The following is a 72,089-nucleotide window of genomic DNA, read 5'->3' as shown; positions in this document are numbered from 1 at the left end:
AAATTCTAGGGACAATTAGGAGGCCTGCGTCTTGTGACCGTAGCGTACGTGTAGGTATGTACGGCAGGACCAAATCAGAGAGATAGATAGGAGCAAGCCCATGTAATGCTTTGTAGGTTAGCAGTAAAACCTTGAAATCAGCCCTTGCTTTGACAGGAAGCCAGTGTAGAGAGGCTAGCACTGGAGTAATATGATCAAATTTTTTGGTTCTAGTCAGGATTCTAGCAGCCGTATTTAGCACTAACTGAAGTTTATTTAGTGCTTTATCCGGGTAGCCGGAAAGTAGAGCATTGCAGTAGTCTAACCTGGAAGTGACAAAAGCATGGATAAATTTTTCTGCATCATTTTTGGACAGAAAGTTCCTGATTTTTGCAATGTTACGTAGATGGAAAAAAGCTGTCCTTGAAATGGTCTTGATATGTTCTTCAAAAGAGAGATCAGGGTCCAGAGTAACGCCGAGGTCCTTCACAGTTTTATTTGAGACGACTGTACAACCATTAAGATTAATTGTCAGATTCAACAGAAGATCTCTTTGTTTCGTGGGACCTAGAACAAGCATCTCTGTTTTGTCCGAGTTTAAAAGTAGAAAGTTTGCAGCCATCCACTTCCTTATGTCTGAAACACATTCTTCTAGCAAGGGCATTTTTTTTGTAGCAGACTGCTACTAACTAGCCAGATGGAGCTCAACAGTGAAGCAGACTGCTAGCTAACTAGCCAGATGGAGATCAACAGTGAAGCAGACTGCTACTAACTAGCCAGATGGAGCTCAACAGCAGACTGCTAACTAACTAGTCAGATGGAGCTCAACAGTGAAGCAGACTGCTAACTAACTAGTCAGATGGAGCTCAACAGTGAAGCAGACTGCTACTAACTAGCCAGATGGAGCTCAACAGTGAAGCAGACTGCTAACTAACTAGCCAGATGGAGCTCAACAGTGAAGCAGACTGCTAACTAACTAGCCAGATGGAGCTCAACAGTGAAGCAGACTGCTAGCTAACTAGCCATATGGAGATCAACAGTGAAGCAGACTGCTAACTAACTAGCCAGATGGAGCTCAACAGTGAAGCAGACTGCTAACTAACTAGTCAGATGGAGTTCAACAGTGAAGCAGACTGCTAACTAACTAGCCAGATGGAGCTCAACAGTGAAGCAGACTGCTAACTAACTAGTCAGATGGAGCTCAACAGTGAAGCAGACTGCTAACTAACTAGTCAGATGGAGTTCAACAGCAGACTGCTACTAACTATCCAGATGGAGTTCAACAGTGAAGCAGACTGCTAACTAACTAGTCAGATGGAGTTCAACAGTGAAGCAGACTGCTAACTAACTAGCCAGATGGAGCTCAACAGTGAAGCAGACTGCTAACTAACTAGCCAGATGGAGCTCAACAGTGAAGCAGACTGCTAACTAACTAGTCAGATGGAGCTCAACAGTGAAGCAGACTGCTACTAACTAGTCAGATGGAGCTCAACAGTGAAGCAGACTGCTACTAACTAGTCAGATGGAGCTCAACAGTGAAGCAGACTGCTAACTAACTAGTCAGATGGAGCTCAACAGTGAAGCAGACTGCTAACTAGCCAGATGGAGCTCAACAGTGAAGCAGACTGCTAACTAACTAGCCAGATGGAGCTCAACAGTGAAGCAGACTGCTAACTAACTAGTCAGATGGAGTTCAACAGCAGACTGCTACTAACTATCCAGATGGAGTTCAACAGTGAAGCAGACTGCTAACTAACTAGTCAGATGGAGTTCAACAGTGAAGCAGACTGCTAACTAACTAGCCAGATGGAGCTCAACAGTGAAGCAGACTGCTAACTAACTAGCCAGATGGAGCTCAACAGTGAAGCAGACTGCTAACTAACTATTCAGATGGAGCTCAACAGTGAAGCAGACTGCTACTAACTAGTCAGATGGAGCTCAACAGTGAAGCAGACTGCTACTAACTAGTCAGATGGAGCTCAACAGTGAAGCAGACTGCTAACTAACTAGTCAGATGGAGCTCAACAGTGAAGCAGACTGCTAACTAGCCAGATGGAGCTCAACAGTGAAGCAGACTGCTAACTAACTAGCCAGATGGAGCTCAACAGTGAAGCAGACTGCTAACTAACTAGCCAGATGGAGCTCAACAGTGAAGCAGACTGCTAACTAACTAGTCAGATGGAGCTCAACAGTGAAGCAGACTGCTAACTAACTAGTCAGATGGAGCTCAACAGTGAAGCAGACTGCTAACTAACTAGTCAGATGGAGCTCAACAGTGAAGCAGACTGCTAACTCACTAGTCAGATGGAGCTCAACAGTGAAGCAGACTGCTAACTAACTAGTCAGATGGAGCTCAACAGTGAAGCAGACTGCTAGCTAACTAGCCAGATGGAGATCAACAGTGAAGCAGACTGCTACTAACTAGCCAGATGGAGCTCAACAGCAGACTGCTAACTAACTAGTCAGATGGAGCTCAACAGTGAAGCAGACTGCTAACTAACTAGTCAGATGGAGCTCAACAGTGGAGCAGACTGCTACTAACTAGCCAGATGGAGCTCAACAGTGAAACAGACTGCTAACTAACTAGCCAGATGGAGCTCAACAGTGAAGCAGACTGCTAACTAACTAGCCAGATGGAGCTCAACAGTGAAGCAGACTGCTAGCTAACTAGCCAGATGGAGATCAACAGTGAAGCAGACTGCTAACTAACTAGCCAGATGGAGCTCAACAGTGAAGCAGACTGCTAACTAACTAGTCAGATGGAGCTCAACAGTGAAGCAGACTGCTACTAACTAGTCAGATGGAGCTCAACAGTGAAGCAGACTGCTAACTAACTAGTCAGATGGAGCTCAACAGTGAAGCAGACTGCTAACTAGCCAGATGGAGCTCAACAGTGAAGCAGACTGCTAACTAACTAGCCAGATGGAGCTCAACAGTGAAGCAGACTGCTAACTAACTAGTCAGATGGAGTTCAACAGCAGACTGCTACTAACTATCCAGATGGAGTTCAACAGTGAAGCAGACTGCTAACTAACTAGTCAGATGGAGTTCAACAGTGAAGCAGACTGCTAACTAACTAGCCAGATGGAGCTCAACAGTGAAGCAGACTGCTAACTAACTAGCCAGATGGAGCTCAACAGTGAAGCAGACTGCTAACTAACTATTCAGATGGAGCTCAACAGTGAAGCAGACTGCTACTAACTAGTCAGATGGAGCTCAACAGTGAAGCAGACTGCTACTAACTAGTCAGATGGAGCTCAACAGTGAAGCAGACTGCTAACTAACTAGTCAGATGGAGCTCAACAGTGAAGCAGACTGCTAACTAGCCAGATGGAGCTCAACAGTGAAGCAGACTGCTAACTAACTAGCCAGATGGAGCTCAACAGTGAAGCAGACTGCTAACTAACTAGCCAGATGGAGCTCAACAGTGAAGCAGACTGCTAACTAACTAGTCAGATGGAGCTCAACAGTGAAGCAGACTGCTAACTAACTAGTCAGATGGAGCTCAACAGTGAAGCAGACTGCTAACTAACTAGTCAGATGGAGCTCAACAGTGAAGCAGACTGCTAACTCACTAGTCAGATGGAGCTCAACAGTGAAGCAGACTGCTAACTAACTAGTCAGATGGAGCTCAACAGTGAAGCAGACTGCTAGCTAACTAGCCAGATGGAGATCAACAGTGAAGCAGACTGCTACTAACTAGCCAGATGGAGCTCAACAGCAGACTGCTAACTAACTAGTCAGATGGAGCTCAACAGTGAAGCAGACTGCTAACTAACTAGTCAGATGGAGCTCAACAGTGGAGCAGACTGCTACTAACTAGCCAGATGGAGCTCAACAGTGAAACAGACTGCTAACTAACTAGCCAGATGGAGCTCAACAGTGAAGCAGACTGCTAACTAACTAGCCAGATGGAGCTCAACAGTGAAGCAGACTGCTAGCTAACTAGCCAGATGGAGATCAACAGTGAAGCAGACTGCTAACTAACTAGCCAGATGGAGCTCAACAGTGAAGCAGACTGCTAACTAACTAGTCAGATGGAGCTCAACAGTGAAGCAGACTGCTAACTAACTAGCCAGATGGAGCTCAACAGTGAAGCAGACTGCTAACTAACTAGCCAGATGGAGCTCAACAGTGAAGCAGACTGCTAACTAACTAGCCAGATGGAGCTCAACAGTGAAGCAGACTGCTAACTAACTAGCCAGATGGAGCTCAACAGCAGACTGCTAACTAACTAGTCAGATGGAGCTCAACAGTGAAGCAGACTGCTAACTAACTAGCCAGATGGAGCTCAACAGTGAAGCAGACTGCTAACTAACTAGTCAGATGGAGCTCAACAGTGAAGCAGACTGCTACTAACTAGTCAGATGGAGCTCAACAGTGAAGCAGACTGCTAACTAACTAGTCAGATGGAGCTCAACAGTGAAGCAGACTGCTACTAACTAGTCAGATGGAGTTCAACAGCAGACTGCTACTAACTAGCCAGATGGAGCTCAACAGTGAAGCAGACTGCTAACTAACTAGCCAGATGGAGCTCAACAGTGAAGCAGACTGCTAACTAACTAGTCAGATGGAGTTCAACAGTGAAGCAGACTGCTAACTAACTAGCCAGATGGAGCTCAACAGCAGACTGCTAACTAACTAGTCAGATGGAGTTCAACAGTGAAGCAGACTGCTAACTAACTAGCCAGATGGAGCTCAACAGTGAAGCAGACTGCTAACTAACTAGTCAGATGGAGTTCAACAGTGAAGCAGACTGCTAACTAACTAGTCAGATGGAGCTCAACAGTGAAGCAGACTGCTAACTAACTAGCCAGATGGAGCTCAACAGTGAAGCAGACTGCTAACTAACTAGCCAGATGGAGCTCAACAGTGAAGCAGACTGCTAACTAACTAGTCAGATGGAGCTCAACAGTGAAGCAGACTGCTAACTAACTAGTCAGATGGAGCTCAACAGTGAAGCAGACTGCTACTAACTAGTCAGATGGAGCTCAACAGTGAAGCAGACTGCTAACTAACTAGTCAGATGGAGCTCAACAGTGAAGCAGACTGCTACTAACTAGTCAGATGGAGTTCAACAGCAGACTGCTACTAACTAGCCAGATGGAGCTCAACAGTGAAGCAGACTGCTAACTAACTAGCCAGATGGAGCTCAACAGTGAAGCAGACTGCTAACTAACTAGTCAGATGGAGTTCAACAGTGAAGCAGACTGCTAACTAACTAGCCAGATGGAGCTCAACAGCAGACTGCTAACTAACTAGTCAGATGGAGCTCAACAGTGAAGCAGACTGCTAAACTAACTAGCCAGATGGAGCTCAACAGTGAAGCAGACTGCTAACTAACCAGTCAGATGGAGTTCAACAGTGAAGCAGACTGCTAACTAACTAGTCAGATGGAGCTCAACAGTGAAGCAGACTGCTACTAACTAGTCAGATGGAGCTCAACAGTGAAGCAGACTGCTAACTAACCAGTCAGATGGAGTTCAACAGTGAAGCAGACTGCTAACTAACTAGTCAGATGGAGCTCAACAGTGAAGCAGACTGCTAACTAACTAGTCAGATGGAGCTCAACAGTGAAGCAGACTGCTAAACTAACTAGCCAGATGGAGCTCAACAGTGAAGCAGACTGCTAACTAACTAGTCAGATGGAGCTCAACAGTGAAGCAGACTGCTAACTAACTAGCCAGATGGAGCTCAACAGTGAAGCAAACTGCTAACTAACTAGTCAGATGGAGTTCAACAGTGAAGCAGACTGCTAAACTAACTAGCCAGATGGAGCTCAACAGTGAAGCAGACTGCTAACTAACTAGTCAGATGGAGCTCAACAGTGAAGCAGACTGCTAACTAACTAGCCAGATGTCTTCGTCAGTACTTACACATGTTTATGTTCCTGTGTCTCTGTCCCAGCAGAAGGTGATGGACGTGCGGGAGCGTCTGATTGGTCAACAGAGGGACACCCAGTCCTCCCTGGAGCGTCTCAAGGCTCTGATTCGTCTGATCCAAAGAGACCAGATGATCCAGGTTACCATGACAGCCACCGCCACCACCACCGGAGTGTCCCTGCTCTCCCTGCCCTGGATCAAACCCTCCGGCGCCGCCACACACACAGTGCCCCCTGCTGGACCGTCTGTGCTACTGCAGCAGAAGACTCTGGTCATGCCACAGTCTCAGACACAGAGCCAGGCTCAGGGCAATGTCTGAGCTCTAGTAGTACCACCCCAGCCCACCAGGGGGCCACAGTTCACAGTCCAAGGCTGGCCCACAAATGGCACTCTATTCCCTATATAGTGTAGAACTTTTAGTAAACGGACCCATAGGAGAAGTTTCAAAGACATGTCCATTTGACATCAGAGCCCTGGTCTGAAGTAGTACACTATATAGGGAATAGGGCTCTGGTCTAAAGTAGTGTACTATATAGGGAATAGGGCTCTGGTCTAAAGTAGTACACTATATAGGGAATAGGGCTCTGGTCTAAAGTAGTGCACTATATAGGGAATAGGGCTCTGGTCTAAAGTAGTGCACTATATAGGGAATGGGGCTCTGTCTAAAGTAGTGCACTATATAGGGAATAGGGCTTTGGTCTAAAGTAGTGCACTATATAGGGAATAGGGCTCTGGTCTAAAGTAGTGCACTATATAGGGAATAGGGTTCTGGTCTAAAGTAGTGTACTATATAGGGAATAGGGCCCTGGTCTAAAGTAGTGTACTATATAGGGTATAGGGCTCTGGTCTAAAGTAGTGCACTATATAGGGAATAGGGCTCTGGTCTAAAGTAGTGCACTATATAGGGAATAGGGCTCTGGACTAAAGTAGTGCACTATATAGGGAATAGGCCTCTGGTCTAAAGTAGTGCACTATATAGGGAATAGGGCTCTGGTCTAAAGTAGTGCACTATATAGGGGGGAATAGGGCTCTGGTCTAAAGTAGTGTACTATATAGGGAATAGGGCTCTGGTCTAAAGTAGTGCACTATATAGGGAATAGGGCTCTGGTCTAAAGTAGTGCACTATATAGGGAATAGGGTGCCATTTGGGACTCAGGCGAAGTATCCATGCCACGTGGCCACCTGTCACAGAGACATTGAAGACAGCGGGGGTTTCTTTAAGAAGAAGAAGAGGTCAGAGACTCCATTGAAACCATTGAATATTAGTGAACCGTACGGTTGAAGAGCTGCAGGGGGATGAACGAGAAACACACAAAAAAAACACATCTTCCTTTTCACTACATTTCATGATGAGTATTTTTTAAACCCAACACCTACAGTGCTTACGAGATTTATTTTATTTATAGTTTATTTTTCTTTTGTAATTATTCATGTTTCTTGGCCTTAATGTATTTACTCGGACCGTAAAGAAGCTAGATCACAGTGCTGCAAATTAAATAGGTATTTTCTGTGTGGCCCGAAAAATATTTTAGATTTTTTTTTGTTATTTTATAAACTGGTATAATATTTGTTCTGCATATATAGAGAGAGAGAGAGAGAGAGACAACACTAGAGTAGTTAGTTACAAATGAACAATGGAAGGATATGAAGAACAAAAAGACTGTACTGCTATAAATCAGAGTAGGTCTCTGTGTATAACATTTTGCCATAGTTATCAGGTGGGAAAAGGCCCAGGGAGAGAAGTTTTCATTGTGTATGTACGGAAAAAAACAAACATACAAGCCTTCAAAAACAAAAAAACAAGAGAATCACTTTTTTTTCTCTCAGTATTAGTATAGTTTAAAGAGGGAAAAAAAAGTATTTATAGACGACTACAGAATTTAGTCTTTCTAGAGGAGAGTTGAGTATTTTTCATGCTGTTGATGACTTAGTTTGAGTATTGAGGAATATTAATGGAAGGGATCTATCGTTGTATATAGGTTGTATAATTATCCCAGGTCCTTCTCCATGTTCCTGTCACCGGATTCACAACAACAACAACAACAACTCAGAAGCGGCCATTTTGAACCATCCTGTAGTTGTGTGATCCAACCCCATTTTAATCCCTTTCTTTTCACCACTATAGAAAATATGCCAAAAAAAACATTACATTTAGTACTGGGAAATCCTGTGTACGTATCAAATATGTCTGGCATGCTTTTTTATCCCTGCCTGGTTTTGTATATTTAAAAAAATATATTTTCTGGTTTTCACACTATTAGTTTTTTTTTTAAACTCTAGATGATGTTCGTTATGATGACTTGACGTTTGAAGAGCCTGCTGATTTCAACTGTTTCTATTGTTCTGTTTCTAGTCTGTTAGATAGGTACAAATGAACTGTTTTCTAGTCTGCTGGAAGGTACAAAATGAACACTGCCTCGAGAACAACTAGATCCAACCAGGGTTTCCTTATTCTATAGTTTAATAAACGATCAAACACCAGTGAATGGGGGGGAAGAGGACTGTCATATCACTCTGCAACAGTTCAGTGTTGATCTCTAGTTAGACTTCATCACAGGGGGGATGGGGAAGAGGACTGTCATATCACTCTGCAACAGTTCAGTGTTGATCTCTAGTTAGACTTCATCACAGGGGGGGGGGAAGAGGACTGTCATATCACTCTGCAACAGTTAAGTGTTGATCTCTAGTTAGACTTCATCACAGGGGGATGGGGAAGAGGACTGTCATATCACTCTGCAACAGTTCAGTGTTGATCTCTAGTTAGACTTCATCACAGGGGGGATGGGGAAGAGGACTGTCATATCACTCTGCAACAGTTCAGTGTTGATCTCTAGTTAGACTTCATCACAGGGGGGATGGGGAAGAGGACTGTCATATCACTCTGCAACAGTTCAGTGTTGATCTCGTTAGACTTCCTGCTGTCACGGGGGGGATGGGGAAGAGGACTGTCATATCACTCTGCAACAGTTCAGTGTTGATCTCGTTAGACTTCCTGCTGTCACGGGGGGGATGGGGAAGAGGACTGTCATATCACTCTGCAACAGTTCAGTGTTGATCTCGTTAGACTTCATCACAGGGGGGATGGGGAAGAGGACTGTCATATCACTCTGCAACAGTTCAGTGTTGATCTCGTTAGACTTCCTGCTGTCACGGGGGGGATGGGGAAGAGGACTGTCATATCACTCTGCAACAGTTCAGTGTTGATCTCGTTAGACTTCCTGCTGTCACGGGGGGGATGGGGAAGAGGACTGTCATATCACTCTGCAACAGTTCAGTGTTGATCTCGTTAGACTTCATCACAGGGGGGATGGGGAAGAGGACTGTCATATCACTCTGCAACAGTTCAGTGTTGATCTCGTTAGACTTCCTGCTGTCACGGGGGGGATGGGGAAGAGGACTGTCATATCACTCTGCAACAGTTCAGTGTTGATCTCTAGTTAGACTTCATCACAGGGGGGATGGGGAAGAGGACTGTCATATCACTCTGCAACAGTTCAGTGTTGATCTCGTTAGACTTCCTGCTGTCACGGGGGGGATGGGGAAGAGGACTGTCATATCACTCTGCAACAGTTCAGTGTTGATCTCGTTAGACTTCATCACAGGGGGGGGGGGGGGGGGGGGGGGGGGGGGGGGGGGGTCCTAAAGGTGTAAAGGTGTTCCTGATGATCAAATCAATGCTGTGTTGTGGGATCCCTCTATTCTAAAATGACACACTGAGGAAAAAAAAACTAACAATGGGAATGGAGAGAAAATATATCGCTCTAAAGAGAGGACGACATATTATAATCTGTATTTGTGTTTGAACCAAACGGATCAAATGAGAAGGAAGATGCAATAATTAGAAGAGACCACCAATACATATCGAATAAAATACTTGTTTTCTACACAGAGCCTGACCGGAATCTATGATGTAGTGTAGCACACTTTGGGCAGGAGTTGTTGACAGCGCTAGGACTATAGAGAGGACTGATCCAACTGTCATCCATACCAAGCCTCAAAACACACTGAGGACATCCATACCAAGCCTCAAAACACACTGAGGACATCCATACCAAGCCTCAAAACACACTGAGGACATCCATATCAAGTTTGCCTTTCACAACCAAGATCTTTAAAAGGTGCAACTGAAACCCGAGCAGTAGTTTGTATGGGCTGTCTGTCTATCTACTGATCCATCCATCTACTGATCTGTCTGTCTGTCTACTGATATCTGTCTGTCTGTCTGTCTACTGATCTATCTATCTATCTACTGATCCGTCCGTCCGTCCATCCATCTACTGATCTGTCTGTCTGTCTGTCTGTCTGTCTGCCTGTCTCTTTCTTTCTAATAGGGCTTTACCATTCCTTGGTCTTGTCCAACATTCAATACATATCATGAGTTCTGCCTCTCCCAACATGGAATATCACGACAGACCGTGACAGAGACGAGCATCTGCACAGCATACGGTCTAACCACTCTGATGGGAATCAAATCCCCAAGAGAGGGGGCTGAAAGACTGGTGCCATATCAAGTTGCATCAAGGTAGAAGTTCAAACCCCACAGATCTAGGATCAGGCTCAACCTAACTTTAACATTAGGAGAATACAGAATACATAAGATAACATGACTCCAGATCAGAGGTTTTTAGTGAAGCAGCTTCTACCACCTCCACGGTGTGCCCTTCATCCATTATCCCCAGCCAGAGGTATCCCAGACTACATCACCCAGAATCCTCCGGGAGAAACTGTGCAGTGTTTAAATACAAATCTATTTTAATACACTCAGACACAACCTTTGAACAAATGATAAAAACATCTTTTTTTATATTATTTTATATTCTTTTATCAACGATGAACAAAACAAAATAAGAAAATAAACATTGGGACTGTTTTTTTTATATATTGTTTGCCAATTATGCATAGTAATGAGCTTGCAATGTTCAATGTGTTGTTTTGCCACGAGGTGGACGGAGAGGGTAAAAACAGGAGAGATGACTACACTCTTTTTTTTTGTTTACATGGAAATGTCGTTTGGCTGTTAATAAAGTAGTAATTTTTTTTCTCCCATTGGCATTGATGACAAGGGGGCTGTTCAGTGGAGAGCGTGTACAGGGAAGCGTTTGTCTATTGCCAATGTAGTTGTATCTTGACGGTGATTTAAAGTTGATTGATGGACATTGGTAAATGGTTAAAGAGTAGTCTCACTTTTTTTTTCTACCAAGTTCTTATGATAAAATGGAATCATTAAATAAATAAAATTCAAGAACAAAACACTGGGTGGAAACGTGATCCTTTGTGTGTGTGTGTGTGTGTGTGTGTGTGTGTGTGTGTGTGTGTGTGTGTGTGTGTGTGTGTGTGTGTGTGTGTGTGTGTGTGTGTGTGTGTGTGTGTGTGTGTGTGTGTGTGTGATGGGAAAACACTGGTAGCAGAAGTGTAAATTATGATTCGGTGTGTGTGTATATTTATATTATATTTATATTTATATTATATTTATATTATATTTATATTTATATTTATATTATATTTATATTTTATGTATATTTATATTTATAGTTATATTATATTTATATTTATATTATATTTATATTTATATTTTATGTATATTTATATTATATTTATATTTTATGTATATTTATATTTATAGTTATATTATATTTATATTTTATGTATATTTATATTTATATTTTATGTATATTTATATTTATATTTATATTATATTATATTTATATTTTATGTATATTTATATTTATATTTTATGTATATTTATATTTATATTTTATGTATATTTATATTTATATTTATATTATATTTATATTATATTTATATTTTATGTATATTTATATTTATATTTTATGTATATTTATATTATATTTATATTTTATGTATATTTATATTTATAGTTATATTATATTTATATTTTATGTATATTTATATTTATATTTTATGTATATTTATATTTATATTTTATGTATATTTATATTTATATTTATATTATATTTATATTATATTTATATTTTATGTATATTTATATTTATATTTTATGTATATTTATATTATATTTATATTTTATGTATATTTATATTTATAGTTATATTATATTTATATTTTATGTATATTTATATTTATATTTTATGTATATTTATATTTATATTTATATTATATTATATTTATATTTTATGTATATTTATATTTATATTTTATGTATATTTATATTTATATTTTATGTATATTTATATTTATATTTATATTATATTTATATTATATTATATTACATTTATACATATTATATTTATATTTATATTTATATTATATGTATATTTATATTTATATTTTATGTATATTTATATTTATATTTATATTATATTTATATTATATTTATATTTTATGTATATTTATATTTATATTTATATTATATTATATTACATTTATACATATTATATTTATATTTATATTTATATTATATGTATATTTATATTTATATTTTATGTATATTTATATTTATATTTTATGTATATTTATATTTATATTTTATGTATATTTATATTTATATTTATATTATATTATATTTATATTTTATGTATATTTATATTTATATTTTATGTATATTTATATTTATATTTTATGTATATTTATATTTATATTTATATTATATTTATATTATATTATATTACATTTATACATATTATATTTATATTTATATTTATATTATATGTATATTTATATTTATATTTTATGTATATTTATATTTATATTTATATTATATTTATATTATATTTATATTTTATGTATATTTATATTTATATTTATATTATATTATATTACATTTATACATATTATATTTATATTTATATTTATAATATATGTATATTTATATTTATATTTTATGTATATTTATATTTATATTTTATGTATATTTATATTTATATTTATATTATATTTATATTATATTTATATTTTATGTATATTTATATTTATATTTTATGTATATTTATATTATATTTATATTTTATGTATATTTATATTTATAGTTATATTATATTTATATTTTATGTATATTTATATTTATATTTTATGTATATTTATATTTATATTTATATTATATTATATTTATATTTTATGTATATTTATATTTATATTTTATGTATATTTATATTTATATTTTATGTATATTTATATTTATATTTATATTATATTTATATTATATTATATTACATTTATACATATTATATTTATATTTATATTTATATTATATGTATATTTATATTTATATTTTATGTATATTTATATTTATATTTATATTATATTTATATTATATTTATATTTTATGTATATTTATATTTATATTTATATTATATTATATTACATTTATACATATTATATTTATATTTATATTTATATTATATGTATATTTATATTTATATTTTATGTATATTTATATTTATATTTATATTATATTATATTTATATTATATTTATATTTTATGTATATTTATATTTTATTTATATTTATATTATATTTATATTTATATTATATTTATATTTTATGTATATTTATATTTATATTTTATGTATATTTATATTTATATTATATTATATTAATATTATATTTATATTTAATGTATATTTATATTTTATGTATATTTATATTTATATTTTATGTATATTTATATTTATATTATATTTATATTATATTTATATTTTATGTATATTTATATTTATATTATATTTATATTATATTTATATGATATTTATATTTTATGTATATTTATATTTATATTTATATTATATTTATATTATATTTATATTTTATGTATATTTATATTTATATTTATATTATATTATATTTATGTTATATTTATATTATATTATATTTTTATGTATATTATATTTATATTTATATTTATATTATATTTATATTTATATTTTATGTATATTTATATTATAGTATATTTATATTATATTTATATTTATATTTATATGATATTTATATTTATATTATATTTATATTTTATGTATATTTATATTTTATGTATATTTATGTTTATATTATATTTATATTATATTTATATTTATATTATATTTATATTTATAGTTATATTATATTTATATTTTATGTATATTTATATTTATATTTTATGTATATTTATATTTATATTATATTTATATTATATTTATATTTTATGTATATTTATATTTATATTATATTTATATTATATTTATATTATATTTATATTTTATGTATATTTATATTTATATTTATATTATATTATATTTATGTTATATTTATATTATATTATATTTTTATGTATATTATATTTATATTTATATTTATATTATATTTATATTTATATTTTATGTATATTTATATTATAGTATATTTATATTATATTTATATTTATATTTATATTTATATTTATATTATATTTATATTATATTTATATTATATTTATATTTATATTATATTTATATTTATATTATATTTATATTATATTATATTTATGTTATATTTATATTATATTATATTTTTATGTATATTATATTTATATTTATATTTATATTTTATGTATATTTATATTATATTATATTTATATTTATATTATATTATATTTATATTATATTTATATTTATAGTTATATTATATTTATATTTTATGTATATTTACATTTTATGTATATTTATATTTATATTTATATTATATTATATTTATATTATATTTATATTTTATGTATATTTATATTTATATTATATTATATTTATGTTATATTTATATTATATTATATTTTTATGTATATTATATTATATTTATATTATATTTATATTTTATGTATATTTAAATTGATATTATATTATATTTATGTTATATTTATATTATATTATATTTATATTATATTATATTTATATTATATTATATTTATATTATATTATATTTATGTTATATTTATATTATATTATATTTATATTATATTATATTTTTATGTATATTATATTATATTTATATTATATTTTTATGTATATTATATTATATTTATATTATATTTATATTATATTCTATTTATATTATATTTATATTTATATTATATTTATATTTTATGTATATTATATTATATTTATATTATATTTATATTATATTCTATTTATATTATATTTATATTTATATTATATTTATATTTTATGTATATTTAAATTTATATTATATTATATTTATGTTATATTTATATTATATTATATTTATATTATATTATATTTTTATGTATATTATATTATATTTATATTATATTTATATTATATTATATTTATATTATATTTATATTTATATTATATTTATATTTTATGTATATTATATTATATTTATATTATATTTATATTATATTCTATTTATATTATATTTATATTTATATTATATTTATATTTTATGTATATTTAAATGTATATTATATTATATTTATGTTATATTTATATTATATTATATTTATATTATATTATATTTTTATGTATATTATATTATATTTATATTATATTTTTATGTATATTATATTATATTATATTTATGTTATATTTATATTATATTATATTTATATTATATTTTTATGTATATTATATTATATTATATTATATTTATATTTATATTTATATTATATTATATTATATTAATATTTTATGTATATTTATATTTATATTATATTATATTATATTTATATTATATTATATTTTTATGTATATTATATTATATTTATATTATATTATATTTATATTATATTATATTTTATGTATATTTATATTTATATTATATTATATTTTTATGTATATTATATTATATTATATTTATGTTATATTTATATTATATTATATTATATTAATATTTTATGTATATTTATATTTATATTATATTATATTATATTTATATTATATTATATTATATTTATGTTATATTTATATTATATGTATATTATATTATATTATATTAATATTTTATGTATATTTATATTTATATTATATTATATTATATTTATGTTATATTATATTATATTTATGTTATATTTATATTATATTATATTTATATTATATTATATTTATATTATATGTATATTATATTATATTATATTTTATTAATATTTTATGTATATTTATATTTATATGATATTATATTATATTATATTATATTTATGTTATATTTATATTATATTATATTTATATTATATTATATTTATATTATATTATATTATATTATATTTATATTATATTATATTTATATTATATTATATTTATGTTATATTTATATTATATTATATTTATATTATATTATATTTATATTATATTTATATTATATTATATTATATTATATTATATTATATTATATTATATTTTATGTATATTTATATTTATATTATATTTATATTATATTATATTTATATTATATTATATTTATATTATATTATATTATATTATATTATATTATATTATATTATATTTTATGTATATTTATATTTATATTTATATTATATTATATTTATATTATATTTATATTATATTTATATTATATTTATATTATATTTATATTATATTATATTTATATTATATTTATATTATATTATATTTATATTATATTATATTATATTATATTATATTATATTATATTATATTTTATGTATATTTATATTTATATTTATATTATATTATATTTATATTATATTTATATTATATTATATTTATATTTTATGTATATTTATATTTATATTTTATGTATATTATATTATATTTATATTATATTTATATTATATTCTATTTATATTATATTTATATTTATATTATATTTATATTTTATGTATATTTAAATTTATATTATATTATATTTATGTTATATTTATATTATATTATATTTATATTATATTATATTTTTATGTATATTATATTATATTTATATTATATTGATATTATATTTATATTATATTATATTTATATTATATTTATATTTATATTATATTTATATTTTATGTATATTATATTATATTTATATTATATTTATATTATATTCTATTTATATTATATTTATATTTATATTATATTTATATTTTATGTATATTTAAATGTATATTATATTATATTTATGTTATATTTATATTATATTATATTTATATTATATTATATTTTTATGTATATTATATTATATTTATATTATATTTTTATGTATATTATATTATATTATATTTATGTTATATTTATATTATATTATATTTATATTATATTTTTATGTATATTATATTATATTATATTTATATTTATATTTATATTATATTATATTAATATTTTGTATATTTATATTTATATTATATTATATTATATTTATATTATATTATATTTTTATGTATATTATATTATATTTATATTATATTATATTATATTTATATTATATTATATTTTTATGTATATTATATTATATTTATATTTATATTATATTTATATTATATGATATTTTATGTATATTTATATTTATATTATATTATATTTTTATGTATATTATATTATATTATATTTATGTTATATTTATATTATATTATATTATATTAATATTTTATGTATATTTATATTTATATTATATTATATTATATTTATATTATATTATATTATATTTATGTTATATTTATATTATATGTATATTATATTATATTATATTAATATTTTATGTATATTTATATTTATATTATATTATATTATATTTATGTTATATTATATTATATTTATGTTATATTTATATTATATTATATTTATATTATATTATATTTATATTATATGTATATTATATTATATTATATTTTATTAATATTTTATGTATATTTATATTTATATTATATTATATTATATTATATTATATTTATGTTATATTTATATTATATTATATTTATATTATATTATATTTATATTATATTATATTATATTATATTTATATTATATTATATTTATATTATATTATATTTATGTTATATTTATATTATATTATATTTATATTATATTATATTTATATTATATTATATTTATATTATATTATATTATATTATATTATATTATATTTTATGTATATTTATATTTATATTATATTTATATTATATTATATTTATATTATATTATATTTATATTATATTATATTATATTATATTATATTATATTTTATGTATATTTATATTTATATTTATATTATATTTATATTATATTATATTTATATTATATTATATTATATTATATTATATTATATTATATTTTATGTATATTTATATTTATATTTATATTTATATTATATTTATATTATATTATATTTATATTTTATGTATATTTATATTTATATTATATTTATATTATATTATATTTATATTTTATGTATATTTATATTATATTATATTTATATTTTATGTATATTTATATTTATATTATATTTATATTATATTATATTTATATTTTATGTATATTTATATTTATATTATATTATATTTATGTTATATTTATATTATATTATATTTTTATGTATATTATATTATATTTATATTTTATGTATATTTATATTTATATTATATTTATATTATATTATATTTATATCTATATTATATTTATATTATATTATATTTATATTTTATGTATATTTATATTTATATTATATTATATTTATATTATATTATATTTATATTTTATGTATATTTATATTTATATTATATTTATATTATATTATATTTATATTATATTATATTTATATTTTATGTATATTTATATTTATATTATATTATATTTATATTATATTATATTTATATTTTATGTATATTTATATTTATATTATATTATATTTATATTTTATGTATATTTATATTATATTATATTTATATTTTATGTATATTTATATTATATTTTATGTATATTTATATTTATATTATATTATATTTATATTTTATGTATATTTATATTTATATTATATTATATTTATGTTATATTTATATTATATTATATTTTTATGTATATTATATTATATTTATATTTTATGTATATTTATATTTATATTATATTTATATTATATTATATTTATATTTATATTATATTTATATTATATTATATTTATATTTATATTTGATGTATATTTATATTTATATTATATTTATATTATATTATATTTATATTTATATTATATTTATATTATATTATATTTATGTTATATTTATATTATATTATATTTTTATGTATATTATATTATATTTATATTTTATTTATATTTATATTATATTTAATTCAAATGTTTACAAATACGCAGACCTACTTATGTTAAATACTTTTAACAAAGAATTAACTAAGCTTTATCCTACAGTAAACTCTATGACACATGGAGACCTACAGTAGACCCTAGGACACATGGACACATGGAGATCTACAGTAGACCCTAGGACACATGGAGACATGGAGACCTACAGTAGACCCTAGGACACATGGAGACATGGAGACCTACAGTAGACCCTAGGACACATGGAGACCTACAGTAGACCCTAGGACACATGGACACATGGAGATCTACAGTAGACCCTAGGACACATGGACACATGGAGATCTACAGTAGACCCTAGGACACATGGACACATGGAGATCTACAGTAGACCCTAGGACACATGGAGACCTACAGTAGACCCTAGGACACAGGAACATTTGGAGATCTACAGTAGACCCTAGGACACATGGAGACCTACAGTAGACCCTAGGACACATTTAGACCAACAGTAGACTCTATGACACATGGAGACCTACAGTAGACCCTAGGACACATGGACACATGGAGATCTACAGTAGACCCTAGGACACATGGACACATGGAGATCTACAGTAGACCCTAGGACACATGGAGACCTACAGTAGACCCTAGGACACATGGACACATGGAGATCTACAGTAGACCCTAGGACACATGGAGACCTACAGTAGACCCTAGGACACATGGACACATGGAGATCTACAGTAGACCCTAGGACACATGGAGACCTACAGTAGACCCTAGGACACATGGAGACCTACAGTAGTTGAGCATGAACTAGTGTATCCAAACACAACCGTGTCATTGTGCAGGGGAGATTTATTGCCTTACCTCCCTAATCTTACCTCATTTGCACACACTGTATATAGAGACTTTCTCTATTGTGTTATTGACTCTATGTTTTGTTTATTCCATGTGTAACTCTGTGTTGTTGTTTTGTGTCGAACTGCTTTGCTTTATCTTGGCCAGGTGGCAGTTGTAAATGAGAACTTGTTCTCAACTGGCCTAGCTGGTGAAATAAAGGTGAGAAGAAAAAAAAAATGAAGATAAACGTTACGTTGCTATGGCAACACCACGAAGGATGTTATTTTGAAGGTGACAAACTGTTTTATTACTCCATTAGAGGACCAGAGGTGGTTTGTTTTGCCTCATAGTTTCCGCTCTTGGTACCAGCACGTGTTTTCAATAAGTAGTAATAAGACAATGGCATATCAAGAAGCTGATTACTGATCATTACACAGGTGCACCTTGTGCTGGGGACATAAACAGCCCTCGGTGGGGTTATGGTATGGGCAGGTATGAGCTACGGACAACAAACACAATTGCATTTTATTGATGGTAATTTGAATGCACAGAGATCCTGAGGCCCATTGTTGTGTCATTCATCCTCCATCACCTCATGTTTCAGCATGATAATGCACGGCCCCAAGTCGCAAGGATCTGTACACAATTCCTAGAAGCTGAAAATGTCCCAGTTCTTCCATGGCCTGCATCCTCACCAGACATGTCACCCCAATGAGCATGTTTGGGATGCTCTGGATCTACGTGTACGACAGCGTGTTCCTGTTTCCGCCAAATATCTAGCAACTTCGCACAGCCAATGAGAGGAGTGGGGACAACATTCCACAGGCCACAATCAACAGCCTGATCAACTCTATGCGAAGGAGATGTGTCACGCTGCATGAGGCAAATGGCGGTCACACCAGATACTGACCGGTTTTCTGATCCAAGCCCCTTCTTTTAAGTTATCTGTGACCAACATATATCAAACATAAAATGCAACAATTAACGATTTTACTGAGTTACAGTTCATATGAAGGAAATCAGTCCATTGAAATAAATTGATTAGGTCTTAATCTGTCGATTTCACATGACTGGGCAGGGGCACAAGCCATGGGTGGGCCTCGGGGGGGGCGGGGGGGGGGGCAAAGGACCACCCACTTGGCAGCCATGGCCACCCACTGAAGAGCCCAGCCAATCAGAATGAGTTTTCCCCCCCACAAACATTACAGACAGAAATAATCAGTTTCATCAGCTGTCCGGTGGCTCATTAATTGCATTGTTGTTTCAAAATAATTCATCTTAAAAACTATAAATGTACTATATAAATGTACTATATAAAAATACTATATAAAAATACTATATAGAAATACTATATAGAAATACTATATAGAAATACTATATAGAAATACTATATAGAAATACTATATAGAAATACTATATAGAAATACTATATAGAAATACTATATAAAAATACTATATAGAAATACTATATAGAAATACTATATAAAAATACTATATAAAAATACTATATAAAAATACTATATAACTGGAGTGTATTCATTTTGCGGGCTGCAAGGTGTCTACCGAGTTTATTTGCCATGAAGTACTATGCTTCATTTAAACAGTAAAACATGATATTCCTGCTGAAGTTCAGATGTTATTTTATGTTATTTTATGAAATGTTAAAACATACAATCTACCTGCAGTGAAGCCGTTCAACATTTACATCACATTCAGCAAAAACCCCTCCACTCCCCACCCCCTAACCACCACCCCCCCACAACAAAATTAACAAATAGGGAAAAACAACAAATCTAAACAGCAAGGCGAGATGTTTTTTTCTTCTTTACCTTGTAAAGCTTTATGGACTTTTTCTAAGATAGAAATGAAAGAAAAATAAATCACTAGCTCAGATATAACGAGTATGAAATTGTAATTCCCCTAATGTAAGCCTTAAAAGCATCCCATATTACTGGGGGTTATCTTTTACCTCTATGTCTACATAATGGTAAAGTTGTTTTAGTATTTAATACATGTAAGGGTCTTAAAGATGCCTTCTGTTCATTCTCCATATTCTGTCATTCTCCAAGTGTATTTTCTATTGGTGTAATTAAACATGATACTGGAGAATGATCTGATATCACCTGGAAATATATATTTTTTTGCCCAGTAAATTGTCGAGTGCTTTTAAAATAAAAAATAAATTGTAAATTGTTGAATAGATTTTATTTGAGAGAAATTGTAGTATTTTTGTAGTTGGGAATAGTCTATTTCTAGGTATCCTGTCGATTATTTGTAGAAATGAAAATATTTCACCTCTTTGGAGTTTTTTATTGCTACATCTGTCAATCTAATGTATGATGTGGCTCACCTGCCCTAATACTACTTCCTGTCTGGATTTCATCTAATGTATGATGTGGCTCACCTGCCCTAATACTACTTCCTGTCTGGATTTCATCTAATGTATGATGTGGCTCACCTGCCCTAATACTACTTCCTGTCTGGATTTCATCTAATGTATGATGTGGCTCACCTGCCCTAATACTACTTCCTGTCTGGATTTCATCTAATGTATGATGTGGCTCACCTGCCCTAATACTACTTCCTGTCTGGATTTCATCTAATGTATGATGTGGCTCACCTGCCCTAATACTACTTCCTGTCTGGATTTCATCTAATGTATGATGTGGCTCACCTGCCCTAATACTACTTCCTGTCTGGATTTCATCTAATGTATGATGTGGCTCACCTGCCCTAATACTACTTCCTGTCTGGATTTCATCTAATGTATGATGTGGCTCACCTGCCCTAATACTACTTCCTGTCTGGATTTCATCTAATGTATGATGTGGCTCACCTGCCCTAATACTACTTCCTGTCTGGATTTCATCTAATGTATGATGTGGCTCACCTGCCCTAATACTACTTCCTGTCTGGATTTCATCTAATGTATGATGTGGCTCACCTGCCCTAATACTACTTCCTGTCTGGATTTCATCTAATGTATGATGTGGCTCACCTGCCCTAATACTACTTCCTGTCTGGATTTCATCTAATGTATGATGTGGCTCACCTGCCCTAATACTACTTCCTGTCTGGATTTCATCTAATGTATGATGTGGCTCACCTGCTGAAATACTACTTCCTGTCTGGATTTCATCTAATGTATGATGTGGCTCACCTGCCCTAATACTACTTCCTGTCTGGATTTCATCTAATGTATGATGTGGCTCACCTGCCCTAATACTACTTCCTGTCTGGATTTCATCTAATGTATGATGTGGCTCACCTGCCCTAATACTACTTCCTGTCTGGATTTCATCTAATGTATGATGTGGCTCACCTGCCCTAATACTACTTCCTGTCTGGATTTCATCTAATGTATGATGTGACTCACCTGCCCTGATACTACTTCCTGTCTGAATTTCATCTAATGTATGAATGATGTGGCTCACCTGCCCTAATACTACTTCCTGTCTGGATTTCATCTAATGTATGATGTGGCTCACCTGCCCTAATACTACTTCCTGTCTGGATTTCATCTAATGTATGATGTGGCTCACCTGCCCTAATACTACTTCCTGTCTGGATTTCATCTAATGTATGATGTGGCTCACCTGCCCTAATACTACTTCCTGTCTGGATTTCATCTAATGTATGATGTGGCTCACCTGCCCTAATACTACTTCCTGTCTGGATTTCATCTAATGTATGATGTGGCTCACCTGCCCTAATACTACTTCCTGTCTGGATTTCATCTAATGTATGATGTGGCTCACCTGCTGAAATACTACTTCCTGTCTGGATTTCATCTAATGTATGATGTAGCTCACCTGCTGAAATACTACTTCCTGTCTGGATTTCATCTAATGTATGATGTGGCTCACCTGCCCTAATACTACTTCCTGTCTGGATTTCATCTAATGTATGATGTAGCTCACCTGCTGAAATACTACTTCCTGTCTGGATTTCATCTAATGTATGATGTGGCTCACCTGCTGAAAGACTACTTCCTGTCTGGATTTAATCTAATATTGCTTGAATTCTAGCTAAAACCCACAGATCTGCCCCTGGTGTGATATATAATGAAATCAAGGTGTATTTTTCACCACGTAGGGTACAATTCAATATTAGAAAACATCCTTGGTCTGTGTGCTGGGATAAGGGAGTGCTATTATTTATCAGGATACCTACACCTCTGCTGTTCCTACAGTAGGGGGCAGTATAGACCTCTGCTGTTACTACAGTAGGGGGCAGTATAGACCTCTGCTGTTACTACAGTAGGGGGCAGTATAGACCTCTGCTGTTACTACAGTAGGGGGCAGTATAGACCTCTGCTGTTACTACAGTAGGGGGCAGTATAGACCTCTGCTGTTACTACAATAGGGGGCAGTATAGACCTCTGCTGTTACTACAATAGGGGGCAGTATAGACCTCTGCTGTTACTACAATAGGGGGCAGTATAGACCTCTGCTGTTACTACAGTAGGGGGCAGTATAGACCTCTGCTGTTACTACAGTAGGGGGCACTATAGACCTCTGTAACTACAGTAGGGGGCAGTATAGACCTCTGTTACTACAGTAGGGGGCAGTATAGACCTCTGTTACTACAGTAGGGGGCAGTATAGACCTCTGTTACTACAGTAGGGGGCAGTATAGACCTCTGTTACTACAGTAGGGGGCAGTATAGACCTCTGTTACTACAGTAGGGGGCAGTATAGACCTCTGTTACTACAGTAGGGGGCAGTATAGACCTCTGTTACTACAGTAGGGGGCAGTATAGACCTCTGTTACTACAGTAGGGGGCAGTATAGACCTCTGTTACTACAGCAGGGGGCAGTATAGACCTCTGTTACTACAATAGGGGGCAGTATAGACCTCTGCTGTTACTACAATAGGGGGCAGTATAGACCTCTGCTGTTACTACAGTAGGGGGCAGTATAGACCTCTGCTGTTAATACAATAGGGGGCAGTATAGACCTCTGTTACTACAATAGGGGGCAGTATAGACCTCTGCTGTTACTACAATAGGGGGCAGTATAGACCTCTGCTGTTACTACAGTAGGGGGCAGTATAGACCTCTGCTGTTAATACAATAGGGGGCAGTATAGACCTCTGCTGTTACTACAATAGGGGGCAGTATAGACCTCTGCTGTTACTACAGTAGGGGGCAGTATAGACCTCTGCTGTTACTACAATAGGGGGCAGTATAGACCTCTGCTGTTACTACAATAGGGGGCAGTATAGACCTCTGCTGTTACTACAGTAGGGGGCACTATAGACCTCTGTTGTTACTACAATAGGGGGCAGTATAGACCTCTGCTGTTACTACAATAGGGGGCAGTATAGACCTCTGCTGTTACTACAGTAGGGGGCAGTATAGACCTCTGCTGTTACTACAATAGGGGGCAGTATAGACCTCTGTTACTACAGTAGGGGGCAGTATAGACCTGTTGTTACTACAGTAGGGGGCAGTATAGACCTCTGTTACTACAGTAGGGGGCAGTATAGACCTATGTTACTACAGTAGGGGGCAGTATAGACCTCTGTTACTACAGTAGGGGGCAGTATAGACCTCTGTTACTACAGTAGGGGGCAGTATAGACCTCTGTTACTACAGTAGGGGGCAGTATAGACCTCTGTTACTACAGTAGGGGGCAGTATAGACCTCTGCTGTTACTACAGTAGGGGGCACTATAGACCTCTGTTACTACAGTAGGGGGCAGTATAGACCTCTGTTACTACAGTAGGGGGCAGTATATACCTCTGTTACTACAATAGGGGGCAGTATAGACCTCTGCTACTACAGTAGGGGGCAGTATAGACCTCTGTTACTACAGTAGGGGGCAGTATAGACCTGTTGTTACTACAGTATGGGGCAGTATAGACCTCTTACTACAGTAGGGGGCAGTATAGACCTCTGTTACTACAGTAGGGGGCAGTATAGACCTCTGTTACTACAGTAGGGGGCAGTATAGACCTCTGTTACTACAGTAGGGGGCAGTATAGACCTCTTACTACAGTAGGGGGCAGTATAGACCTCTTACTACAGTAGGGGGCAGTATAGACCTCTGTTACTACAGTAGGGGGCAGTATAGACCTCTGTTACTACAGTAGGGGGCAGTATAGACCTCTGTTACTACAGTAGGGGGCAGTATAGACCTCTGCTGTTACTACAGTAGGGGGCAGTATAGACCTCTGCTGTTACTACAGTATGGGGCAGTATAGACCTCTGTTACTACAGTAGGGGGCAGTATATACCTCTGTTACTACAGTAGGGGGCAGTATAGACCTCTGCTACTACAGTAGGGGGCAGTATAGACCTCTGTAACTACAGTAGGGGGCAGTATAGACCTCTGTTACTACAGTAGGGGGCAGTATAGACCTCTGTAACTACAGTAGGGGGCAGTATAGACCTCTGTAACTACAGTAGGGGGCAGTATAGACCTCTGTTACTACAGTAGGGGGCAGTATAGACCTCTGTTACTACAGTAGGGGGAAGTATAGACCTCTGTAACTACAGTAGGGGGCAGTATAGACCTCTGTTACTACAGTAGGGGGCAGTATAGACCTCTGTAACTACAGTAGGGGGCAGTATATACCTCTACAACTCAGCTCCTCTTTAAATACTCTATTTCTCCTTTTTTGAAATGTAACTCAAGCAGGAAAACTACAATCTGCTGACAATCTCTTTAAGTGTTCAAGAACCATAGCCCCCCCCCACCACCGCCACACCACCACCCCACCACCACCACCACCACACCCCACCACCATCATGAAGCCTGTGCACATTCCCATGTATTAAGATGGATTTTCCAGAATCAAAATTAGCTTCTGTTTCGTCCACCATTGAACAAATCAGATCAAACATTATTATATCATAAGAGCACAGTGGGCATTCCATGGATAGTGACTGATAGGGTTAATATATACATTACATACTGTATATAGAGCACAGTGGGCATTCCATGGATAGTGACTGATAGGGTTAATATATACATTACATACTGTATATAGAGCACAGTGGGCATTCCATGGATAGTGACTGATAGGGTTAATATATACATTACATACTGTATATAGAGCGCGGTGGGCATTCCATGGGTAGTGACTGATAGTGTTAATATATACATTACATACTGTATATAGAGCGCAGTGGGCATTCCATGGATAGTGACTGATAGGGTTAATATATAGTTAATATATACATTACATACTGTATATAGAGCACAGTGGGCATTCCATGGATAGTGACTGATAGGGTTAATATATACATTACATACTGTATATAGAGCGCGGTGGGCATTCCATGGGTAGTGACTGATAGGGTTAATATATACATTACATACTGTATATAGAGCACAGTGGGCATTCCATGGGTAGTGACTGATAGGGTTAATATATACATTACATACTGTATATAGAGCACAGTGGGCATTCCATGGGTAGTGACTGATAGGGTTAATATATAGTTAATATATACATTACATACTGTATATAGAGCACAGTGGGCATTCCATGGGTAGTGACTGATAGGGTTAATATATACATTACATACTGTATATAGAGCACAGTGGGCATTCCATGGATAGTGACTGATAGGGTTAATATATACATTACATACTGTATATAGAGCGCGGTGGGCATTCCATGGGTAGTGACTGATAGGGTTAATATATACATTACATACTGTATATAGAGCACAGTGGGCATTCCATGGGTAGTGACTGATAGGGTTAATATATACATTACATACTGTATATAGAGCGCAGTGGGCATTCCATGGGTAGTGACTGATAGGGTTAATATATACATTACATACTGTATATAGAGCACAGTGGGCATTCCATGGGTAGTGACTGATAGGGTTAATATATACATTACATACTGTATATAGAGCGCGGTGGGCATTCCATGGGTAGTGACTGATAGGGTTAATATATAGTTAATATATACATTACATACTGTATATAGAGCGCAGTGGGCATTCCATGGGTAGTGACTGATAGGGTTAATATATACATTACATACTGTATATAGAGCACAGTGGGCATTCCATGGGTAGTGACTGATAGGGTTAATATATACATTACATACTGTATATAGAGCGCAGTGGGCATTCCATGGGTAGTGACTGATAGGGTTAATATATAGTTAATATATACATTACATACTGTATATAGAGCACAGTGGGCATTCCATGGGTAGTGACTGATAGGGTTAATATATACATTACATACTGTATATAGAGCACAGTGGGCATTCCATGGGTAGTGACTGATAGGGTTAATATATAGTTAATATATACATTACATACTGTATATAGAGCGCAGTGGGCATTCCATGGGTAGTGACTGATAGGGTTAATATATACATTACATACTGTATATAGAGCACAGTGGGCATTCCATGGGTAGTGACTGATAGGGTTAATATATAGTTAATATATACATTACATACTGTATATAGAGCACAGTGGGCATTCCATGGATAGTGACTGATAGGGTTAATATATACATTACATACTGTATATAGAGCGCAGTGGGCATTCCATGGATAGTGACTGATAGGGTTAATATATACATTACATACTGTATATAGAGCACAGTGGGCATTCCATGGGTAGTGACTGATAGTGTTAATATATAGTTAATATATACATTACATACTGTATATAGAGCGCAGTGGGCATTCCATGGGTAGTGACTGATAGGGTTAATATATACATTACATACTGTATATAGAGCACAGTGGGCATTCCATGGGTAGTGACTGATAGGGTTAATATATACATTACATACTGTATATAGAGCGCAGTGGGCATTCCATGGATAGTGACTGATAGTGTTAATATATACATTACATACTGTATATAGAGCACAGTGGGCATTCCATGGATAGTGACTGATAGGGTTAATATATAGTTAATATATACATTACATACTGTATATAGAGCGCAGTGGGCATTCCATGGGTAGTGACTGATAGGGTTAATATATACATTACATACTGTATATAGAGCACAGTGGGCATTCCATGGGTAGTGACTGATAGGGTTAATATATAGTTAATATATACATTACATACTGTATATAGAGCACAGTGGGCATTCCATGGATAGTGACTGATAGGGTTAATATATACATTACATACTGTATATAGAGCACAGTGGGCATTCCATGGGTAGTGACTGATAGGGTTAATATATACATTACATACTGTATATAGAGCACAGTGGGCATTCCATGGGTAGTGACTGATAGGGTTAATATATACATTACATACTGTATATAGAGCGCAGTGGGCATTCCATGGGTAGTGACTGATAGGGTTAATATATACATTACATACTGTATATAGAGCGCGGTGGGCATTCCATGGATAGTGACTGATAGGGTTAATATATAGTTAATATATACATTACATACTGTATATAGAGCACAGTGGGCATTCCATGGATAGTGACTGATAGGGTTAATATATACATTACATACTGTATATAGAGCACAGTGGGCATTCCATGGGTAGTGACTGATAGGGTTAATATATACATTACATACTGTATATAGAGCGCAGTGGGCATTCCATGGGTAGTGACTGATAGGGTTAATATATACATTACATACTGTATATAGAGCACAGTGGGCATTCCATGGGTAGTGACTGATAGGGTTAATATATACATTACATACTGTATATAGAGCACAGTGGGCATTCCATGGATAGTGACTGATAGGGTTAATATATACATTACATACTGTATATAGAGCACAGTGGGCATTCCATGGATAGTGACTGATAGGGTTAATATATACATTACATACTGTATATAGAGCACAGTGGGCATTCCATGGATAGTGACTGATAGGGTTAATATATACATTACATACTGTATATAGAGCACAGTGGTCATTCCATGGGTAGTGACTGATAGGGTTAATATATAGTTAATATATACATTACATACTGTATATAGAGCACAGTGGGCATTCCATGGATAGTGACTGATAGGGTTAATATATACATTACATACTGTATATAGAGCACAGTGGGCATTCCATGGGTAGTGACTGATAGGGTTAATATATAGTTAATATATACATTACATACTGTATATAGAGCACAGTGGGCATTCCATGGGTAGTGACTGATAGGGTTAATATATACATTACATACTGTATATAGAGCGCGGTGGGCATTCCATGGGTAGTGACTGATAGGGTTAATATATACATTACATACTGTATATAGAGCACAGTGGGCATTCCATGGGTAGTGACTGATAGGGTTAATATATACATTACATACTGTATATAGAGCGCAGTGGGCATTCCATGGGTAGTGACTGATAGGGTTAATATATACATTACATACTGTATATAGAGCACAGTGGGCATTCCATGGGTAGTGACTGATAGGGTTAATATATAGTTAATATATACATTACATACTGTATATAGAGCACAGTGGGCATTCCATGGGTAGTGACTGATAGGGTTAATATATACATTACATACTGTATATAGAGCACAGTGGGCATTCCATGGGTAGTGACTGATAGGGTTAATATATACATTACATACTGTATATAGAGCACAGTGGGCATTCCATGGGTAGTGACTGATAGGGTTAATATATACATTACATACTGTATATAGAGCACAGTGGGCATTCCATGGATAGTGACTGATAGTGTTAATATATAGTTAATATATACATTACATACTGTATATAGAGCACAGTGGGCATTCCATGGATAGTGACTGATAGGGTTAATATATACATTACATACTGTATATAGAGCACAGTGGGCATTCCATGGATAGTGACTGATAGGGTTAATATATAGTTAATATATACATTACATACTGTATATAGAGCACAGTGGGCATTCCATGGGTAGTGACTGATAGGGTTAATATATACATTACATACTGTATATAGAGCGCGGTGGGCATTCCATGGGTAGTGACTGATAGGGTTAATATATACATTACATACTGTATATAGAGCACAGTGGGCATTCCATGGATAGTGACTGATAGGGTTAATATATACATTACATACTGTATATAGAGCGCGGTGGGCATTCCATGGGTAGTGACTGATAGGGTTAATATATACATTACATACTGTATATAGAGCACAGTGGGCATTCCATGGATAGTGACTGATAGGGTTAATATATACATTACATACTGTATATAGAGCGCGGTGGGCATTCCATGGGTAGTGACTGATAGGGTTAATATATACATTACATACTGTATATAGAGCACAGTGGGCATTCCATGGGTAGTGACTGATAGGGTTAATATATACATTACATACTGTATATAGAGCACAGTGGGCATTCCATGGATAGTGACTGATAGGGTTAATATATACATTACATACTGTATATAGAGCACAGTGGGCATTCCATGGGTAGTGACTGATAGGGTTAATATATACATTACATACTGTATATAGAGCACAGTGGGCATTCCATGGATAGTGACTGATAGGGTTAATATATACATTACATACTGTATATAGAGCGCAGTGGGCATTCCATGGGTAGTGACTGATAGGGTTAATATATACATTACATACTGTATATAGAGCACAGTGGGCATTCCATGGATAGTGACTGATAGGGTTAATATATAGTTAATATATACATTACATACTGTATATAGAGCACAGTGGGCATTCCATGGATAGTGACTGATAGGGTTAATATATACATTACATACTGTATATAGAGCACAGTGGGCATTCCATGGATAGTGACTGATAGGGTTAATATATAGTTAATATATACATTACATACTGTATATAGAGCGCAGTGGGCATTCCATGGGTAGTGACTGATAGGGTTAATATATACATTACATACTGTATATAGAGCACAGTGGGCATTCCATGGGTAGTGACTGATAGGGTTAATATATAGTTAATATATACATTACATACTGTATATAGAGCACAGTGGGCATTCCATGGGTAGTGACTGATAGGGTTAATATATAGTTAATATATACATTACATACTGTATATAGAGCACAGTGGGCATTCCATGGGTAGTGACTGATAGGGTTAATATATACATTACATACTGTATATAGAGCACAGTGGGCATTCCATGGATAGTGACTGATAGGGTTAATATATACATTACATACTGTATATAGAGCACAGTGGGCATTCCATGGGTAGTGACTGATAGGGTTAATATATACATTACATACTGTATATAGAGCACAGTGGGCATTCCATGGGTAGTGACTGATAGGGTTAATATATACATTACATACTGTATATAGAGCGCGGTGGGCACGAGGGCTGAGCAGACATTTAACAGAACACACAAGGCTCTATATGTTAGGACTTTTAAACTACAACTCCTAAGCAGGAAAAACAGAACTAGACAATCATTTGTGCCAGGTGTGATATCCCTCCTAAATAGCTCGGGCTAATGTTCCTATAGACTCAGTAAGGTCAGCAGGCTAATGTTCCTATAGACTCAGTAAGACCAGCAGGCTAATGTTCCTATAGACTCAGTAAGAACAGCAGGCTAATGTTCCTATAGACTCAGTAAGGTCAGCAGGCTAATGTTCCTATAGACTCAGTAAGACCAGCAGGCTAATGTTCCTATAGACTCAGTAAGACCAGCAGGCTAATGTTCCTATAGACCCAGTAAGGTCAGCAGGCTAATGTTCCTATAGACCCAGTAAGGTCAGCAGGCTAATGTTCCTATAGACTCAGTAAGGCCAGCAGGCTAATGTTCCTATAGACTCAGTAAGGTCAGCAGGCTAATGTTCCTATAGACTCAGTAAGGCCAGCAGGCTAATGTTCCTATAGACTCAGTAAGACCAGCAGGCTAATGTTCCTATAGACTCAGTAAGAACAGGAGGCTAATGTTCCTATAGACTCAGTAAGAACAGCAGGCTAATGTTCCTATAGACTCAGTAAGACCAGCAGGCTAATGTTCCTATAGACTCAGTAAGAACAGCAGGCTAATGTTCCTATAGACTCAGTAAGGCCAGCAGGCTAATGTTCCTATAGACCCAGTAAGGTCAGCAGGCTAATGTTCCTATAGACTCAGTAAGGCCAGCAGGCTAATGTTCCTATAGACCCAGTAAGGCCAGCAGGCTAATGTTCCTATAGACCCAGTAAGGCCAGCAGGCTAATGTTCCTGTAGACCCAGTAAGGCCAGCAGGCTAATGTTCCTATAGACCCAGTAAGGTCAGCAGGCTAATGTTCCTATAGACCCAGTAAGGCCAGCAGGCTAATGTTCCTATAGACCCAGTAAGGCCAGCAGGTTAATGTTCCTATAGACCCAGTAAGGCCAGCAGGTTAATGTTCCTATAGACTCAGTAAGGCGAGCAGGTTAATGTTCCTATCGACTCAGTAAGGCCAGCAGGTTAATGTTCCTATAGACCCAGTAAGGCCAGCAGGTTAATGTTCCTATCGACTCAGTAAGGCCAGCAAGCTAATGTTCCTATAGACTCAGTAAGGCCAGCAGGCTAATGTTCCTATAGACTCAGTAAGGCCAGCAGGCTAATGTTCCTATAGACTCAGTAAGACCAGCAGGTTAATGTTCCTATAGACCCAGTAAGGCCAGCAGGCTAACGTTCCTATAGACCCAGTAAGACCAGCAGGTTAATGTTCCTATAGACTCAGTAAGGCCAGCAGGCTAATGTTCCTATAGACCCAGTAAGGCCAGCAGGCTAATGTTCCTATAGACTCAGTAAGGCCAGCAGGCTAACGTTCCTATAGACTCAGTAAGACCAGCAGGCTAATGTTCCTATAGACTCAGTAAGGCCAGCAGACTAATGTTCCTATAGACTCAGTAAGGCCAGCAGGCTAATGTTCCTATAGACCCAGTAAGACCAGCAGGCTAATGTTCCTATAGACTCAGTAAGACCAGCCGGCTAATGTTCCTATAGACTCAGTAAGGCCAGCAGGTTAATGTTCCTATAGACTCAGTAAGGCCAGCAGGCTAATGTTCCTATAGACCCAGTAAGACCAGCAGGTTAATGTTCCTATAGACTCAGTAAGGCCAGCAGGCTAATGTTCCTATAGACTCAGTAAGGCCAGCAGGCTAATGTTCCTATAGACCCAGTAAGGCCAGCAGGCTAATGTTCCTATAGACCCAGTAAGACCAGCAGGATAATGTTCCTATAGACCCAGTAAGGCCAGCAGGCTAATGTTCCTATAGACTCAGTAAGACCAGCAGGATAATGTTCCTATAGACTCAGTAAGACCAGCAGGATAATGTTCCTATAGACTCAGTAAGGCCAGCAGGCTAATGTTCCTATAGACCCAGTAAGACCAGCAGGCTAATGCTCCTATAGACCCAGTAAGGCCAGCAGGCTAATGTTCCTATAGACCCAGTAAGGCCAGCAGGCTAATGTTCCTATAGACCCAGTAAGGCCAGCAGGCTAATGTTCCTATAGACTCAGTAAGGCCAGCAGGCTAATGTTCCTATAGACTCAGTAAGGCCAGCAGGCTAATGTTCCTATAGACTCAGTAAGACCAGCAGGATAATGTTCCTATAGACTCAGTAAGACCAGCAGGATAATGTTCCTATAGACTCAGTAAGACCAGCAGGATAATGTTCCTATAGACTCAGTAAGACCAGCAGGATAATGTTCCTATAGACCCAGTAAGGCCAGCAGGTTAATGTTCCTATAGACTCAGTAAGAACAGCAGGCTAATGTTCCTATAGACCCAGTAAGGCCAGCAGGCTAATGTTCCTATAGACCCAGTAAGGCCAGCAGGCTAATGTTCCTATAGACTCAGTAAGGCCAGCAGGCTAATGTTCCTATAGACCCAGTAAGGCCAGCAGACTAATGTTCCTATAGACTCAGTAAGGCCAGCAGGCTAATGTTCCTATAGACCCAGTAAGACCAGCAGGCTAATGTTCCTATAGACTCAGTAAGACCAGCAGGATAATGTTCCTATAGACCCAGTAAGGCCAGCAGGCTAATGTTCCTATAGACTCAGTAAGAACAGCAGGTTAATGTTCCTATAGACTCAGTAAGAACAGCAGGCTAATGTTCCTATAGACCCAGTAAGGCCAGCAGGCTAATGTTCCTATAGACCCAGTAAGGCCAGCAGGCTAGTCTTTAAAAACATGTTTTATTGGTATGTAACTGTTATGAAAGTTGTTTTGTCAATTGTGTTTTGTATTTAAACTTTAAATGTGAACATGACACTGCAACAACATGTCCCCATGGGGACAATGAAGTCAGTCAGTTGTGCACCAAAACAAACTGGATTATGTCACAGGAGAAAGAAAAGGAACAGATTCTGGGAGCCATCTTGTTTCAGCAGCAACTGGTGGTTGGGGGACATTCTTCAAAAACAGGTCATCCCAGTAGACAATCACAGCGTGTCTGTTTTGTTGGGCTGTGCAGTGGAGCCTGTCCGTACGGTGGTGGGCTGGTACCGGGTCTGGTAACGGAGCTGGTATCGGGGCTGGTATCAGGTGGTACCGGGGCTGGTATCAGGTGGTACCGGGGCTGGTACCGGGGCTGGTATCAGGTGGTACCGGGGCTGGTATCAGGTGGTACCGGGGCTGGTATTGGGGCTGGTATCGGGGGAAGGTATCAGGTGGTACCGGGGCTGGTATCGGGGGAAGGTATCAGGTGGTACCGGGGCTGGTATCAGGTGGTACCGGGGCTGGTATCAGGGGAAGGTATCAGGTGGTACCGGGGCTGGCATCGGGGCTGGTATCAGGTGGTACCGGGGCTGGCATCGGGGCTGGTATCAGGTGGTATCGGGGCTGGTATCAGCTGGTATCGGGGCTGGTATCAGGTGGTATCGGGGCTGGTATCAGGTGGTATCGGGGCCGGTACCGGGGCTGGTATCGGGGGAAGGTATCAGGTGGTATCGGGGCTGGTATCAGGTGGTATCGGGGCTGGTCCCGGGGCTGGTATCAGGTGGTATCGGGGCTGGTATCAGGTGGTATCGGGGCCGGTACCGGGGCTGGCATCGGGGGAAGGTATCAGGTGGTATCGGGGCTGGTATCAGGTGGTATCGGGGCTGGTCCCGGGGCTGGTATCAGGGCTGGTATCAGGGCAGTACCTCTGCTTGTGGGCAGCGGGAGCTGAAGACTGTATGGTAATGTTCTATAAGGATCTCAGTGAAGATGTTGAGCGGTGTTAGAGATGTCAGAGAGACAGAGCCCTGAGAAGGCCAGGACAGATTGACACCAAACACACAAGCCAGGTTGGAGGGAGACATCTTGTTGATGATACTCTGCTGAGAGACCTGGAGGAGGAGGGGAAGAGAGAGAAAGTGTTTACACTTGATCCTGACTAAACAGACTGCCTGCCATTCAACCTGTCAGAAGGATCACAGAGTACGATCCTGACTAAACAGACTGCCTTCTATTCAACCTGTCAGAAGGATCACAGAGTACGATCCTGACTAAACAGACTGCCTGCTATTCAACCTGTCAGAGTACGATCCTGACTAAACAGACCGCCTGCTATTCAACCTGTCAGAGTACGATCCTGACTAAACAGACTGCCTTCTATTCAACCTGTCAGAAGGATCACAGAGTACGATCCTGACTAAACAGACTGCCTGCCATTCAACCTGTCAGAAGGATCACAGAGTACGATCCTGACTAAACAGACTGCCTGCCATTCAACCTGTCAGAAGGATCACAGAGTACGATCCTGACTAAACAGACAGCCTGCTATTCAACCTGTCAGAGTACGATCCTGACTAAACAGACCGCCTGCTATTCAACCGGTCAGAGTACGATCCTGACTAAACAGACTGCCTTCTATTCAACCTGTCAGAGTACGATCCTGACTAAACAGACTGCCTGCTATTCAACCGGTCAGAGTACGATCCTGACTAAACAGACTGCCTGCTATTCAACCGGTCAGAAGGATCATAGAGTACGATCCTGACCCCGTCGGCCCGGTCTGATAACCCGTCCACCGGTCCGATAACCAGTCCCCCGGTCCGATAACCAGTCCCCTCTCGGCCCGGTCCGATAACCAGTCCCCTCTCGGCCCGGTCCGATAACCAGTCCCCTCTCGGCCCGGTCCGATAACCAGTCCCCTCTCGGCCCGGTCCGATAACCAGTCCCCTCTCGGCCCGGTCCGATAACCAGTCCCCTCTCGGCCCGGTCCGATAACCAGTCCCCTCTCGGCCCGGTCCGATAACCAGTCCCCCGTCAGCCCGGTCTGATAACCAGTCCCCCGTCAGCCCGGTCTGATAACCAGTCCCCTCTCGGCCCGGTCTGATAACCAGTCCCCTCTCGGCCCGGTCTGATAACGTGTCTAACAGAACCCAGGAGAGATCTGACTAGATGATACAGTCTAATACAGTGTCACCATATGAACCTGCAACGTTCCAGACAAGCAGCATTATATTAACATCAGCATGGGAAGTGAATGTAAAGTCTCAGAGAGTGAAGCATTAGTCTGTCTCCTGGAGAACTTTATACATAGCCCTGGGAGTCCTTACAATCTGGATCAGAGCAAGCCCTCATCCCAAATGGCTCCCCTATTCCCTATGGGGCCCTGGTCAAAGGCAGTGCACTAAATAGGGGCCAGGGTGCTGTTAGGGACACATCTCCAGCCGTCCTGTCTGAGGCCTTGTGGGTTAGTTCTGGCTAAGGTTGGTTAGTTAAAGGTCAGTGTGAACGGAGAGAGAGGGGTTCTCTCTACATTGAAACCTATTGAAACCTCAGCATTTCACATGGGAGAAAAAGGGGGAAGTGGGTTTGATTTCTCTCAACAGTGGACTATTATTGTAGTGGTCTGTTTTTGTTGGTCAGGCCTTTTCTAAAATGTCTACACGGCATTCATATAGCTGTGCATTTGGTTTAACAGACAAAAACAAAACTGTCATTTTCAGCAATATTTATTCAGTGGGCTTTGAGATGTCTCATCTTAAGGACATTACATTGTGTAAAGAGTCTGTCTCCATATGTAGAACAAAGCCCTTTGAGATGTCTGAAGGACATTACATTGTGTAAAGAGTCTGTCTTCATATGTAGAAGAAAGCCCTTTGAGATGTGTTGTGTTGTGTTGTGGAGCAAGAACATCAGTTGTGTTGTGTTGTGGAGCAAGAACATCAGTTGTGTTGTGGAGCCAGAACATCAGTTGTGTTGTGTTGTGGAGACAGAACATCAGTTGTGTTGTGGAGACAGAACATCAGTTGTGTTGTGTTGTGGAGACAGAACATCAGTTGTGTTGTGTTGTGGAGACAGAACATCAGTTGTGTTGTGTTGTGGAGCCAGAACATCAGTTGTGTTGTGGAGCCAGAACATCAGTTGTGTTGTGGAGCCAGAACATCAGTTGTGTTGTGGAGACAGAACATCAGTTGTGTTGTGTTGTGGAGACAGAACATCAGTTGTGTTGTGTTGTGGAGACAGAACATCAGTTGTGTTGTGTTGTGGAGACAGAACATCAGTTGTGTTGTGGAGCAAAGAACATCAGTTGTGTTGTGGAGCCAGAACATCAGTTGTGTTGTGGAGCCAGAACATCAGTTGTGTTGTGGAGACAGAACATCAGTTGTGTTGTGGAGCCAGAACATCAGTTGTGTTGTGGAGCCAGAACATCAGTTGTGTTGTGGAGACAGAACATCAGCCGTACAGCCTGTTGAACATGATAGAAGGATAATGGTGTTTTAATGTGGTTCTGATCATGAGCAGGAAGCAGAGCGGTACTTCAGCACTATGTTGTTGTGTGTTGCTGTGCGGTGTTCTGAGGGGTTGTGCGGTGTTGTGTCATGTGGTTGTGTGTTGCCGTGCAGTGTTGTGTGTTGCCGTGCGGTGTTGTGTGTTGCCGTGCGGTGTTGTGTGTTGCCGTGCGGTGTTGCGTCATGTGGTTGTGTGTTGCCGTGCGCTGTTGCGTCATGTGGTTGTGTGTTGCCGTGCGGTGTTGTGTGTTGCCGTGCGGTGTTGCGTCATGTTGTTGTGTGTTGCCGTGCGGTGTTGTGTCATGTGTGTTGCCGTGCGGTGTTGTGTCATGTGTGTTGCCGTGCGGTGTTGTGTCATGTTGTTGTGTGTTGCCGTGCGGTGTTGTGTCATGTTGTTGTGTGTTGCCGTGCGGTGTTGTGTCATGTTGTTGTGAGTTGCCGTGCGGTGTTGTGTCATGTTGGTGTGAGTTGCCGTGCGGTGTTGTGTGTTGCCATGCGGTGTTGTGTCATGCTGGTGTGAGTTGCCGTGCGGTGTTGTGTGTTGCCGTGCGGTGTTGTGTCATGTAGTTGTGTGTTGCCGTGCGGTGTTGTGTCATGTTGTTGTGTGTTGCCGTGAGGTGTTGTGTCATGTTGTTGTGTGTTGCCGTGCGGTGTTGTGTCATGTTGTTGTGTGTTGCCGTGCGGTGTTGTGTCATGTTGTTGTGTGTTGCCGTGCGGTGTTGTGTCATGTTGTTGTGAGTTGCCGTGCGGTGTTGTGTCATGTTGGTGTGAGTTGCCGTGCGGTGTTGTGTGTTGCCATGCGGTGTTGTGTCATGCTGGTGTGAGTTGCCGTGCGGTGTTGTGTGTTGCCGTGCGGTGTTGTGTCATGTAGTTGTGTGTTGCCGTGCGGTGTTGTGTCATGTTGTTGTGTGTTGCCGTGAGGTGTTGTGTCATGTTGTTGTGTGTTGCCGTGCGGTGTTGTGTCATGTTGTTGTGTGTTGCCGTGCGGTGTTGTGTCATGTTGTTGTGAGTTGCCGTGCGGTGTTGTGTCATGATGTTGTGTGTTGCCGTGCGGTGTTGTGTCATGTTGGTGTGAGTTGCCGTGCGGTGTTGTGTGTTGCCATGCGGTGTTGTGTCATGCTGGTGTGAGTTGCCGTGCGGTGTTGTGTGTTGCCGTGCGGTGTTGTGTCATGTAGTTGTGTGTTGCCGTGCGGTTTGTGTCATGTTATTGTGTGTTGCCGTGAGGTGTTGTGTCATGTTGTTGTGTGTTGCCGTGCGGTGTTGTGTCATGTTGTTGTGAGTTGCCGTGCGGTGTTGTGTCATGATGTTGTGTGTTGCCGTGCGGTGTTGTGTCATGTTGGTGTGAGTTGCCGTGCGGTGTTGTGTGTTGCCATGCGGTGTTGTGTCATGCTGGTGTGAGTTGCCGTGCGGTGTTGTGTGTTGCCGTGCGGTGTTGTGTCATGTTGTTGTGTGTTGCCGTGCGGTGTTGTGTCATGTTGTTGTGTGTTGCCGTGCGGTGTTGTGTCATGTTGTTGTGTGTTGCCGTGCGGTGTTGTGTCATGTTGTTGTGTGTTGCCGTGCGGTGTTGTGTCATGTTGGTGTGAGTTGCCGTGCGGTGTTGTGTGTTGCCGTGAGGTGTTGTGTCATGTTGTTGTGTGTTGCCGTGCGGTGTTGTGTCATGTTGTTGTGAGTTGCCGTGCGGTGTTGTGTCATGATGTTGTGTGTTGCCGTGCGGTGTTGTGTCATGTTGTTGTGTGTTGCCGTGCGGTGTTGTGTCATGTTGGTGTGAGTTGCCGTGCGGTGTTGTGTGTTGCCGTGTGGTGTTGTGTCATGTTGGTGTGTGTTGCCGTGCGGTGTTGTGTGTTGCCGTGCGGTGTTGTTACCATGTTCAGGAAGCAGAGCAGGTACTTCAACACCATGTAGTTGTGTTCTGGTAGTCTCTCTAGGATGTGTTTACAGGTGGTCACTCGTAGACTGCTCTCCACTCCTGGAACAACAAGCTGTACGTCACACATCACACGTTGAGGTTCTCTTTCTGGTTCAGATACACCGGGTCACCACGGTCTGTTTTATATGTGACCCACTTCAGGAAGTTGGGCAATTGATACAGGTTCCTACTTCACAGTAGAGCCGTTAAATTAGTATATTGATGCAGGTTCCGACACTTCACAGTAGAGCCATTCAATTAGTATATTGATGCAGGTTCCTACTTCACAGTAGAGCCGTTAAATTAGTATATTGATGCAGGTTCCTAATTCACAGTAGAGCCATTAAATTAGTATATTGATGCAGGTTCCTACTTCAGTGGTCTGGGATCTGGAGATATGAATTCTAGTGTTACATAAAGGAGCCCAGTTCAGCCAAGGAGACTGGTCTGGGATCTGGAGATATGAATTCCAGTGTTACATAATGGAGCCCAGTTCAGCCAAGGAGACTGGTCTGGGATCTGGAGATATGAATTCCAGTGTTACATAATGGAGCCCAGTTCAGCCAAGGAGACTGGTCTGGGATCTGGAGATATGAATTCCAGTGTTACATAATGGAGCCCAGTTCAGCCAAGGAGACTGGTCTGGGATCTGGAGATATGAATTCCAGTGTTACATAATGGAGCCCAGTTCAGCCAAGGAGAAAGCACTGAGTTATAAGGAAAAATACAGGATGCTCCATGGCTTTCCATGATTGGCTGAGATAAGGGATAATATGGGTACTGATTAACTTTTAACGCTCAAATGGTTGGAACCCCGCGTCTCCATGGTTACATGGGGGAAGTCCATCTATAGACCCCCCTTTTCTATTATTCTATTGGTGCTGCTCTGTTTGAGGGAGGTGCTCTTGATTCAGCTGCCCTGCGTGCCGGCTAGACAGTGTTCCCATTTAGAACCATTTCACATGTCTGAAGGTACAAACTCCCGTCTACGACGAGAGAGCCGCCGACGAGAGAGGAGCCGCCGCCGCCGACGAGAGAGGAGCCGCCGCCAGAGCCGCCGCCAGAGCCGCCGCCGCCGACGAGAGCCGCCGCCGCCGACGAGAGAGAGCCGCCGCCGCTGACGACGACGAGAGAGCCGCCGCCGACGACGAGAGAGAGAGCCGCCGCCGACGACGAGAGAGAGAGCCGCCGACGACGAGAGAGAAAGCCGCCGCCGACGACGAGAGAGCCGCCGCCGAGAGCCGCCGCCGAGAGAGCCGCCGCCGCCGCCGCCGCCGAGAGAGCCGCCGCCGAGAGAGCCGCCGACGACGAGAGAGCCGCCGACGACGACGAGAGAGCCGCCGCCGCCGACGAGAGAGAGCCGCCGCCGCCGACGAGAGAGAGCCGCCGCCGCCGACGAGAGAGCCGCCGCCGACGACGAGAGAGCCGCCGCCGACGACGAGAGAGAGCCGCCGCCGACGAGAGAGAGCCGCCGCCGACGACGACGAGAGAGAGAGCCGCCGCCGACGACGAGAGAGAGCCGCCGCCGACGACGAGAGAGAGCCGCCGCCGACGACAGAGAGAGCCGCCGCCGACGACGAGAGAGAGAGCCGCCGCCGACGACGAGAGAGAGAGCCGCCGCCGACGACGAGAGAGAGAGCCGCCGCCGACGACGAGAGAGCCGCCGCCGACGACGAGAGAGCCGCCGACGACGAGAGAGAGAGCCGCCGACGACGACGAGAGAGAGAGAGCCGCCGCCGACGACGAGAGAGCCGCCGCCGAGAGCCGCCGCCGAGAGAGCCGCCGCCGCCGCCGCCGACGAGAGAGCCGCCGCCGAGAGAGCCGGCGCCGCCGCCGAGAGAGCCGCCGCCGCCGCCGCCGCGAGAGCCGCCGCCGAGAGAGCCGCCGCCGCCGCCGCCGCCGCCGAGAGAGCCGCCGCCGCCGCCGCCGAGAGAGCCGCCGCCGCCGCCGAGAGAGCCGCCGCCGCCGCCGAGAGAGCCGCCGCCGCCGCCGAGAGAGCCGCCGCCGACGACGAGAGAGCCGCCGCCGACGACGAGAGAGCCGCCGCCGACGACGAGAGAGCCGCCGACGACGACGAGAGAGCCGCCGCCGACGACGAGAGAGCCGCCGACGACGAGAGAGCCGCCGACGACGACGAGAGAGCCGCCGACGACGACGAGAGAGCCGCCGACGACGAGAGAGCCGCCGACGACGACGAGAGCCGCCGACGACGACGAGAGCCGCCGACGACGACGAGAGCCGCCGACGACGACGAGAGCCGCCGTCATGTGACATTTTAAAGAGATGGGTGGAGCTAAGGCTTAAGAGGGCGTGTGAACGATGCAGACAGAGAACTCTGTAGGAAAAAGGCATTGTATTGGACCCGTGGCCTGTGTTTAGCCTGCTGAGCTGAAGCCTCGGCACATGCACTCACGGACTACGTCCTGTATCTGGTGGTAGAGGGGGAAGGTGAGCAGAGGTTCAGGAAGCTCTCTGAGGAAGGTCTTCAGGATGACAGCAGGCACGTGGATGTCTCCGTACTGCTCGAACACCACTGGCTTCCCTGAGGAGGGGAGATAGAGACCTGATAACAGACTGAGCTTCCCTGAGGAGGAGAGACAGAGACCTAAAAACCTGGACCACAGATTCATCCTCTGACTGATGGCGGCCATTGAACTTCTTTATCAATACTGAGCACAGCGGATGTCTGAGTCCAGAGTAAAACCATTCCGTGGACAACCCTGACGCAAACGCTACATTCAAACTATTGAAATGGAATCATAGATTGTTATAATTGTCATGTTTTCTACAAATCTCTCTCTGTACTGTATCTAGTGTGTGGTTGATTGATTCTACATGTTCTACATGTTCTCAGATAGTATGTGGTTTGACTCATGGAAACTCTGTGTTGGCCTGCTGCAGTCAACAGACTCTATATGTTGTCAGACAGTACGTGGTTTGACTCATGGAAACTCAGTCTGCTGGCCTGCTGCAGTCAACAGACAGTACGTGGTTTGACTCATGGAAACTCTGTGTTGGCCTGCTGCAGTCAACAGACTCTATATGTTGTCAGACAGTACGTGGTTTGACTCATGGAAACTCAGTCTGCTGGCCTGCTGCAGTCAACAGACAGTACGTGGTTTGACTCATGGAAACTCAGTCTGTTGGCCTGCTGCAGTCAACAGACTCTATATGTTGTCAGACAGTACGTGGTTTGACTCATGGAAACTCAGTCTGCTGGCCTGCTGCAGTCAACAGACAGTACGTGGTTTGACTCATGGAAACTCAGTCTGCTGGCCTGCTGCAGTCAACAGACAGTACGTGGTTTGACTCATGGAAACTCAGTCTGTTGGCCTGCTGCAGTCAACAGACGGTACGTGGTTTGACTCATGGAAACTCAGTCTGCTGGCCTGCTGCAGTCAACAGACAGCACGTGGTTTAACTCATGGAAACTCAGTCTGTTGGCCTGCTGCAGTCAACAAACTCTATATGTTGTCAGACAGTACGTGGTTTGACTCATGGAAACTCAGTCTGTTGGCCTGCTGCAGTCAACAGATTCTACATGTTGTCAGACAGTACGTGGTTTGACACAAGGAAACTCAGTCTGCTGGCCTGCTGCAGTCAACAGAAGTCTGGGGGGGGACATGGGGCTGTGGTGTGATGTGATCTGAGACAGAGGAGATGGAGGTTGATCTGGATTATTATTGATCTCTGCTTCCTGGTAGTGAGAGATAAAAGCCCCGTTATAAAGGTTCCATCTCACCCTGGTTGTAGAGCTTCTGGACGTCCTTGATGAGCTGAACACGAGCGGACCTCCTGAAGATACCTTCTGTCTGGAGGCCTGAGGAGAGGTGGGAGGGAGTGAAAGGCTTCAACTACTATTACTGTAGAGGTCCTGTACCTGATCCAAGGTTCTATCAGACAGCTCCTACCTCAACAACTATTACTGTAGAGGTCCTGTACCTGATCCAAGGTCCTATCAGACAGCTCCTATCTTCTTACCATTGTCTTTGAGATAAGCCACAGTCTGGGACATCACAGGAGGGATCATAACTCCCTGGTTCTTCTCAGCAATACTGGGAACAGAACACGTCTAGTTCAGTAGGCTTGCAGTATGGTACATCATATTAGTTGGCATAACCATGGTGGAAATATGGAGCGGCTAAGGGGGGGTAGGGGACGAATAAAGGGGACTCAGCTAAAATACTCACTATTGCAGGCTGACTCCAAACTGCTGAGTGGGCAGAGGAGGTCTGGGGGGAGGAGTCTTAGATGAGGGGTGCAGACCTCCCTTCTGGGCCGCCTGCAGCCTCTCGTCATGCCTGTCGTAAATACATGGTCATGTACAGTTGAAGTCAGAAGTTTACATACTCTTAGATTGGAGTCATTAACAAAGTTCTTGTTAACAAACTATAGTTTTGGTAAGGCTGTTAGGACATCTACCTTGTGCATGACAAGTAATTATTCCAACAATTGTTTACAGATTATATCACTTATAATTCACCGTATCACAATTCCAGTGGATCAGAAGTTTACATACACTACGTTGACTGTGCTTTTAAACAGCTTGGAAAATTCCAGAAAATGATGTCATGGCTTTAGAAGCTTCTGATAGGCTAATTTACATTATTTGAGTCAATTGGAGGTGTACCTGTGGATGTATTTCAAGGCCTACCTTCAAACTCAGTGCCTCTTTGCTTGACATCATGGGAAAATCAAAAGAAATCAGCCAAGACCTCCACAAGTCTGGAACATCCTTGGGCGCAATTTACAAACGCCTGAAGGTACCACGTTCATCTGTACAAACGATAGTATGCAAGTATAAACACCATGGGACTATGCAGCCGTCATACCGCTCAGGAAGGAGATGCGTTCTGTCTCCTAGAGATGCGAAAAGTGCAAATCAATCCCAGAACAACAGCAAAGTACCTTGTGAAGATGCTGGAGGAAACAGGTACAAAAGTATCTATATCCACAGTAAAACGAGTCCTATATCGACATAAAGGCCGCTCAGCAAGGAAGAAGACACTGCTCCAAAACCGCCATAAAAAAGCCAGACTACGGTTTGCAACTGCACAGGGGGACAAAGATCGTACTTTTTGGAGAAATGTTCTCGTCTGATGAAACAAAAATAGAACTGTTTGGCCATAATGACCACCTTTGGAGGAAAAAGGGAGGCTTGCAAGCCGAAGAACACCATCCCAACTGTGAAGCATGGGAGTGGCAGCATCATGTTGTGGGGGTGCTTTGCTGCAGGAGGGACTGGTGCACCTCACAAAATAGATGGCGTCATGAGAAAGGAAAATGATGTGGATATATTGAAGCAACATCTCAAGACATCAGTTAAAGCTTGGTCGCAAATGGGTCTTCCAAATGGACAATGACCCCAAGCATACTTCCAAAGTTGTGGCAAAATGGCTTAAGGACAACAAAGTCGAGGTATTGGAGTGGCCATCACAAAGCCCTGCCCTCAATCCCATAGAAAATGTGATAGATAATTTGTGGGCAGAACTGAAAAAGCGCGTGTGAGCAAGGAGGCCTACAAACCTGACTCAGTTACACCAGCTTTGTCAGGAGGAATGGGCCAAAATTCACCCAACTTTTTGCGGGAAGCTTGTGGAAGGCTACCAAAAACATTTGACCCATGTTTAACAATTTAAAGGCAATGCAACCAAATACTAATTGAGTGTATGTAAACTTCTGACCCACTAGGAATGTGATGAAAGAAATAAAAGCTGAAATAAAATCACTCCTAATTTTTTGGACATTTTCACATTCCTAATTTTTACTAGGATTAAATGTTAGAAATTGTGAAAAACTGAGTTTAAATATATCAGCCACCTCCGGGGCTGGTTGGACACACCACCTCCGGGGCTGGTTGGACACACCACCTCCGGGGCTGGTTGGACACACCACCTCCGGGGCTGGTTGGACACACCACCTCCGGGGCTGGTTGGACACACCACCTCCGGGGCTGGTTGGACACACCACCTCCGGGGCTGGTTGGACACACCACCTCCGGGGCTGGTTGGATACATGAATACACTACCTCTGTGATTGGTTGGATACATGAATACACTACCTCCATGATTGGTTGGGTACATGAATACACTACCTCTGTGATTGGTTGGATTCATGAATACAGTACCTCCGTGATTGGTTGGATACAGTGATTGGTTGGATACATGAATGCACTACCTCCATGATTGGTTGGATACATGAATACACTACCTCCGTGATTGGTTGGATACATTAATGCACTACCTCCGTGATTGGTTGGATACATGAATACACTACCTCCGTGATTGGTTGGGTACATGAATACACTACCTCCGTGATTGGTTGGGTACATGAATACACTACCTCCGTGATTGGTTGGATACATGGTTGGAATACACTACCTCCATGATTGGTTGGATACATGAATACACTACCTCCGTGATTGGTTGGATACATGGTTGGAATACACTACCTCCATGATTGGTTGGATACATGAATACACTACCTCCATGATTGGTTGGATACATGAATACACTACCTCCGTGATTGGTTGGGTACATGAATACACTACCTCCGTGATTGGTTGGGTACATGAATACACTACCTCCGTGGTTGGTTGGATACATGAATACACTACCTCCGTGATAGGTTGGATACATGAATACATGAAACTCTGCTGATATCAAGCTAATGAGCAGCTACAGGTCAGGGGTCAGTGTTAAGGTCAGGGAGTGGTATAGAGGTGTAACCTACCTGAAGACATCAGGTGGTCTCTGAGCTCAGCCAGGTAGTTAGGGTTAAGGTCAGGGGTCAGGGTAAGGTAGTGGTGTAGAGGTGTAACCTACCTGAGGACATCAGGTGGGATGATGAGCTGATCCCAGCTCAGGTGATCTCTGAGCTCAGACAGGTAGTTTACATAGGTCAGCTTCTTACCAAACTTGTGACTAAACAGGAAGAACCGAGTGTTAGAAAGGTCAGTCAATATGCCAAAGGTCTTTCATAGTCATGAATACTGTTGTGGAGACCAGACTTAAACATGTACAGTACAGGCCTGGAATGGCATCTTTACTGTAGAAAGATGACTGGGCACCATACCTGATGAGTGGTTGGAATATACTGTATTCTAGATTATTACTGTAGAAAGATGACTGGGCACCATACCTGATGAGTGGTTGGAATATACTGTATTCTAGATTATTACTGTAGAAAGATGACTGGGCACCATACCTGATGAGTGGTTGGAATATACTGTATTCTAGATTATTACTGTAGAAAGATGACTGGGCACCATACCTGACTGGATGGAATATACTGTATTCTAGATTATTACTGTAGAAAGATGACTGGGCACCATACCTGACTGGTTGGAATATACTGTATTCTAGATTATTACTGTAGAAAGATGACTGGGCACCATACCTGATGAGTGGTTGGAATATACTGTATTCTAGATTATTACTGTAGAAAGATGACTGGGCACCATACCTGATGAGTGGTTGGAATATACTGTATTCTAGATTATTACTGTAGAAAGATGACTGGGCACCATACCTGATGAATGGTTGGAATATACTGTATTCTAGATTATTACTGTAGAAAGATGACTGGGCACCATACCTAATGAGTGGTTGGAATATATTCCAGATGATTCTGATAAAGTTAGTAGGATGGACGACATAGAGGGCTTTCAGGTTCTTCTTGTACCTATCAGGACACACACACACACACACACACAAAACATTATTCTGGAAAAACTGGCTCATCGAGTTATATTTTAATTGAGAGGGCTTGAAAAGTCGTAGGTTAGAGGTCAGGGTGACTTACTTCCTGTCAAATTCTCTGTAGGCGTTTCGAAGCCAGTGTAGCGAGGGCTTGTTGCAGCTGCGGAGACCATGGTGGAAGTACACTACCGTATAGTCACTCTCTACATACTGGTCCAGAGTATACATCAGATACCTACAGCCAGGGAGAGGAGAGAACAGAGCCAGGGTATACATCAGATACCTACAGCCATGGAAAGGAGAGAACAGAGCCAGGGTATACATCAGATACCTACAGCCAGGGAGAGGAGAGAACAGAGCCAGGGTATACATCAGATACCTACAGCCAGAGAGAGGAGAGAACAGAGCCAGGGTATACATCAGATACCTACAGCCAGGGAGAGGAGAGAACAGAGCCAGGGTATACATCAGATACCTACAGCCAGGGAGAGGAGAGAACAGAGCACTCAGGTAACAGTCCAAACATAATGGAAAAACTCTTGACTAAATGAGGGGATAACAAAGTAGAGTGAAAGCATGTGCTTCCACACAGGTGTGATTCCTGAGTTCATTAAGCAATTAACATCCCATCATGCTTTAGGGTCTTGTATAAAAACGCAGGCCATTATTTTGGGTACCATGGGTATGGCCCCATAAGATGACAATGCCCCCATCCATGAGGCAGGAGGGGTCACAGAATGGTCTGATGAGCAGGAAAACCCATCCCATGGCAGTCTCAGTGACCAGATCTCAACTGGTCCGATGAGCAGGAAAACCCATCCCATGGCAGTCTCAGTCACCAGATCTCAACTGGTCTGATGAGCAGGAAAACCCATCCCATGACTGTCTCAGTCACCAGATCTCAACTGGTCTGATGAGCAGGAAAACCCATCCCATGGCCGTCTCAGTCACCAGATCTCAACTGGTCCGATGAGCAGGAAAACCCATCCCATGACTGTCTCAGTCACCAGATCTCAACTGGTCTGATGAGCAGGAAAACCCATTCCATGGCCGTCTCAGTCACCAGATCTCAACTGGTCCGATGAGCAGGAAAACCCATCCCATGGCAGTCTCAGTCACCAGATCTCAACTGGTCCGATGAGCAGGAAAACCCATCCCATGACTGTCTCAGTCACCAGATCTCAACTGGTCTGATGAGCAGGCCGTCTCAGTCACCAGATCTCAACTGGTCTGATGAGCAGGAAAACCCATCCCATGACCGTCTCAGTCACCAGATCTCAACTGGTCTGATGAGCAGGAAAACCCATTCCATGGCCGTCTCAGTCACCAGATCTCAACTGGTCCGATGAGCAGGAAAACCCATCCCATGACCGTCTGTCACCAGATCTCAACTGGTCCAATGAGCAGGAAAACCCATCCCATGGCAGTCTCAGTCACCAGATCTCAACTGGTCCGATGAGCAGGAAAACCCATCCCATGACCGTCTGTCACCAGATCTCAACTGGTCCAATGAGCAGGAAAACCCATCCCATGGCAGTCTCAGTCACCAGATCTCAACTGGTCCGATGAGCAGGAAAACCCATCCCATGACCGTCTCAGTCACCAGATCTCAACTGGTCTGATGAGCAGGAAAACCCATTCCATGGCCGTCTCAGTCACCAGATCTCAACTGGTCTGATGAGCAGGCCGTCTCAGTCACCAGATCTCAACACTTACGGGAGGTTCTGGAGCGGCGACAAATTGATTCAATATGTTTTTAGATTTACTTTTTACAAATTAATAAAAAAATACTAAACTGAAATGTATTGAGTCAATAAGTATTCATCCTCTTTGTTATGGTAAGAAGCCTAAATAAGTTCAGGAGTAAAAATGTGCTTAACAAGTCACAATAATAAACTGTATGGACTCACTCTGTGTTCAATGATAGTGTTCAACATGATTTATGAATGACTACCTCATCTCTGTACCCCCACACATACAGATAATTGTAAGGTCCCTCAGTCGACGATTCAACCACAAAGACCAGGGAGGTTTTCCAATGCACCGAGTGGTAGATGTTTTTGTTTTTTAAAGCAGACATTGAATATCCCTTTGAGCATGGTGAAGTTATTAAACACACTTTGGATGGACTATCATAACACCCAGTCACTACAAAGATACAGGCTTCCTCCCGAACTCAGTTGCCGGGGAGGAAGGAAACCACTCAGCGATTTCACCACGAGGCCAATGTTGACTTTAAAACAGTTAGAGTTCAATGGCTGGATCAACAACATTGTAGTTACTCCACAATACAAACCTAAATGATAGAGTGAAAAGTAGGAAGCCTGCACAAAATACACATTTTCCAAAACATGCATCCTGTTTACAACAAGACACTAAAGTAAAACTGCAAAAAATGTGTCAAAGCAGTTCACTTTATGTCTTGAATACAAAGTGTTATGTTTGTGGCAAATCCAATACAACACATGACTGAGTACCACTCTCCATATTTTCAAGCATAGGGGTGGCTGCATCATGTTATGGGTATGCTTGTAATCGTTAAAGGACTGGGGAGTTTTTCAGGATCAAAAAGAAACAACAGAGCTAAGCACAGGGAAAAAGAGGAAAGCCTGGTTCAGTCTGTTTTCCACCAGACACTGGGAGATTAATTCACCTTTCAGCAGGACAATAACCTAAAACACAAGGCCAAATATACACTGGAGGTGCTTACCAAGAAGACATTGAATGTTCCTGAGGGGCCTAGTTACAGTTTTGACTTAAATCATCTTGAAAATCTAGGGCAAGACTTGGACATGTCTGTCTAGCAAATGATCAACAACCAAGTTGACAGAGCCTGAAGATTTTTTTTTAACTACGCAAAAATATTGTATAAAAGGTGAACAAAGCTCTTAAAGAGCGACTGCCTTTAAAAATAAACTAATCCCATTGAAAATGGCCTGTGTGACATTGATATGATTCAGAAACAGTTCATCTAGTCTACAGTTGTGGCCAAAGGTTTTTTAGAATTACACAAATATTAATTTTCACAGTCTGCTGCCTCAGTTTATATGATGGCAATTTGCATATACTCCAGAATGTTATGAAGAGTGATCAGAGGAATTGCAATTAATTGCAAATCCCTCTTTGCCATGCAAATGAACTGAATCCCCCAAAACATTTCCACTGCATTTCAGCCCTGCCACAAAAGGACCAGCTGACGTTAACACAGGTGTGAGTGTTGACGAGGACAAGGCTGGCGATCACTCTGTCATGCTGATTGAGTTGAGGATGTTCCACAGTGGTAGATATGGACTACATAGAGCAGAACAGACCATAGAGGTAGATATGGACTACATAGAGCAGAACAGACCATAGAGGACGTTCCACAGAGGTAGATATGGACTACATAGAGCAGAACAGACCATAGTGGACGTTCCACAGAGGTAGATATGGACTACATAGAGCAGAACAGACCATAGATGTAGATATGGACTACATAGAGCAGAACAGACCACAGAGGTAGATATGGACTACATAGAGCAGAACAGACCATAGAGGTAGATATGGACTACATAGAGCAGAACAGACCATAGAGGACGTTCCACAGAGGTAGATATGGACTACATAGAGCAGAACAGACCATAGAGGACGTTCCACAGAGGTAGATATGGACTACATAGAGCTACATAGGGTCAAGTGTACATAAACAACACATATCGTATGATGGTTGTCCTGACTCACTGCAGTAGGTGGTGGTGGTTGAGCTGATGGGAGGGGGGCATCAGGCAGCTACTGAAGATCACTAGCTTCCTGCCATAGTTATCATCACCTGGAGAGAACAGGAGGAGAGAACAGAGAGAACAGGAGGAGAGAACAGAGAGAACAGGAGGAGAGAGAGAAGAGGAGGAGAGAGAACACATCAGCACATTAATCCTTATTAGAACCGGTGTAGAGCCTAACTGGACAGTGTGCCAGTTTACAGTTTGTGGGGAAGATCATTTTTCACCATAAAACAAATGCACCTTTATAAGACAGCATTAAACGCAGGATCACTTTTGAGAATGGTGTTTTCCCCGCTAATTAATTGCATTTTGGATCATCGTGCTCATAGCCTCCTGCCGGGGGCATGGCTGCCATTTTGGAACATTGGTGCTCATAGCCTCCTGCCGGGGGCATGGCTGCCATTTAGGAACATTGGTGCTCATAGCCTCCTGCCGGGGGCATGGCTGCCATTTAGGAACATTGGTGCTCATAGCCTCCTGCCGGGGGCATGGCTGCCATTTAGGAACATTGGTGCTCATAGCCTCCTGCCAGGGGCATTGCTGCCATTTAGGAACATCGTGCTCATAGCCTCCTGCCAGGGGCATGGCTGCCATTTAGGAACATCATGCTCATAGCCTCCTGCCAGGGGCATTGCTGCCATTTAGGAACATCGTGCTCATAGCCTCCTGCCAGGGGCATGGCTGCCATTTAGGAACATCGTGCTCATAGCCTCCTGCCGGGGGCATGGCTGCCATTTAGGAACATCGTGCTCATAGCCTCCTGCCAGGGGCATGGCTGCCATTTAGGAACATCGTGCTCATAGCCTCCTGCCGGGGGCATGGCTGCCATTTAGGAACATCGTGCTCATAGCCTCCTGCCGGGGGCATGGCTGCCATTTAGGAACATCGTGCTCATAGCCTCCTGCCGGGGGCATGGCTGCCATTTAGGAACATCGTGCTCATAGCCTCCTGCCAGGGGCATTGCTGCCATTTAGGAACATCATGCTCATAGCCTCCTGCCAGGGGCATTGCTGCCATTTAGGAACATCATGCTCATAGCCTCCTGCCAGGGGCATTGCTGCCATTTAGGAACATCGTGCTCATAGCCTCCTGCCAGGGGCATTGCTGCCATTTAGGAACATCATGCTCATAGCCTCCTGCCAGGGGCATTGCTGCCATTTAGGAACATCGTGCTCATAGCCTCCTGCCAGGGGCATGGCTGCCATTTAGGAACATTGGTGCTCATAGCCTCCTGCCAGGGGCATTGCTGCCATTTAGGAACATCGTGCTCATAGCCTCCTGCCGGGGGCATTGCTGCCATTTAGGAACATCGTGCTCATAGCCTCCTGCCAGGTGCATTGCTGCCATTTAGGAACATCGTGCTCATAGCCTCCTGCCGGGGGCATTGCTGCCATTTAGGAACATCGTGCTCATAGCCTCCTGCCGGGGGCATTGCTGCCATTTAGGAACATCGTGCTCATAGCCTCCTGCCAGGTGCATTGCTGCCATTTAGGAACATTGGTGCTCATAGCCTCCTGCCGGGGGCATTGCTGCCATTTAGGAACATCGTGCTCATAGCCTCCTGCCGGGGGCATGGTTGCCATTTAGGAACATCGTGCTCATAGCCTCCTGCCGGGGGCATGGCTGCCATTTAGGAACATCATGCTCATAGCCTCCTGCCAGGGGCATTGCTGCCATTTAGGAACATTGGTGCTCATAGCCTCCTGCCGGGGGCATGGCTGCCATTTAGGAACATCGTGCTCATAGCCTCCTGCCGGGGGCATGGCTGCCATTTAGGAACATTGGTGCTCATAGCCTCCTGCCGGGGGCATGGCTGCCATTTAGTGAAGATTTTCAAGCCAAAACGTTCTGATCTGGTTCATCAGCTTCATTGCTTTTAAAAGGGGTTTTGATGGGAGTGGTTGTGTTCATTTGGGATCTATCGCATCCCACAACTGTCCCAGACGATGTCTGGAATATTTCTCTCGCACCTTTAGGACAAGTTGGCCCAACAGGATACAGTATTCAGACCCTTTCACCTTTTCCAACATGTTGTTACGTTACAGCCTTCTTCTAAAATATTTTAAATACATATTTTCCTCATCGACACACACTACCACAAAATGCCAAAGCAAAAATAGATTTTTTTGAAAATCTATAAAAATAAAGAACACACATACCTTATTTACATAAGTAGTCCGACTCTTTGCTATGAGTCTCGAAGTTGAGCTCACGTGCATCCCGTTTCCATTGATCATCCTTGAGATGTTTCTACAACTTCATTGGAGTCCACTTGTGGTAAATTCAATTGATTGGACATATATTTGGAAAGGCACACGCCTGTCTATATAAGGTTCCACTGCTGACAGTGCATGTCAGAACAAAAACCAAGCCATGAGCCATAGAAGGAATTGGCCAAAGAGCACTGAAATCGGCTGAATTAAAAATGGCTTTATAAATACATTTGAATTATACATTTGATTGACAGAGCTCCGAGACAGGATTGTGTCGAGGCACAGATCTGGGGAAGGGTACCAATAAACTTCTGCAGCATTGAAGGTCTCCAAGAACACAGAGGCCTCCATCATTCTTAAATGGAAGAAGTTTGGAACCACCAAGACTCTTCCTAGAGCTGGCCGCCCGGCCAAACTGAGCAATCTGGGGAGAAGGGCCTTAGTCAGGGAGGTGACGGTGGTCACTCTGACAGAGCTCCAGAGTTCCTTTGTGGAGATGGGAGAACCTTCCAGAAGGACAACCATTTCTGCAGCACTCCACCAATCAGGCCTTTATGGTAGAGTGGCCAGACGGAAGCCACTCCTCAGTAAAAAGGCATGACAGCCCGTTTTGAGTTTTCCAAAAGGCACCTAAAGGACTCGTAGACCATGAGAAACAAGATTCTCTGGTCTGATGAAACAAAGATTGAATGCGAAGCGTCGCGTCTGGATGAAACCTGGCACCATTCCTTCGGTGAAGCATGGTGGTGGCAGCATCATGCTGTGCGGATGTTTTTCAGCGGCAGGGACTGGGAGACTAGTCAGGATCGAGGGAAGATGAACAGAGCAAAGTACAGAGAGATCCTTGATGAAAACCTGCTCCAGAGCACTCAGAACCTCACTGGGGCGAAGGTTCACCTTCCAACAGGACAACGACTCTAAGCACACAGCCAAGACAACGCAGGAGTGGCTTCGGGACAAATCTCTGAATGTCCTTGAGTGGCCCAGCCAGAGCCCGGACTTGAAACCGATCAAACATGTCTGGAGAGACCTGAAAATAGCTGTGCAGCAACGCTCCCCATCCAACCTGACAGAGCTTGAGAGGATCTGCAGAGAAGAACTGGAGAAACTCCCCAAATACAGGTATGTCAAGGGTTATGAGGTGTGACCTGTCGGATCCCTGTGACCTGTCGGATCCCTGTGACCTGTCGGATCCCTGTGACCTGTCGGATCACTGTGACCTGTAGGATCCCTGTGACCTGTAGGATCCCTGTGACCTGTAGGATCCCTGTGACCTGTAGGATCCCGTGTCGAGCCACATTGTAGTAGGAGGTGAGAGGAGTCCTGGTTACCTGTAGGATCCCGTGTCGAGCCACATCGTAGTAGGAGGTGAAAGGTGTCCTGGTTACCTGTAGGATCCCGTGTCGAGCCACATCGTAGTAGGAGGTGAGAGGTGTCCTGGTTACCTGTGACCTGTAGGATCCCGTGTCGAGCCACATCGTAGTAGGGGTGAGAGGTGTCCTGGTTACCTGTGACCTGTAGGATCCCGTGTCGAGTCACATCGTAGTAGGAGGTGAGAGGTGTCCTGGTTACCTGTGACCTGTAGGATCCCGTGTCGAGCCACATCGTAGTAGGTGGTGAGAGGTGTCCTGGTTACCTGTAGGATCCCGTGTCGAGCCACATCGTAGTAGGAGGTGAGAGGTGTCCTGGTTACCTGTAGGATCCCGTGTCGAGCCACATCGTAGTAGGAGGTGAGAGGTGTCCTGGTTACCTGTGACCTGTAGGATCCCGTGTCGAGCCACATCGTAGTAGGAGGTGAGAGGTGTCCTGGTTACCTGTGACCTGTAGGATCCCATGTCGAGCCACATCGTAGTAGGTGGTGAGAGGTGTCCTGGTTACCTGTGACCTGTAGGATCCCGTGTCGAGCCACATCATAGTAGGAGGTGAGAGGTGTCCTGGTTACCTGTAGGATCCCGTGTCGAGCCACATCGTAGTAGGAGGTGAGAGGTGTCCTGGTTACCTGTGACCTGTAGGATCCTGTGTCGAGCCACATCGTAGTAGGGGTGAGAGGTGTCCTGGTTACCTGTGACCTGTAGGATCCCGTGTCGAGCCACATCGTAGTAGGGGTGAGAGGTGTCCTGGTTACCTGTGACCTGTAGGATCCCATGTCGAGCCACATCGTAGTAGGGGTGAGAGGTGTCCTGGTTACCTGTAGGATCCCGTGTCGAGCCACATCGTAGTAGGAGGTGAGAGGTGTCCTGGTTACCTGTGACCTGTAGGATCCTGTGTCGAGCCACATCGTAGTAGGGGTGAGAGGTGTCCTGGTTACCTGTGACCTGTAGGATCCCGTGTCGAGCCACATCGTAGTAGGGGTGAGAGGTGTCCTGGCTGAAGCTGACTCTACGTGGGGCTGGAGGGCGATCCGGACGGTACCCATGACGACCCTGTTCCTCATCCTCCTCCTTCTGCAGCTCTGAGGAGACAAATAGAGGGTCGCCATGTTACACCAAAACTGTCAATGTTGCAGTTCCAGTGTCAGGCCCACTCGCCCGCCCCAGTGTCAGGCCCACTCGCCCGCCCCAGTGTCAGGCCCACTCGCCCGCCCCAGTGTCAGGCCCACTCGCCCGCCCCAGTGTCAGGCCCACTCGCCCGCCCCAGTGTCAGGCCCACTCGCCCGCCCCAGTGTCAGGCCCACTCGCCCGCCCCAGTGTCAGGCCCACTCGCCCGCCCCAGTGTCAGGCCCACTCGCCCGCCCCAGTGTCAGGCCCACTCGCCCCCCCCAGTGTCAGGCCCACTCGCCCGCCCCAGTGTCAGGCCCACTCGCTCGCCCCAGTGTCAGGCCCACTCGCTCGCCCCAGTGTCAGGCCCACTCGCTCGCCCCAGTGTCAGGCCCACTCGCTCGCCCCAGTGTCAGGCCCACTCGCTCGCCCCAGTGTCAGGCCTACTCGCTCGCCCCAGTGTCAGGCCTACTCGCTCACCCCAGTGTCAGGCCTACTCGCTCACCCCAGTGTCAGGCCTACTCGCTCACCCCAGTGTCAGGCCTACTCGCTCACCCCAGTGTCAGGCCTACTCGCTCACCCCAGTGTCAGGCCTACTCGCTCACCCCAGTGTCAGGCCTACTCGCTCACCCCAGTGTCAGGCCTACTCGCTCACCCCAGTGTCAGGCCTACTCGCTCACCCCAGTGTCAGGCCTACTCGCTCACCCCAGTGTCAGGCCTACTCGCTCACCCCAGTGTCAGGCCTACTCGCTCACCCCAGTGTCAGGCCTACTCGCTCACCCCAGTGTCAGGCCTACTCGCTCACCCCAGTGTCAGGCCTACTCGCTCACCCCAGTGTCAGGCCTACTCGCTCACCCCAGTGTCAGGCCTACTCGCTCACCCCAGTGTCAGGCCTACTCGCTCACCCCAGTGTCAGGCCTACTCGCCCCCAGTGTCAGGCCTACTCGCCCCCAGTGTCAGGCCTACTCGCCCCCAGTGTCAGGCCTACTCGCCCCAGTGTCAGGCCTACTCGCCCCAGTGTTAGGCCCACTCACCCCCAGTGTCAGGCCCACTCGCCCCCAGTGTCAGGCCCACTCGCCCCCAGTGTCAGGCCCACTCGCCCCCAGTGTCAGGCCCACTCGCCCCCAGTGTCAGGCCTACTCACCCCAGTGTCAGGCCTACTCACCCCAGTGTCAGGCCTACTCACCCCAGTGTCAGGCCTACTCACCCCAGTGTCAGGCCCACTCACCCCCAGTGTCAGGCCTACTCACCCCCAGTGTCAGGCCTACTCACCCCCAGTGTCAGGCCTACTCACCCCCAGTGTTAGGCCTACTCACCCCCAGTGTTAGGCCTACTCACCCCCCAGTGTCAGGCCCACTCACCCCAGTGTCAGGCCTACTCACCCCCAGTGTTAGGCCTACTCTTGGCCATGTTCTGTTATAATCTCCACCCGGCACAGCCAGAAGAGGACTGGCCACCCCACATAGCCTGGTTCCTCTCTAGGTTTCTTCCTAGGTTTTGGCCTTTCTAGGGAGTTTTTCCTAGCCACCGTGCTTCTACACCTGCATTGCTTGCTGTTTGGGGTTTTAGGCTGGGTTTCTGTACAGCACTTTGAGATATCAGCTGATGTAAGAAGGGCTATATAAATACATTTGATTTACTGTGCTATCTGGGATCCTCGGGACGTCCCTAACCCATTGAAGTTGATATTTAAAATGGTTAGGGTTGGAACAGGGTGTATAGGGAACAGGGTATATAGGGAACAGGGTGTATAGGGAACAGGGTGTATTGAACTTAGCAGGGAATCAACTAAATGTATTGAACTCAGTAGGGAGTCAACTAAATGTATTGAACTCAGTAGGGAGTCAACTAAATGTATTGAACTCAGTAGGGAGTCAACTAAATGTATTGAACTCAGTAGGGAGTCAACTAAATGTATTGAACTCAGTAGGGAGTCAACTAAATGTATTGAACACAGTAGGGAGTCAACTAAATGTATTGAACTCAGTAGGGAATCAACTAAATGTATTGAACTCAGTAGGGAATCAACTAAATGTATTGAACTCAGTAGGGAATCAACTAAATGTATTGAACTCAGCAGGGAATCAACTAAATGTATTGAACTCAGTAGGGAGTCAACTAAATGTATTGAACTCAGTAGGGAGTCAACTAAATGTATTGAACTCAGTAGGGAATCAACTAAATGTATTGAACTTAGCAGGGTCAACTAAATGCATTGAATTTAGGAGTTTAGGGGTTAGGATTTAGGGGTTAGGATTTAGGATACAGGATTTAGGGGTTAGGATTTAGGCGTTAGGGGTTAGGGTTTAGGCGTTAGGGGTTAGGGTTTAGGATTTAGCGGTTAGGGTTTAGGATTTAGCGGTTAGGGTTTAGCGGTTAGGGTACAGCGGTTAGGGTTTAGGATTTAGAGGTTAGGATTCAGAGGTTAGGATTTAGAGGTTAGGATTTAGAGGTTAGGATTTAGAGGTTAGGATTTAGGGTATGGACATCCCAAGGATCCCAGATAGCACTAATCGTTGATTAAACAGTGTTGCTCTGTAGCACACTGAGGAGGTTGATGACATCACTACAATCACACATAACTAGTCCTGTAACAGACTACTACTACTACTGACTAGGTTATGGGCCCATTCCCTTCTAAACATGTTGATAATTGAGAATAACTGAACATCTCCTCTATAAATTCACATCCATTTCCTGGTTCGTGTCGGGTCTTCCTGTCCGTTGCTGTTTCCGCCCCAAAAACTGATAATCCACAGAAAACAACACAGATAATTTCATTAACCAAAAAACAGGGACTGGAAACTGTGTCCTAATCTAGATCATTATTTACCCTGCTCTGCCCAGCGGTCCAGAGGGAAGGAAACCAGAAATACTGTGGCCCAAATGACTCCCTATTCCCTATAGAGTAGACTACTTAGAGCCTTAACAGCCCTTGTCAAGTGTAGTGCACTATATAGGGAGCCGGTTGGGAGGAACCCAGACATAGTGGAGAAACAAAAGCTACCCAGAGGAATCTGTTGTTTATTCTGGGGGACAATGAGAACATTTACCCTTCTAGTTTCTACTGCCTCTCTCATAATGTCTACTGGGATAGTTCCAACACTACCGCTCAGTCAAACTCATGGACTAACTGTGGAATTGGGACACTACCGCTCAGTCAAACTAATGGACTAACTGTGGAATGGGGACACTACTGCTCAGTCAAACTAATGGACTAACTGTGGAATGGGGACACTACCGCTCAGTCAAACTAATGGACTAACTGTGGAATGGGGACACTACCGCTCAGTCAAACTAATGGACTAACTGTGGAATGGGGACACTACTGCTCAGTCACACTAATGGACTAACTGTGGAATGGGGACACTACTGCTCAGTCACACTAATGGACTAACTGTGGAATGGGGACACTACTGCTCAGTCAGACTAATGGACTAACTGTGGAATGGGGACACTACTGCTCAGTCAAACTAATGGACTAACTGTGGAAAGGGGACACTACTGCTCAGTCAAACTAATGGACTAACTGTGGAATGGGGACACTACTGCTCAGTCAGACTAATGGACTAACTGTGGAATGGGGACACTACCGCTCAGTCAGACTAATGGACTAACTGTGGAATGGGGGCACTACTGCTCAGTCAAACTAATGGACTAACTGTGGGAATGGGGACACTACTGCTCAGTCAAACTAATGGACTAACTGTGGGAATGGGGACACTACTGCTCAGTCAGACTAATGGACTAACTGTGGGAATGGGGACACTACTGCTCAGTCAGACTAATGGACTAACTGTGGGAATGGGGACACTACTGCTCAGTCAGACTAATGGACTAACTGTGGAATGGGGGCACTACTGCTCAGTCAAACTAATGGACTAACTGTGGAATGGGGACACTACTGGTCAGTCAAACTAATGGACTAACTGTGGAATGGGGACACTACTGGTCAGTCAGACTAATGGACTAACTGTGGAATGGGGACACTACCGCTCAGACAAACTAATGGACTAACTGTGGAATGGGGACACTACTGCTCAGTCAGACTAATGGACTAACTGGAATAGGGACACTACTGCTCAGTCAGACTAATGGACTAACTGGAATGGGGACACTACTGCTCAGTCAAACTAATGGACTAACTGTGGAATGGGGACACTACTGCTCAGTCAAACTAATGGACTAACTGTGGAATGGGGACACTACCGCTCAGTCAAACTAATGGACTAACTGTGGAATGGGGACACTACTGCTCAGTCAGACTAATGGACTAACTGTGGAATGGGGACACTACCGCTCAGTCAAACTAATGGACTAACTGTGGAATGGGGACACTACTGCTCAGTCAAACTAATGGACTAACTGTGGAATGGGGACACTACTGCTCAGTCACACTAATGGACTAACTGTGGAATGGGGACACTACTGCTCAGTCAGACTAATGGACTAACTGTGGAATGGGGACACTACTGCTCAGTCAAACCAATGGACTAACTGTGGAATGGGGACACTACTGCTCAGTCACACTAATGGACTAACTGTGGAATGGGGACACTACCGCTCAGTCAAACTAATGGACTAACTGTGGAATGGGGACACTACTGCTCAGTCAAACTAATGGACTAACTGTGGAATGGGGAAGGATATTTTTACGATCCTCCTTCCAGGAAAAGCCATTGGAAGGAGAACACAGTCAGCTGTGGTCACAAAAACAAAGACCTGTTGATATTCTAGGTACTTTCCAGCTGCGTGGTTTTCCTTGAAGTGGTGTGACGGAATGTTGAGCGGATGACCTCCCAGTCCTTGGCTTGGCAGAGAGGAGGATGAAGGCAGAGAGGAGGATGAAGGCAGAGAGGAGGTAGAAGGCAGAGAGGAGGATGAAGGCAGAGAGGAGGATGAAGGCAGAGAGGAGGATGAAGGCAGAGAGGAGGATGAAGGCAGAGAGGAGGATGAAGGCAGAGAGGAGGATGAAGGCAGAGAGGAGGTAGAAGGCAGAGAGGAGGATGAAGGCAGAGAGGAGGTTGAAGGCAGAGAGGAGGTAGAAGGCAGAGAGGAGGATGAAGGCAGAGAGGAGGATGAAGGCAGAGAGGAGGATGAAGGCAGAGAGGAGGTAGAAGGCAGAGAGGAGGTAGAAGGCAGAGAGGAGGATGAAGGCAGAGAGGAGGATGAAGGCAGAGAGGAGGATGAAGGCAGAGATGAGGTAGAAGGGAGAGAGGAGGATGAAGGGAGAGAGGAGGATGAAGGCAGAGAGGAGGTAGAAGGCAGAGAGGAGGATGAAGGCAGAGAGGAGGATGAAGGCAGAGAGGAGGTGGCACTAAGACTGACTCAGAGCAGAGGGAAGGTGAGCCCTGCCCAGATATGTTAATTTCCAGCTCCCCTCCTCCTCTCCCTCCCCAAGCCCCTCCAGATACAATTATGAGCTGGGCCTCTTATCAGCAAGATGACCCGTCCTCCTCCTCCACATCCCTCTCCTCCTTCTTCTAAGATTGCATACAAAGCTATTTTTAGAACGGGCAACGTGTAACCTAACATGTGGTTGGGAGGAAACTAAGCCTGTTTGTGTTTGGGTCCCCTGACTGAATCATATCCTCTGTTCTGAGACCAGTCAGTAGGAGGGGGGAGGGGGGGGGGGGGGGCAGATCTTAGCTACATGATCAATGACAGCCTGAGTGTTTGTGGGCAGTGTCATGGTGAGAGATTGGTCACTCTTCTGTCAGATCTAGGGCATTGATAACTTCCAGTACTCTTTAGAGAGAACATCTAACACCACTGACCCAGTACACTTTAGAGAGAAAATCACTGACCCAGTACGCTTTAGAGAGAACATCTAACACCACTGACCCAGTACGCTTTAGAGAGAACACCACTGACCCAGTACTCTTTAGAGAGAACATCTAAAACCACTGACCCAGTACGCTTTAGAGGGAACACCACTGACCCAGTACTCTTTAGAGAGAACACCACTGACCCAGTACGCTTTAGAGAGAACACCACTGACCCAGTACGCTTTAGAGAGAACACCACTGACCCAGTACGCTTTAGAGAGAACACCACTGACCCAGTACGCTTTAGAGAGAACACCACTGACCCAGTACGCTTTAGAGAGAACACCACTGACCCAGTACTCTTTAGAGAGAACACCACTGACCCAGTATGCTTTAGAGAGAACACCACTGACCCAGTACGCTTTAGAGAGAACACCACTGACCCAGTACGCTTTAGAGAGAACACCACTGACCCAGTACGCTTTAGAGAGAACACCACTGACCCAGTACGCTTTAGAGAGAACACCACTGACCCAGTACTCTTTAGAGAGAACACCACTGACCCAGTACGCTTTAGAGAGAACACCACTGACCCAGTACGCTTTAGAGAGAACACCACTGACCCAGTACGCTTTAGAGAGAACACCACTGACCCAGTACGCTTTAGAGAGAACACCACTGACCCAGTACGCTTTAGAGAGAACACCACTGACCCAGTACTCTTTAGAGAGAACACCACTGACCCAGTACGCTTTAGAGAGAACACCACTGACCCAGTACGCTTTAGAGAGAACACCACTGACCCAGTACGCTTTAGAGAGAACACCACTGACCCAGTACGCTTTAGAGAGAACACCACTGACCCAGTACTCTTTAGAGAGAACACCACTGACCCAGTACGCTTTAGAGAGAACACCACTGACCCAGTACGCTTTAGAGAGAACACCACTGACCCAGTACGCTTTAGAGAGAACACCACTGACCCAGTACGCTTTAGAGAGAACTCCACTGACCCAGTACGCTTTAGAGAGAACACCACTGACCCAGTACGCTTTAGAGAGAACACCACTGACCCAGTACGCTTTAGAGAGAACACAACTGACCCAGAACTCTTTAGAGAGAACACCACTGACCCAGTACTCTTTAGAGAGAACACCACTGACCCAGTACTCTTTAGAGAGAACACCACTGACCCAGTACTCTTTAGAGAGAACACCACTGACCCAGTACGCTTTAGAGAGAACACCACTGACCCAGTACTCTTTAGAGAGAACACCACTGACCCAGTATGCTTTAGAGAGAACACCACTGACCCAGTATGCTTTAGAGAGAACACCACTGACCCAGTACGCTTTAGAGAGAACACCACTGACCCAGTACTCTTTAGAGAGAACATCTAACACCACTGACCCAGTATGCTTTAGAGAGAACACCACTGACCCAGTACTCTTTAGAGAGAACACCACTGACCCAGTACGCTTTAGAGAGAACACCACTGACCCAGTACGCTTTAGAGAGAACACCACTGACCCAGTACGCTTTAGAGAGAACACCACTGACCCAGTACGCTTTAGAGAGAACACCACTGACCCAGTACGCTTTAGAGAGAACACCACTGACCCAGTACGCTTTAGAGAGAACACCACTGACCCAGTACTCTTTAGAGAGAACACCACTGACCCAGTACGCTTTAGAGAGAACACCACTGACCCAGTACGCTTTAGAGAGAACACCACTGACCCAGTACGCTTTAGAGAGAACACCACTGACCCAGTACTCTTTAGAGAGAACACCACTGACCCAGTACGCTTTAGAGAGAACACCACTGACCCAGTACGCTTTAGAGAGAACACAACTGACCCAGTACTCTTTAGAGAGAACACCACTGACCCAGTACTCTTTAGAGAGAACACCACTGACCCAGTACTCTTTAGAGAGAACACCACTGACCCAGTACGCTTTAGAGAGAACACCACTGACCCAGTACTCTTTAGAGAGAACACCACTGACCCAGTATGCTTTAGAGAGAACACCACTGACCCAGTACTCTTTAGAGAGAACACCACTGACCCAGTATGCTTTAGAGAGAACACCACTGACCCAGTACGCTTTAGAGAGAACACCACTGACCCAGTACTCTTTAGAGAGAACATCTAACACCACTGACCCAGTATGCTTTAGAGAGAACACCACTGACCCAGTATGCTTTAGAGAGAACACCACTGACCCAGTACGCTTTAGAGAGAACACCACTGACCCAGTACGCTTTAGAGAGAACACCACTGACCCAGTACGCTTTAGAGAGAACACCACTGACCCAGTATGCTTTAGAGAGAACACCACTGACCCAGTATGCTTTAGAGAGAACACCACTGACCCAGTAGACTTTAGAGAGAACACCACTGACCCAGTACTCTTTAGAGAGAACACCACTGACCCAGTACTCTTTAGAGAGAACACCACTGACCCAGTACGCTTTAGAGAGAACACCACTGACCCAGTACGCTTTAGAGAGAACACCACTGACCCAGTACGCTTTAGAGAGAACACCACTGACCCAGTACTCTTTAGAGAGAACACCACTGACCCAGTACTCTTTAGAGAGAACACCACTGACCCAGTACTCTTTAGAGAGAACATCACTGACCCAGTACGCTTTAGAGAGAACACCACTGACCCAGTACGCTTTAGAGAGAACACCACTGACCCAGTACGCTTTAGAGAGAACACCACTGACCCAGTACTCTTTAGAGAGAACACCACTGACCCAGTACTCTTTAGAGAGAACACCACTGACCCAGTACTCTTTAGAGAGAACACCACTGACCCAGTACTCTTTAGAGAGAACACCACTGACCCAGTACTCTTTAGAGAGAACACCACTGACCCAGTATGCTTTAGAGAGAACACCACTGACCCAGTACTCTTTAGAGAGAACACCACTGACCCAGTACTCTTTAGAGAGAACACCACTGACCCAGTACTCTTTAGAGAGAACACCACTGACCCAGTACGCTTTAGAGAGAACACCACTGACCCAGTACGCTTTAGAGAGAACACCACTGACCCAGTACGCTTTAGAGAGAACACCACTGACCCAGTACGCTTTAGAGAGAACACCACTGACCCAGTACGCTTTAGAGAGAACACCACTGACCCAGTACTCTTTAGAGAGAACATCACTGACCCAGTACGCTTTAGAGAGAACACCACTGACCCAGTACTCTTTAGAGAGAACACCACTGACCCAGTACTCTTTAGAGAGAACACCACTGACCCAGTACGCTTTAGAGAGAACACCACTGACCCAGTACGCTTTAGAGAGAACACCACTGACCCAGTACGCTTTAGAGAGAACACCACTGACCCAGTACGCTTTAGAGAGAACACCACTGACCCAGTACGCTTTAGAGAGAACACCACTGACCCAGTACGCTTTAGAGAGAACACCACTGACCCAGTACGCTTTAGAGAGAACACCACTGACCCAGTACGCTTTAGAGAGAACATCACTGACCCAGTACTCTTTAGAGAGAACACCACTGACCCAGTACTCTTTAGAGAGAACACCACTGACCCAGTATGCTTTAGAGAGAACACCACTGACCCAGTACGCTTTAGAGAGAACACCACTGACCCAGTACGCTTTAGAGAGAACACCACTGACCCAGTATGCTTTAGAGAGAACACCACTGACCCAGTACACTTTAGAGGAAGAGAAGGTAGAAAGACCATGTACATTTAATGTGTTTCATGGATGAATAGTGTTACAATCTCACCTATTAAATAGTAGTGTGTGTGTGTGTGTGTGTGTGTGTGTGTGTGTCTCACTTATTAAATAGTAGTGTGTGTGTGTGTCTCACTTATTAAATAGTAGTGTGTGTGTGTGTGTGTCTCACCTATTAAATAGTAGTGTGTGTGTGTGTGTGTGTGTGTCTCACTTATTAAATAGTAGTGTGTGTGTGTGTGTCTCACTTATTAAATAGTAGTGTGTGTGTGTGTGTGTGTGTCTCACTTATTAAATAGTAGTGTGTGTGTGTGTGTCTCACTTATTAAATAGTAGTGTGTGTGTGTGTGTGTGTGTCTCACCTATTAAATAGTAGTGTGTGTGTGTGTGTGTCTCACCTATTAAATAGTAGTGTGTGTGTGTGTGTGTGTGTCTCACCTATTAAATAGTAGTGTGTGTGTGTGTGTGTGTGTGTGTGTGTGTGTGTGTGTGTCTCACTTATTAAATAGTAGTGTGTGTGTGTGTGTGTCTCACCTATTAAATAGTAGTGTGTGTGTGTGTGTGTGTCACCTATTATATAGTTGTGTGTGTGTGTGTGTGTGTCTCACCTATTTCAGCCAGCTGCTCCAGATCAGTAGATGAGATCATCGCTGTTTTCACTTTCAACTTCCACTGTCAACACTGAAAACACAGATTACGTTATTATGTAAACACTGGCTCTGAACCACTGTTCACCCTGTCCCGTTACCACTAGCTCTGAAACCCTGTCCCGTTACCACTAGCTCTGAAACCCTGTCTCGTTACCACTAGCTCTGAAACCCTGTCTCGTTACCACTAGCTCTGAAACCCTGTCTCGTTACCACTAGCTCTGAAACCCTGTCTCGTTACCACTAGCTCTGAAACCCTGTCTCGTTACCACTAGCTCTGAAACCCTGTCTCGTTACCACTAGCTCTGAAACCCTGTCTCGTTACCACTAGCTCTGAAACCCTGTCTCGTTACCATTAGCTCTGAAACCCTGTCTCGTTACCAACAGCTGTGAAACCCTGTCTCGTTACCAACAGCTCTGAAACCCTGTCTCGTTACCAACAGCTCTGAAACCCTGTCTCGTTACCACTAGCTCTGAAACACTGTAGACCCTGTCTCATTACCAGTTAACACATTAGTGATGCTATATTGTACCTTTTCTGAAGTACAGACCAATAGAACACCTGGTTGATGGAAACAATTTGCTTGTGTGAAATTAAGAATATGGCCAGGAGGGGAATTCAGTTTTCCATAACAATACCAATAATCATTAATACCAAAGCATAACAATTAACGCATACTGATAACCAATGAAAACAATGTTATTTTATCAAGGAAGACTGGGAGAAGGCCATTTCATTTTCTAAATCATTCCATTTATTAACCTGCACATATTCACCCCTCCATAGACCTTGGCAGCCACCATACATATAGCAGGATATCTCTCCAGGAATAGGGTTGGAGTTAAAACCTACAGGAGGGTCTCTCTCCAGGAACAGGGTTGAGGAGCCCTGCCCTATAGGGGGATATCTCTCCAGGAAGAGGATTGAGGAGCCCTGCCCTATAGCAGGGTATCTATCCAGGAACAGGGATGAGGAGCCCTGCCCTATAGCAGGGTATCTCTCCAGGAACAGGGTTGAGGAGCCATGCCCTATAGCAGGGTATCTCTCCAGGAACAGGGTTGAGGAGCCCTGCCCTACAGGAGGGTATCTCTCCAGGAACAGGGTTGAGGAGCCCTGCCCTACAGGAGGGTATCTCTCCAGGAACAGGGTTGAGGAGCCCTGCCCTATAGGAGGGTATCTCTCCAGGAACAGGGTTGAGGAGCCCTGCCCTATAGGAGGGTATCTCTCCAGGAGGGTCTCTCTCCAGGAACAGAGGTTGGAGTTAAAACCTACAGGAGGGTGTCTCTCCGGGAACAGGGTTGGAGTTAAAACCTGCATTTATTTGCAATAGCTTTAAAACTAATGTTCATTTCAAGTGCAATTTGTTCTATAGGAAATTAGACAATGTTTACATAACACTGTACAACTGTTACCATCTTAAATTGTATGCATTTTAAAGTAGTTACAAGGCACAACGGTAATGTATTTATAAGTCTCTAATTTAACAGCAGAGAGGCCCCTTTTCCAATCATTTTCTATGTTGGCTTTGTTTGAAGTCCTTCGTTGTCATCCGCAGCTAAATGGAACCATCTCTGTGACAAACAGCCAATTAGTTATTGATTTATACCGCTTTAAAATGGCATTTTATAGTCAAAACTGGAATTTCTACTCAGAACAAAAAAAAGTTGTAAAAGTATGCTAGACATTTATCAAATAAATCATATCTAGCTTGATGATTCTGTGACTAAAGGTGAATTAGTTATTGATTTTTACATTTTTAAATGAAATGGCTTTTGGCGAATGTCTGATGAATGTGTGAATAGAAAACTTTACTTCGGTGCAAAAGTCTTCCAATGTTTTCTCATAACACAGAAAACTAACTACACGTGACCTAAGCAGCACACGCAGATCATATTTTACCTCTGCTACTGTTCTTTCCGTTTAGTTTAACACCCCCAGTCTACTACAGGTTGTTAATCATTTAGAAAACTACACGGGTCCAGAACTGGAACTGAAGCGTCCTTTAGTAAATCCGGTCAAACGGACGAGACGACGGAAAGGCTTCACGCCGGCGTGAAAGGACGGCAACATTCCGCGCGACTGATTCTCAACTCACCTGGACACAATTCCTTGATAGCTGATAAAATAACGTTCGTTTGAGTTAGACTGTTTTATAACTTCTTTTGACCGAAACACAACATGAACAATGATATTATCCTACTACGAACAATGAAATATGAACCTTACCATGTGTAGAAACGTTCCCGTAGTGGTTTGAATAAGAGACCATTTACGCTCAGGTGCCTCTGGCACAAAACTTCCTCAACTCCATGCTGACAGGGTACTGCGCATGCTCAAACAGAGTCCTCCTGCGGCATTCAATCAAATCAGTAGTCCGACATGAAAAAAAAAAATGTAGGAATTAAAATAGTAAGAAAACGAAAGTAAGTGCTCTGTCATATCCTTCTTCTCCCCTGATTACAAGGAAGTGAATGTGTAAAAGACAGAACATATTTCAATCTATACTTAGGGAACAAGAAGTGGTCATTTAGATGGCTATCTGAAATCTCCATGTGTTGCAGTTATATGCTGTCTCAAGGGACAACTTGCTCAGCATGACTTCAGGTTTCCTGAATGGTTATATTTGTGCTAAAGGAGTTTGGTGATGAAAGCAGGAAGTGTTCTATGACTAATGATGAGTAGGCCCTCAATAGGCTGCACTCCAGTGTATTGGTTATATTTGTGCTAAAGGAGTTTGGTGATGAAAGCAGGAAGTGTTCTATGACTAATGATGAGTAGGCCCTCAATAGGCTGCACTCCAGTGTATTGATTATATTTGTGCTAAAGGAGGTTGGTAACTAACCCTAACCCTACACTCCAGTGTATTGATTATATTTGTGCTAAAGGAGGTTGGTAACTAACCCTAACCCTACACTCGAGTGTATTGATTATATTTGTGCTAAAGGAGGTTGGTAACTAACCCTAACCCTACACTCCAGTGTATTGATTATATTTGTGCTAAAGGAGGTTGGTAACTAACCCTAACCCTACACTCCAGTGTATTGATTATATTTGTGCTAAAGGAGGTTGGTAACTAACCCTAACCCTACACTCGAGTGTATTGATTATATTTGTGCTAAAGGAGGTTGGTAACTAACCCTAACCCTACACTCGAGTGTATTGATTATATTTGTGCTAAAGGAGGTTGGTAACTAACCCTAACCCTACACTCCAGTGTATTGATTATATTTGTGCTAAAGGAGGTTGGTAACTAACCCTAACCCTACACTCCAGTGTATTGATTATATTTGTGCTAAAGGAGGTTGGTAACTAACCCTAACCCTACACTCCAGTGTATTGATTATATTTGTGCTAAAGGAGGTTGGTAACTAACCCTAACCCTACACTCCAGTGTATTGATTATATTTGTGCTAAAGGAGGTTGGTAACTAACCCTAACCCTACACTCCAGTGTATTGATTATATTTGTGCTAAAGGAGGTTGGTAACTAACCCTAACCCTACACTCGAGTGTATTGATTATATTTGTGCTAAAGGAGGTTGGTAACTAACCCTAACCCTACACTCCAGTGTATTGATTATATTTGTGCTAAAGGAGGTTGGTAACTAACCCTAACCCTACACTCCAGTGTATTGATTATATTTGTGCTAAAGGAGGTTGGTAACTAACCCTAACCCTACACTCGAGTGTATTGATTATATTTGTGCTAAAGGAGGTTGGTAACTAACCCTAACCCTACACTCGAGTGTATTGATTATATTTGTGCTAAAGGAGGTTGGTAACTAACCCTAACCCTACACTCCAGTGTATTGATTATATTTGTGCTAAAGGAGGTTGGTAACTAACCCTAACCCTACACTCCAGTGTATTGATTATATTTGTGCTAAAGGAGGTTGGTAACTAACCCTAACCCTACACTCGAGTGTATTGATTATATTTGTGCTAAAGGAGGTTGGTAACTAACCCTAACCCTACACTCCAGTGTATTGATTATATTTGTGCTAAAGGAGGTTGGTAACTAACCCTAACCCTACACTCCAGTGTATTGATTATATTTGTGCTAAAGGAGGTTGGTAACTAACCCTAACCCTACACTCCAGTGTATTGATTATATTTGTGCTAAAGGAGGTTGGTAACTAACCCTAACCCTACACTCCAGTGTATTGATTATATTTGTGCTAAAGGAGGTTGGTAACTAACCCTAACCCTACACTCCAGTGTATTGATTATATTTGTGCTAAAGGAGGTTGGTAACTAACCCTAACCCTACACTCCAGTGTATTGATTATATTTGTGCTAAAGGAGGTTGGTAACTAACCCTAACCCTACACTCCAGTGTATTGATTATATTTGTGCTAAAGGAGGTTGGTAACTAACCCTAACCCTACACTCCAGTGTATTGATTATATTTGTGCTAAAGGAGGTTGGTAACTAACCCTAACCCTACACTCCAGTGTATTGATTATATTTGTGCTAAAGGAGGTTGGTAACTAACCCTAACCCTACACTCCAGTGTATTGATTATATTTGTGCTAAAGGAGGTTGGTAACTAACCCTAACCCTACACTCCAGTGTATTGATTATATTTGTGCTAAAGGAGGTTGGTAACTAACCCTAACCCTACACTCCAGTGTATTGATTATATTTGTGCTAAAGGAGGTTGGTAACTAACCCTAACCCTACACTCCAGTGTATTGATTATATTTGTGCTAAAGGAGGTTGGTAACTAACCCTAACCCTACACTCCAGTGTATTGATTATATTTGTGCTAAAGGAGGTTGGTAACTAACCCTAACCCTACACTCCAGTGTATTGATTATATTTGTGCTAAAGGAGGTTGGTAACTAACCCTAACCCTACACTCCAGTGTATTGATTATATTTGTGCTAAAGGAGGTTGGTAACTAACCCTAACCCTACACTCCAGTGTATTGATTATATTTGTGCTAAAGGAGGTTGGTAACTAACCCTAACCCTACACTCCAGTGTATTGATTATATTTGTGCTAAAGGAGGTTGGTAACTAACCCTAACCCTACACTCCAGTGTATTGATTATATTTGTGCTAAAGGAGGTTGGTAACTAACCCTAACCCTACACTCCAGTGTATTGATTATATTTGTGCTAAAGGAGGTTGGTAACTAACCCTAACCCTACACTCCAGTGTATTGATTATATTTGTGCTAAAGGAGGTTGGTAACTAACCCTAACCCTACACTCCAGTGTATTGATTATATTTGTGCTAAAGGAGGTTGGTAACTAACCCTAACCCTACACTCCAGTGTATTGATTATATTTGTGCTAAAGGAGGTTGGTAACTAACCCTAACCCTACACTCCAG

The 72,089-nt window shown here is 41.4% G+C and overlaps 3 protein-coding genes across 12 annotated transcripts in view; 1 reads left to right on the top strand and 2 right to left on the bottom strand.

Moving 5' to 3' along the window:
- Positions 1-6,458, top strand: part of LOC118936572 (PHD finger protein 21B-like) — a 177,776-nt gene extending 171,318 nt beyond the window's left edge. For 4 of the 5 annotated variants that reach the window (XM_036956720.1, XM_036956717.1, XM_036956719.1 and 1 more), the window contains one exon: positions 5,887-6,458. In XM_036956720.1, coding sequence (XP_036812615.1) covers positions 5,887-6,180 — 294 coding nt within the window. In that variant the 3' untranslated portion in view covers positions 6,181-6,458. The remainder of the gene's footprint in view (positions 1-5,886) is intronic. The other variant, XM_036956718.1, reaches the window with a different exon arrangement.
- A 15,769-nt stretch (positions 6,459-22,227) lies between these two features.
- Positions 22,228-35,642, bottom strand: LOC118942991 (histidine-rich protein PFHRP-II-like). The gene is made up of 3 exons (XM_036958454.1): positions 35,597-35,642; positions 23,405-23,800; positions 22,228-23,022 (listed from the first exon to the last, which is right to left on the bottom strand). The coding sequence occupies exons 1-3, from the start codon at positions 35,640-35,642 to the stop codon at positions 22,241-22,243; spliced, it is 1,224 nt and encodes a 407-aa protein (XP_036814349.1). The 3' UTR covers positions 22,228-22,240.
- Positions 35,011-69,459, bottom strand: LOC118942849 (rho GTPase-activating protein 8-like). Of its 6 annotated transcripts, none has more exons than XM_036956712.1 (13): positions 68,978-69,430; positions 66,712-66,784; positions 56,440-56,583; positions 51,878-51,965; positions 48,261-48,392; positions 48,054-48,140; positions 47,282-47,380; positions 44,648-44,758; positions 44,439-44,512; positions 44,200-44,277; positions 42,871-42,999; positions 40,414-40,517; positions 35,011-36,157 (listed from the first exon to the last, which is right to left on the bottom strand). In XM_036956712.1, exons 2-13 carry the CDS (start codon positions 66,749-66,751, stop codon positions 35,960-35,962), a joined length of 1,284 nt encoding a protein of 427 aa, XP_036812607.1. In that variant the 5' UTR covers positions 66,752-66,784; positions 68,978-69,430; the 3' UTR covers positions 35,011-35,959. The 6 variants fall into 6 exon arrangements, with proteins under 6 accessions (XP_036812607.1, XP_036812608.1, XP_036812609.1 ...); XM_036956713.1 differs by lacking the exon at positions 68,978-69,430 and adding an exon at positions 68,847-68,941; XM_036956714.1 differs by lacking the exon at positions 68,978-69,430 and adding an exon at positions 68,651-68,786.
- Positions 69,460-72,089: the final 2,630 nt, after the last annotated feature.

This window comes from Oncorhynchus mykiss, chromosome 21 (genome assembly GCF_013265735.2).
Source record: "Oncorhynchus mykiss isolate Arlee chromosome 21, USDA_OmykA_1.1, whole genome shotgun sequence".
NCBI classification, from domain to species: domain Eukaryota; kingdom Metazoa; phylum Chordata; class Actinopteri; order Salmoniformes; family Salmonidae; genus Oncorhynchus; species Oncorhynchus mykiss.
The sequence above is the reverse complement of the archived record's forward strand: the minus strand, read 5'-3'. Positions and strand labels throughout refer to the sequence as shown.

What these genes read in the sequence shown, in the direction of transcription:
- LOC118942849 (XM_036956711.1), bottom strand. Translation starts at nt 69,020, where the DNA reads ATGGTCTCTTATTCAAACCACTACGGGAACGTTTCTACACATG. An exon ending in CGGGAACGTTTCTACACATG is followed by an intron (nt 56,584 to 68,977) that starts GTAAGGTTCATA and finishes TTGTCTCCTCAG; the next exon opens with AGCTGCAGAAGGAGGAGGAT. An exon ending in AACCACCACCACCTACTGCA is followed by an intron (nt 48,393 to 51,877) that starts GTGAGTCAGGAC and finishes CCCTGGCTGTAG; the next exon opens with GTATCTGATGTATACTCTGG.
- LOC118942991 (XM_036958454.1), bottom strand. Translation starts at nt 35,642, where the DNA reads ATGCCAGCCCCGGTACCACCTGATACCAGCCCCGATGCCAGCCCCG. An exon ending in CAGCCCCGATGCCAGCCCCG is followed by an intron (nt 23,801 to 35,596) that starts GTACCACCTGAT and finishes AAATCCAGACAG; the next exon opens with GAAGTAGTATTAGGGCAGGT. An exon ending in AGGAAGTAGTATTAGGGCAG is followed by an intron (nt 23,023 to 23,404) that starts GTGAGCCACATC and finishes GTATTTCAGCAG; the next exon opens with GTGAGCCACATCATACATTA.